At 42.7% G+C, this 62,576-nt stretch overlaps 2 protein-coding genes and 1 long non-coding RNA gene across 9 annotated transcripts in view; 1 reads left to right on the forward strand and 2 right to left on the reverse strand.

Moving 5' to 3' along the window:
- Positions 1-2,888: 2,888 nt before the first annotated feature.
- On the reverse strand, positions 2,889-46,633 carry ntn2 (netrin 2). 6 transcript variants are annotated; one of them, XM_080872531.1, is made up of 9 exons: positions 43,964-44,606; positions 43,609-43,766; positions 39,493-39,623; positions 32,910-34,165; positions 20,414-20,602; positions 15,934-16,083; positions 13,475-13,528; positions 8,461-8,535; positions 2,889-8,377 (listed from the first exon to the last, which is right to left on the reverse strand). In XM_080872531.1, exons 4-9 carry the CDS (start codon positions 33,958-33,960, stop codon positions 7,992-7,994), a joined length of 1,905 nt encoding a protein of 634 aa, XP_080728657.1. In that variant the 5' UTR covers positions 33,961-34,165; positions 39,493-39,623; positions 43,609-43,766; positions 43,964-44,606; the 3' UTR covers positions 2,889-7,991. The 6 variants fall into 6 exon arrangements, with proteins under 6 accessions (XP_080728657.1, XP_080728658.1, XP_080728659.1 ...); XM_080872532.1 differs by lacking the exons at positions 43,609-43,766; positions 43,964-44,606 and adding an exon at positions 46,440-46,633; XM_080872533.1 differs by lacking the exon at positions 43,609-43,766.
- Positions 46,634-46,925: 292 nt separating this feature from the next.
- Positions 46,926-49,490, forward strand: LOC308391370. 2 transcript variants are annotated; one of them, XR_013970599.1, is made up of 3 exons: positions 46,926-46,940; positions 47,301-47,526; positions 48,051-49,490. It is a non-coding gene; the product is annotated as an uncharacterized lncRNA (long non-coding RNA). The 2 variants fall into 2 exon arrangements; XR_013970600.1 differs by lacking the exon at positions 46,926-46,940 and having other exon boundaries at positions 46,961-47,526.
- A 12,635-nt stretch (positions 49,491-62,125) lies between these two features.
- nog2 (noggin 2) overlaps positions 62,126-62,576 on the reverse strand; it is a 2,796-nt gene continuing 2,345 nt past the window's right edge. Inside the window, exon 1 of the mRNA XM_080873476.1 lies at positions 62,126-62,576. This exon is cut by the window's right edge and continues 2,345 nt beyond it. The gene's annotated coding sequence lies outside the window, so the exon portion shown is untranslated.

Here is a 62,576-nt window from a genome sequence, read left to right on the forward strand (position 1 = left end):
ACATACAGAGACCCCATGCTGGAAAATGCCGTTGTTGAGCTTTGAAGCACAGTGGTAATGAGGCTCCATTTAAATCCAATGAAGCCGCTTTGGCAGCTTATGAAAGCACAATTGGTAAGCCCCCTTCGTCTGCTGATGGGTGTGTGTGTGTTCCTGTGGTTGTGTGTGTGTCAGTAGAATAGGGAGGGGACAAACTGGACAATATTTGGCTTTACTTTAGTTTCTCTTTTCATCAAAGCAGCAAATTATTCACAAAACTCCCGTAAGTCAGTTTATTCTATAAACACTAGTAAACAAAGCTTAAATGTGACAGTGATTTACACTGGCTATAATTGATGTAACTTTCATTATAGCAGTAATTCGCAACGAACCCTATGAGGGAGCCCCTTAGCTCTTTAGATCAAGGTTTTCCATTACTGATACATTCATCAAGGTGAAGGAAACAAAATTAGCTGACAGAGATGAATGCAGCATGAGAGCAGTGCAGGTGATGAGGGAAAGTAATGTAGATGTTTTTGATAAACCTTTATAGAGACAAACAGTAGGTGGGCTGCATTACTTTAGAAAACATAGTGTAGAAGAAGCTTGTTAAGGGGCTTTTTGGATCAAGTGCCACTTGCAGGCCTGAAAACTAAAGTCAACACCAAAAAGTGGAGTTGCTCAAGTGGGTACTTGAAGCTGACTCCAAAAATCAGTCCCCACAAGAAAAAGAAGTGGTTTTGGTCTCTACAATAAAAGAAGCTGTACTGGGAAGGATTTCGTGATTAACTGACTTGTTTGAATTGTATTAGAAGCTTATAAATTATTAGGAGTTTGGCCATTCTGAATGAGGGCTGCCGTTATCATCTAATTCTGACCAGTCAGCTGAACCTAGTCCCATATTTGTGGTAGCAGTTATCCCATGTGTGACACACTTACACTGGATACACCTTGCTAACCAAGCAATAGCTAATAAATTAGCACCCCATAATCTTTCGTCCAAGTGGCTATTTCTGATTAGATTTGAGTCTTCATAACAGGACTTTATAAACCAACATCGCCATGATCATCTTTATGGGTAAACCTTGAAAACCCTAAACCTTTCAATGAGGTTTGGCAACCACCAGTGGTAAGGGAAAAATGTGCATTTCCCAGCTGGTCGCCAAGCGGTTGCTTGAGGTTGGTGGCAGTTGCTGTGAAATCAGTTGCCAAATCCCCGGCCACGCAGGCTGATCAGTGAGGTGGAGACTGCTGGCAGTCGCAATCTGAAATTGGTTACAAAGAGGTATGCCACGTTGCACCAAAAACATACCAGCATTTTCTTTGATTGCTAACAGATTTTCATGGTTCCCCTAGATTGCAATACACTGACTTGTCAAAAAAACAATCAACCGTTGCTCTCCGAGCTGTAGTGAAACTGTTAAAAGCGCAACACAAAACATTAACGGAGAATGTTTGCCTTCAAAGTCAAACTTCCACCCTTTGAAACATGTTGGCTGCCTCTGTGAATCACAGCTTTTAGCCACTTAACTAGTAATTTCCAAGTGTTATCATGTTGTCATCTTCAATGGAAACTACAGGCAATTGCAGCAATCTGCTAGTGACCAAAGCAAAAGCAAGGACCTTTGCTGCACCCTCTTTTCGACTGATGTTCACCCAGCGATTCTCAACAACCAGTAAAGGAACACACATTATTCCCACCAGCTGGTCTCTAAGCCTGTGTGACTGAGGCCTTAAAAGTTTCGACCACTCAAAGATTAATCGCTAAAAATCGATGTAGCAACCAGCAGTTTGTAAAATGTTGTTATGAAGACTCAAATGTCAAATTTTCAATGTTGTTTCTAACTGAAGAAAGAAAAAGGAAACTGTATGTGACAGAATTCCCCTATCTTTGTGATTCACTAGTATAGTCTATGGATAAACCTTGCTAACCAAGGTAACTGGGACTTATTGATAGCTTAGGACTCCACCCTCCCATCCCAATATGTTAATAGTTAATGGTAGCCAAAAAGCTAAAGCTGAGGCTTCAAATGAACTTTACAAAATAAAGGGTGACATCAAAGTGGGTTTGGGGTCTGGGACTCGGTTATTGGTTGTCACAGAGATTAAAAAAAAGGAGAAAGCTTGGTGCCTTGTAAAACAACATCTTAACATCTTTATTTTGTTATTCATAAGAAGAAGCGAAGAACTGAGGCAATATTTTGCTCATGTAAATGCTGATCATCTTTAATGACTGAATGTCCTACAGGACAAAGGATTTTCAGTTTTGTTCTGGTTGTAGACGGTTTTGCTTTGGTGTATAGTTAACTGAACTCAATATAAACAGCAACTTGATAGAAGGCCAGGATGTCCAGGAGAGAGATGCTTGATTCAGAGATTCAAGATATGTTTCAGTGTGTGTGTGTGTCCAGTCTGTGAAACCTCTATTCTCAGAGCCTCAGTGGCCATGCCTGGGGAGAGTGATGATAAATGACTGCTTTCCTGTAATTTACCTTCAGGAGAATGGATGGAGCTGGCCTGTTTGGTTAGTGGGTGGGGAGATGAGGAAGAGAGGACACTGTAGGTGAAAAAAAAGAGAAAGAGAGTAAGGAGATTCCTGCTTTGAGCCTTTCTCTGGAGTTGGGTTTCCTCCAAGGTGAGGAACGCATTAAATTGTGTGTATATACTGTGTGTGTGCGCCTCATTGTTTATTTACAGAGCTTTAGCTCTTGCAGCGTTCATAGAGGAGGGGAGCCGCTCTACCCAATATTCTCTTCTTCAAACCCCCATCTAGCCCCCGTGAGTGGAAACATACCAGAGCAGTGCCAACTGTGTTTGAGCAATGGAGAAAACACACATGATCAATTTTATATAATTTCTGCAGCTAAGGCTAATAGCCGCTATTAAAGAGACAGATGATCAACACAACGCACAGTTCATTACCTAATAATTTATTTTTTACCATTTAGATTAAAAAGTCAGTGGTTCATTGCCTCAGAGGAAAATGTACAAGGAAGACTTCGATATAACAGAAGTGAAAAGCAGTGCTAGACTGAGGGCAGGATCCCTTTGTTCCCCCCAAAAAGGTAGGTGGACAATTTTTGTGTGAGTGAACCATTATTCCCAGGACATTAATGTAACAGGACATGGTGGGCTTTGTGTGTCAGTTTCCATCTGTACCTCTATGGGAAAAGCAGAGGGTCCAGTCAGTCACGTTTTTACTCCATTCACCTCAAAGTCATTTACAATTGGGTGGTTGTTGTCTGGAAACAACATAAAACCGAAAGGAATACATTCTGTGTAATATCTGAACCACGTCTTCTGGTCGTGATCACGAAAGCATATGTTCCTGGTTTCTACATCCATATAACATCCATAATCATCTGGTTTGTACATCCATAAATGTGAGTCATCCCAGGCTAAGTGATGCTTTACAAAAGACAACATAAACGGCAGAGGCAGTTCAGTACATATTTACAATATTAAAAAAAAAAAAAAAATGCATCAGGACAAGCCAAATGTGTGGATGAAAATGACGCATGTGCACAAAGAAAAAAAAAAAGTCAAAAAACAAACAATGGGAAGTTGACCAAGAAAATTTGTGTGATATAATTCTTCATCATGGACCGTTTCAGAACCCTACCCCCACCCAAAAACGCTAAACTTCAAATAAGTTTCCTCTCACCTCTCTGCAAGTTGTGTGTGTCACTTGTTTGCTCGGGAAGGTTAATTAAACACACAAACTCACACACCTGTGAATGCTATAAACGCTGTGGAAAAAAAATACACAGGGGGGAGGAAGCAAAGTGAAGCAGTTATGGTCTCAGTTCCACTGCCAAGCTGCTGGGCTTGTTAATATAAAACAACAGGATGGCTCTGTCTAGGAGGCTCACAAAAAATAGCTTTCACAAGCGCTACACTTCCACCCCCTAACCCCCCACTCAAACAAAATCTGGCCAATTTTAACCTATTTTGATTTCGATGTTCAGGGTGGGCACTTAAGAAAAGGAAAAGCTGGTTCGTAGTTTTCGATCATGTGACCTGTGCAGAGGCCTGCAGGGAAAACTGTATTTTTTTTTCCAGCTTACATACCAGACCCTCCACAGAACTGCAGGAGAACGGTGTAAATATTTCATCTTTTACAATCCATGAATGTTTAGATCACCCTTTTAAAGGATTCACACAAAGATGTGATCCCGCTCCATTCTGGTGATGTTTTACTTGAACTCTACATGGATAAAAAATTTTGGACCACACCTTTTTATGAATTCAAGTGTTTTCAAACCCATTGCCACAGGTGTATAAAATGAAGCACCTAGCAACGCAGTCTGCGTTTACAAGCATTTGTGAAAGATCAGTTCTAAAGAGCTCATTGAAATCCATCACATTTGTAATTTTTTCCCCTCTTCCAGATATTCTACGATAAGCTATCGGTGGTATTATCGCAAACATGGGTGTGTTTAGAAATAGTGACAAAGTGGAAGGCCATGGGAGGTTACAGAGCAACCGCTAAGGTGCACCTGTGACTCAGTAACTGCAGATTTGCAAACCTTGTTTGCTGTGTGCCAGGAGCTTCACGACATGGATTTTGGTACCTGAGCAGCTCTTGTAGGTGTGAGGTAAACTACTTTTGTCCATATAGTGCATTTAGTGGAGATTCCTTCACTTTACACTGCAGTGCAAAAGCACAAACATGCTTAATCTTGATTTGATTTTCTCTTTTAGATTTGAAGGTAAAAAAGCTCTCAACTATTAAAACAAAGGCAAGGGCGCTTTAGCTAAAACTAGCTAGCTAACACATGGTGATCCATCAGCTGCTGGCTTCAGATGTTTTATGGCAGAAGTGACACACCAGTAACATTTTGTTTAACATCATTATAGTGAAACTTATTTCCTATTGCTATTGACAAGATCAGTTGCTGTGGTGGATTGGTGTGATCTGTCCGCAGTAGCTGCATGACAGGATGCCTCAGTATACCTTTCACGCTGGTCTGTTTGTTCGCCACAGGCAACGTCATCATCATAGTCCTAAACATTTATGGTGCAGGAAGCTGCTACAGTACTCCTCGGAACAATAGGTGTCGCTACTCTGAAAAAAACCCCCTCTGCATCGGCACTGATATAAGGGAAATCGCCTCCATCTATACTTTTTTCTCCACCAAGTCATCTTACAACATGTCCGTCTGATCTGTGACCATGTGAGCAGTAAAACCTGACATGATTGTACACTTTTATCTGCTTGGCTGGTACAACGGGGCCCTTAGGCTAAATGTGTTCCCATGCAGTGCCACACTCTAAAGATTTGCAGGCAGGATAGTTATACATGTGTATAGTTTAAGAACTATCCAGCATTTTGGGTAAACTGAACTGGCAAAAATGATCAACAGGCATCGGAAAAAGCCTCTTTTGGAAGCGTTCCTATAGTGTGACATATCACGTGAAAACTAGAAGAGAAAGAATTTTGTGGAATTCCTTCACGAGGGTGTTGGGTGCTCAAGGAGCTGAGGCAAATATTTTGACAATTCATTGTAATGCCAGACTTACATACCAAGATGCAGACACGGGTGCTACTGTAACACCACCTGTCTGACAGGTCACAGAGGACAGCCGACACATAAATAAAGGACTGCTTCTGCATTTTTGAGAAATTCCATCAGTGGGATTTGTGCCCTCAGCATAGTGCCATAGAAAACCTTTTTTTTGTCACACATCAGAAGTCGTGGTGGCTTATAATTCATTTTGGTTACAACTTGTTTTTGCATTGTATTATAAAAAACAAAAACAAAAAATGTCTTGATGAGAGTGAAAAGCATGAAGAGCCACAATCGTTTGAACAACATCTAGTCATGTTCAGAGTTCATAACAGCATCAAATATCATGCCATTAGACGTCCTCAGTTCTAATAACACTTCATAAACACAATCAGACCATTTACCTGTGTGTCTTTTCTTTGCAGATTGATTTACATTCTCAGAAAACAAGAACTACAGTGCAGTACTATACACCACAGAGGAGTCTGGAAGCCTCTTTCTGTGCTTTCACTTATCTAAAACACTAAATACACAACATGCAAAATGGGTTAAAAGGAGAATTCGGGGGGGGGGGGGGGGGGGGGGGGGAGGGGTGGAGGGAGGGAGGGAGTTTGTGGCTGACACACAGACGAGAGCAGAGGAGAGACACTTTTGGAGGAATGACAAACCAAACATGCCGCCAAAGCCAAAGGAGCGTAACCACAAGCTAGCATGAGATGCCTGTAGGAACACTCAATGCTATGTGAGCTTGATGTGCCCCTCAACTAAACTGTGTGTTTATATTGTACTCTATTTAAATAAATTGTAAAGTCGTTTACAAAATGAAATAACTGCAAAAGGCAGATAAAAAGCTTGAGAGCAACCAGATGGGTCTCTCTGCGGTTAATTCGTTGGTCCTGACTTTCATAGTCTCTTAATTGAATTTAAAAACTGACTACTCTTATTTGGCAAGGCATGACAGGGTTATGCATTTGGGGTGGGCAAGTGGTGGAAGATGACCTGGGAAGTTTTCCTTTGGATCTTCATGCTCATATTAGTTTACCTCTCTCTGCTCCCTGTAAGGATTTGATGGACCAGCAAAAGAAAAAAGAAAAAACTCCACAAACATGCAAACTTAACAAAGCACATGAGGACTGAAATATGATCCTCTCATGTCATAATACAATCAGTGAGCACTAAAAATGTTCCAGGCTCATTCATTTTGTCGAAATACTAAGCAAGGAATGAAAAACAAAAACGAAAAAACCCAACAACACAGCTACGTCTTTTCTTTATCCAACTTGTTTTTGTGTTTTTACTGCATGAAAAAGGAACTCTTGTTTCAATCTCTTGTTGTGGCAAACAAAAGCCTGCCAGTCTTCATCAGTCAACGCAATGAAATGTTCGGTCATTTTTAAAGACATAAGTGACGCTGGCCACACAGCAACGTCTGGAAGAGCTGTACCCAGCAAAGAGAATATCCATGAAGCGCAAAAGTCTCAATGGAAAAGTTGGTTTTGTTCTGAAATTCGGTCTGCGCCGCTTCATCTTCCACAAAGTGACAGGCCATGAGTCATGATGGTGACTTTATAAACCACTCATAAGAGGGAACAGTGGTGAAGAGGCCTGCGATGTGACTCACTCGTGCCCAATGCAACAAAGGGATACATCTCAAATAAGGATGTGGATGGCTGAGATAGCAAAGTAGCCACACAAGATATACAAACTCTAGTATGAGCAGTGACATCGGGCACTTGACCGTATAAGAGCCTACGTGAGCAGTTTATTCTGTGAGGGCTGTGTGGTGGTGGTGGCAGCAGCAGTGGTGGTGTGACTGAGGTTTGCTGTGGAAAATGTCCCTGCAAAGGGAGCCCTTGGTTCCTCGTAGGACATAGAAGTCCTATAGTCCAAAGAAGATACTGCAAAGACCTTGAGAAATTAGGCCTGTTTTGACAGGAAAATTCTGAAGGTCATCAGTGTGAGGTGGCCAAGCTGGAGATCTGTAGCTTGTTTTGTTGCTGATATCAGTCTGTGAAGTGATAAACACTCTATAATAAAATCCTCAGAGAACAGTGAGGGGTGAGCATTGGTAGTCTTGCATGGAAATACCTTAAAATGGCAGAAGACAGGCAGTTTTGACAGGTGGAGGTCAGGGGGTTGTATTTTTTAGCAGGGGGTTGGACAGTTCAGTTGCCGTCGTCGAGGGGGGGAAATGGCGCCTGCTTTTGTCTACACTTCACACCCTTTTTAATGGTCCCTTTTTAAGGCAAACCAATCGGACAAATAGACAAGTGGCCTTACAATGAAAAAAACTTGAAAAATAAAAATGAAAATAATTATACAATATACACAAAACGTGGTCCTTAAAACAGGCAGGGTACATGCAGTCTTTGTAATGTGCAGCGTTCCCACAATGGAGGAGAAGAAAGGACTCGAGTGGCCGGGGATAAGAGAAGTCAAGAGTCAGGATTTGTGATTGAGTGCTGTGGAGGGAGAGGTAGGGATGGACGCTGCTTTTCCCAATCATGCTTTGCTGCACTTCCCCTTCTTCTCCTTGCGCTGGAACTTCCTCAGACGTCTCGTCCAAACGTCTCTCCACTGGATCACCAGGCTGTTCTTATCGGCCACCAAGCCTATGCGCTCCGCCCCTGGACTGCTGGCTCCACCTCCGGGCCCGACTCCTGGACCTGCTCCTGGGCCCGTTCCACCTTCAGCGCCACCCATCACCAAAAATCGTTTGCTCATCTGGATTTTGGGACACTTGCAGGCAAGGTCCTTCATGTGTACCCACAAGATGTTGTCACCTCTCTTTAAGGGTTCGCCCCGGCTCTTGTACACAGCCACCACGCTAACGGAGAACTTGGCCCAGTCACCCACCGTCTCCATGTCCAGCACGTTCACTTGGACAGCTGGGAACACATTTGCAAGAAACACACTCAAAACTCTTTACGCTTTTTAATTAATGGTATGGAAAGGAATTCTGCTCTCTTACCATAATCCTTCTTGCAGTATTTCTTCATGTTGATCTTCAAGTTGCCTTTCACTGGTTTACAGTAGGACTCACAATCTGCAAAAATAAAGACAACCAAGTTCACACCTGAAATGCAGGCAGTGACTCCAGTGCTTGTTTTCCACCAACATGTGGCTGGGGCCAGTTCTCTCTTGGTGCACTGAAAACCATCCTTCATTTTGACAGATTTGGGAACCAAATGTTGCATAGTGTTACTAACAGAAGTCGGTGTGATTTCCTTGGGAAGAATATCATGGTCAACAGAATCTGCAGACTCCAAATGCCAGTCACTTGTGAACCCTCCCTTTGGGACAGATTTTTGACACAAGTCATCAGTCTTCTTTTTTGTGGTGGAAATGTGTTTAAGCATTTATAGGCTAGGCACAGTCACAGTATTGGTGAAAAAGGTACCAAAGGAGCACATGAATCTTTCATATTTGCTCAGTCTTACTAACACGTTGTAATGCATAATTAGTGTCACATCACTTTAAAATATAAAACGCAGTGATCAAGCAAATATAAACATAACATTGTGATATGTGCTGATTTCTATATAGAAAGGCCAACTTTGACTCCCCGTCCCATTAATATATTTCACATTTTTTTATAAACACAAAAAATACACATCAAAGCATGATCTACTTTTTAAATACATGTGTATTTTTTTCTATAATAACTGAGTAAACTTATACTTGCCTTTACAAACTGACTGATGTTGCCAAAGGCTGAAAGGAAAACTGGAGCAGCGCTAAATAATAGTTGGGCTTGGTGTGGTTTTTGTGTGCTAAAAAACAGCTTCTGACAAATCACACATCCAAATCCCTGCAACAGCCAGTGCTGGGAGGCAAGTGAAACATACCAGAGGAGTAAAAGTGTTCAGTTTGACATGTTCTCCGGGGCCTTGAGAAAAGGCAGAGCGTGGTGGAAGCAGGTCATGGTTGGATGAATGTGGATAGGCCTTGGCTGCCAGAGTGACAACTAAGACCACACACTGGACCAATGACCTCTGCTGACCATTAGTAGGTGGGGTTGCAAATGATGTGGTTTTTACGTTTATGAATATGACAGTCAAAATTGATTTCTAGGCTGGATGACCATTCTCTGATCTTTTTCTGACCGACTTTAAGGCCAGTCACGGTTTGGTTTAGCTGTTCTGTGTCCTCCAGCATCTTTTTCAATCCAGCTTTTCCCTCATGCAGATTTTGGCCAAAGAGCAGGCATGTGGCGCTGGAAACACTTTGGCGCTTGATTTCAGCATTTGGAACCTGAGCAGCCACCTTTCCTTCTATTATATGACTCACAGCTTACCTGCAACCTGAATTAAATTAAAAAAAAGAAAAAAAAAGAAAAAAAACAAATTATTTATATATATATATATATATATATATATATATATATATATATATATATATATATATATATATATATATATATATATATATATATATATATATATATATATATATATAGATAGATATAGAGAAGTTGTTTGTAATTTTATGTTGAGGAATAGCTGTGTACAGCAGTTTCAATGGACCAGAAAGGTCGGAAAGAAACTCTCAGTTGTGTTATAGAACCCTTCAAAGATTTGAAAGCATATGCATGTAATTACATCGCGTGGTTTATTTTCTTGTAGTCCTGAAATATTTGTTTTGCCATGTCTGTATTCTCGGAGATCGGAAAACATGTTTTGCAAGAACAAAGAGCAAAAGGAAAGGGAAACTGAGAAGATAAGCATGATTAAATAGGCTTAAACAGATGAAGTGCGCTAAAACAATGATAAGAATCCCTTTTAAACTTTAAAGCATTCACTGTGCTTTTAACTCAATTTCTGCCACTGGAGCTGCAGAAAGAAAAATGCTGTTGTTTGTTAGTAAGACTCATCTGTGGTTGACACAGGCTGCTGGATTCTGTGACTCATTGAATTTTGGATCCACAGCATAAAAATAAAAATCTATGAGAAGGATACAAAATAAGTTTTAAAAAAATGAAAATGGTGAACTGAAATTGCAAAAGAAACAGAGTTTTAGTCACTTCTAATGAAGGGACGTGAAAAGTTGACCACCAACAAACCACACGCTGGTAAGTGGACTGGTATCTCTCGTTCCCTTCAAGAGGAATAACCATTTAGCCGTTTTTGCTTTCCAAAGAAAACCAAATAAAAATCGCTGGACATGAAATGTCCAAGTTTAAAAACAAAAAAAAGAGAAAAATGACCCTTTTGGGAATGTTGTATGAGTGAAAGGGTGTTGTATTGTTCATTTTTTTTTGTGGAAGAACTGAGGAGGAGGAAGAAACGGGGGACCGAGGAGCTCATTAAAACGTCCAGAAAGGTTGGCTGTATATCAGAGTGCTGGAGATTTTATTAGCCAGAGAGAGGAAAGAAAGGGAAACACAAAAGGAGAAAGAAGATGACTTTCAATACGCTGCAATGAGTGAAGGTGTGGATGAGTGCAAAGGTGTGTGGTGCATGTGTGTACGTTTTACTTTAAATAAATGTTGCAGAATATCACAGTCTACTTAAGGGCTTTCTCATTAGTACAGAGTATGTGGTATTCATGTAAGTATGCATGCAGCTGTGACAGGCGTGCATGTGCATGAGATGAGCATGGATTTCATTAGATCACAGCTGTTTTGTGTATGTAGATCTCTGTTTTTGTATACAGTGGCTAACCTGCTCTTGAAACTCTGGCTGGGGCGACAGTATGCTCTTTCCCATGAAGCACTACTTACTGCTGGGTGATCACCTGGAAAAGCTCTCGGTGAATTGCCCAATGACCCAGAAGGCCAGCCTGCTGAAAACATGCACAATTGGCTCCAAGACTCTCGATGCCCTCTTTCCCTTGAGCCCCTTTCACTGTGCCATGACAAGGACAAATTGCATCCAACGCCCCTTACACAAAAAGATTTTGGGGGCCTTAGGTTTCTGATGGTGAAGCTCTTTCTGTGGTAGTTTAGGAAGGAGAAAGATGGGGGAAATGCGCTGGTGTGTTTGGTAGAAGCTGAGGTGAATTGACAATCAATGACTCTTGTGTTCTTAGACCCTGTAACATTTTCCCAGGAAAGTAGTAAACAAGAAAGGGCTGGACTCTGCTTCTTTGGGTTAAAAAGACCCAAGCGATGGCGGTAAAAGGTTATACAGAACAAGTTGTAAATGAGTGAAGAAGCTGCGAGTCTAAGGAAAATTAAATTCAGGACTTACAGTCACAGTAAAAAGAAAGTACACCCTCTGTCAGTTCCAATGTTTCCAAAGGAATTTTTTCCAGATGCAATTTTGCAAACTTGAGTTGTGCTGCCATGTTCGAAAGAGAAGAAGTTTCCTCCTGGAGACACTTCCAAACAATCCATACTTGTCCAGTCTTTTTCTAATCGTATTATCACGAACTTAACATTGACCATGCTGAGGCATGTGCAGTCTGAGGTGTAGCCTTTCTGTTTTGAAGTTTCTCTGAACATTGTACGGTCTTGACTTTGGGGTGAATTTGCTGGGACATCCACTCCTGCGAACGGTTTTGAATGTTTTTCACCAGTGGAATAATCTTTCTCACTCTACAATGATGGATTTCAAATTACTAGTTCCAACTTCGCAGATTGGTGAGCAGCATCAGTTGCTTCTCTGAGATGATTTCTGATGCATTTCTTCTTTAATGTTGTGCTAATACACAATTGAATACTCCAGACCTGCAAACTGTCCGAACTTCAGCTTTTATAGAGATGCTCACACTGAGGGTGTACTTTCACACACAATTCTGCGTTAGCATTTTTAAAAATAATAACACAGTATAATCATGTGTTGTTCTTCTGAGGTTGTATTTACATAATTTTAAGACCTGATTTTATGTTTACTTTAACTACACTCACTTGTAAACATAGTCATGGTAAAAAAAAATGAGATGAAAGATCTTTGGCTAGAATTCACCTCACCTAATTGAAATCATTTAGGTAAAGTTTGATCCCAATTGGATTTATTTTATGCAATTATCTGCTCTAAATCTCAATAATTAACCTACCACGATTAATCTGTTGTAATAAACCATTTCTTTCCCCCATTTTTTGTCCAGGATTTTTGCTAAGCTAACCAGTAACCGGTAAGCTTAGCTTAGCTAGTTTACAACATTTACCTTAGAAACTTCACGAATTCTCCACCAGAAGAATGTTTTTCATTTCACACTATTAGACATATCTGGAGGTTTTTATTTGGAGTGTACAACCAATTTTGGCCTTTTATGTGGACCTCGGTAAGAGCCATTATAAACATCTTGAACTCTATGAATCGAGTCCTCAAAATTTATAGCATGCAACCTCGAAAGTTAAGTCGAAAGTTAAAGTTGGAAAATTTATTGTGAGGGTTCTGAAAATACGTATTATTTTTAGAAGAGAAAGGACATAAAAACAAGAAAACCATTATTGCTTTAAAAAGAATGGCAGTAATAGCAAATTTGGGAGGGGTGCACAGTCTGCCGCTTCAGTGATAATATATGATATAAATCCACTAATGAATCAACGTTTCCAAATCAACACCACCATTTAAATCAAACAGTTGTAGAATGAAAAATGCGGACAGGGTAATTGACCGAAGCCTAGAGTGTTAGAGGGAGTGACTGAACAAATTTCCCCCAGTTACTTGCCAACACTCTTTTCATGCCTCGCAACGTTCCCCTTCCACTATATCTCCCAACTAAACTGTAATTAATCACCTCAGCTGCCTATCTTCTGCCCTTGGCTTAAAGCTGCACTTAAAGTCTGAGCACAGCGTGTCTCCACTAACTTGAGGCTAGCGGTTGGGGAAACTATGCCAAGGACACAGGTTTTTAAGACAATGTAAAATTTTTCCGTCCCCAGTGCAATCGTTTCCCTGAGAACTTCAAATGAGCAAACCCGCCCTCTATTAATATTTATTCCACGCCTTAATATTTAATATTTCTGGACACGTATTTTATGTTTTTGTTCCTCTCATAAAGTAGGGGTGCTCAAGGTGCAAGGAGTATATACTAACCTGCTGGTTCCTCTGTGCTGCTCACGACAGCTGTGGGGTTGACCACAGGGATTTCTGAAACACGCACAAGAAACACAAAGTTATTTCAACGATTAATTCTAAGTCCACACCTTTTAAGTATGTCTGAAATGATCTGGCTGCCGGCCTACAATGAGAGCACGTGTGGTCAAAGAAACAAAGTGTGTCCAAATTCATTAAATGTGATCCCAAATATGGGGGTGGGATGGGAAATAGTACTGAGAAGAAGTAAAAAGTGCTATTTGAGGTCACTGGGGAAAAAAAGAAGAAGAATCAGGGTTGCCACACAGTAGGTTTGTGGTGTACTATATGTCAAACTTATGAAAATACACAGGGCTTTCCAGACAGACGTGCTAGATAAACGCTAAGAGACTGACAGGAATACTTATTGGTGGTGAGAGGGAAGACCGGTTCAAATAAACCATACATGCCATAGACTAATGCAGTGGTTTCAGTGTCTTTTTTTTAAGGAGATCTTCAGACTAACTGGAAGAAATAATCAAAGTCCAATGTTAGTTGATGCTTCACAAGAATCACACCATAAACCAGTTTGGAGGAGTCAGCGCATTGAAAGTAGGCACACAATGGCAAGGTGGCTACACTAGATTAGTTTCATCCTCCTCTAACAGATGTGGGGTTAACACTGCTGTGCAATCTCCATGCAAGCATGTATAGACAGATGGACGGATGGCAAAGGGGCAATTTTGGTGGGATCATCTTGAGACAGATACAGCCCTCCCTTGTTGTGCCCGCTGGCTACAAAAAAAAAAAAAAAAAGTGCCTTGTAGAATTCCTCCAGGACTACTCCTTTAATCGTATGCATCTTTCCAATACAAATGCTAATGCTAACAACAGGCCCCTCTCCTTTTACCGTAAACAGAATTACTGGAACGCCGGCTTAGCATCCACCCAGAGGATCTGCTTTTGATTGGATTTGGAGGTTCAGGGGTTGGACCGAGTGTGTGAGAGTGTGTTGGCAGGAGGCAGAGGGGGGTTTCTTGGAAAGCTGTTTTGAGGCAAAAGCAGCAGTTGTCTCTCTAAAATTATGGACACCCTGCCAACAAAAACAAACAAGGGCACGGAGCTTTGTGAAGGCAGGCACAGCTGCTAGAAGCCACTTTGAGACCCTTTGCCCCGATGGCCACATCTTGTGAAGATAGACAGATGATGAAAGGATCATTCAGATGTGGGTTGCTGCCATCATACTAATTGGCTTCTTAATGGATTTGTCTTCTGTCTTGGGATACAGTATCCTCCAGGGGTAATATGCTGACATCAGGCTATAATGGCAGACAGGGTTGTCATAATGTGCATAGCTTAAGCATGCCCACACCCACTATTCCTCTTGTTCTCGATAGACAGTTCACCTAATGGCACTTAAACGAGTATAGTCTGCCATCCATGACCACGGTCGTCTTCTCCTTCTTGCCTATCCGCCATCTGCTTCGGAGCTGCATGCAAGAGGAACAACATGGCACCGTGTGGCAGTGTGGCAGAGCTGGTCACGGCACTGGGCGGCGCGGCATGACTTGATTTGGTGGAGGCTATCTTTTGATTGTTTGCAATGTGGCACAGACACGTGCTGGGCCCACGGGCAAAATTCGTAACTTGCGTGGACTCACATTCGCTTGTTACAGGAAATCAAAAACCTAAACACAGCTACTAGAGCACACACACACACACAAACACATATGGTACATAGTTAAGAGAAAGTAGAATAACAGCACAAGCGTTAACAACAGTATGCCTCTTTGTTCCTTTAGCATGGATCGCGTTTCAATTTAACCCAACTTTATGCTGGGGCGCTCGTTTGGCTCACGTTTTGGGCTCTTCTCCATGAAATGTCATTGCAGATTCAGTGGCTATGCAAGTCAACACACACACACACACACACACACACACACACACACACACACACACACACACACACACACACACTTTCATATCCTAGTGAGGACATCTAATTGACAAAAGTCTTTCCCTAGCCGCTTACCCTAGCCTTTCAAAAATTAATGCCTTAACCATAACCCTTAGCCTAAACTTAAAATGCCTTCAAACTTGTGGGGACAGGCATTTTGTCCCCATAACTGACTGTTGTCCCCACAAGTAGTGTAGCATTCCAATTTTTGGTCCTCACAAATATATCCAAATACGGCAGGCGCACGCACGCACGCACGCACGCGCACGCACGCACGCACACACACACACACTTACACTTGGGTTATGTCTGTCCGATAGCCAGAAAGACTACATAAAAGTATGTTTTCACTTATGTTCTGTATTCTTCATGGTTTGGGTATGTGCTGCCTTTAGCTATGGATCATACTTTTTGTCAGATTTTAATAGTCACAGGCAAGCTGATAAAATTAACCATGACGATCTGATCAGTGTCGCATGCAGTAACTGGTAGCTGCGTGTGGATGTGTGTCTGAGTTACTCACTGATGCAGGGGGCCACGGGCGAGCGGCTCTGCTGGTACCCTTTGGCGCAGCGGTTGCAGGTGATGCCCGTGACACCGTCCTTGCAGGGGCACTGGCCTGTGGTCTGGTTGCATGTCTTGCCTGCTGCGCCCACAGGGTGGCAGTCACAAGCTGGCGTGGGGGGGGGGGGGGGGGGGGGGGGGGGGGGGGTTGGGGGAAGATGTCAAAGAGGGATGGAGGGTGGTGGGGCAGATAAAAGAGATAAGAGATACCAGTTCATCAAACCTGCTGCAAAATGCAAAATGATAAGACAAAACTCCTCCGACATTCAGTAAATATTATTGATTAATGATTGATTGACTGCATTAATACTGAATGTTTGGGGGCCCACATGTCTTTAGCCTTTATACCTAGGTTTCTCAAACTACTGCATTGTGAAAAACTGCATGCATATCCAGAAAACTGATGAGAAATAAGATATTTGTGTGGAGGACACAGGACAACTAAAAGCACAGAAAGCTATTAGATCGGGTGAACGATGCATGTAGTGCATCAGTTTCAGCAGGAGATGCAGACCAAATGCTCGTTTCCTCTTTCCTAAATGCTGCATGCAGCCTAGTGCCTGCCTGCCTGGTAACACACGCTCTGCTGTTTCATCACTTCCCAAAAGTTCCGTGGATGCCCACCAAATGCCAACACCAACAGGCAATGCTCCGGTCACCTCACTTTGGCAAGACTTTTGAGGTTTGCTTTTCTAGGTGATTTATTTAAGCCACTTTAACTCATTAGTTTTTTTGGATGTATGAAGAGCAGTTAATCATATGAGGCCTAGAGTGTTGGTTGAAGCCATTTGACAAAAGCTTACAAGAACACAGGAAGTGTGAAAGCAAAAACACAATAAGCCATGAAACCCAGTAGGAAAACTCTGCCTTTTCCCCCTTTGTTTTCAGTCTGACACTTTGGAAAAATACTCTCAGACTAACAAAAAAAAAAAAAAAAAAAAAAAAAAAAAAGGCAAAAGCAAACTTGCAAGCGCCTCAGCTGTAACACAATAGTTGTAATTGTCCAGGCTTATCAAGAAAAGGCAAGAAGGACCAATATTTCATACAAGGGAAAAACCCTGTAATCCAGCAGACTTCTACAGAGCTTGCCAGGGAAAGGCAGCTGCTAACATGCCACGGTTTCTTCCCACCACCTGACGAAACTGTTAATGTGTTTATTTGCGCCCGCAGATTTTTTTTTTTAAAGTTGCTACAACAAAGGAGAGGACCCTACCACCTGTTGGATCGGCAACGCGAGCGTTTAAATGGCTGAAACTGACCCAAGAGTGTCTGCATGACGGCAGGGTGTGAGGAGATTAGCTCAGCTCAGATCTTTAGAATCGTGTCTGCCTTTTCTGGCAAGGCCAACGAAGTCTACAGGTGTCAAAGTGGCTGCACACTGTTTGAAGCCGAGATGTAAATCTGATGCTTCATCATGAGTGCAAAATCCCCATTATTTGAGTCACGCAGACTCCAATGGGAAACTTGAGCTTTGAAGGCACTTGGTAAAGTGCGACTGAACTAAGGACAAGAACGTTAAGCATGTGGCAGGGTGTGATGCAGGACTAATTCGGGTGCCGGGGGTCACCAGACGCCTTTTTATGCTGTGCCAGCAACCTCCACCTTCATTTAGAGCCAGAGTTTCTTCTGCTTCTGGCTAGGAACTATTTGGGATTTTCCTGAAGTTTGCATTCTCAATAAAACTCAAATGATATAGTGCATTGGTCCGTCAACTTTTACCGTTTTTCAAGTAATGAAAAACGCTTTCAGACCAAAGGAAAAGCACATGTGAGATGACCCATGTCATAATCCCAAGTTGTTCCTGCAGAGACATGTGACAAAGGCAAGGAGTTTTACAAGCTATTGTCTCTTCACTGATCACTTAACATTGACAGGGCTGGTCAGTATAAACAAACTGCGAATGATGCACAGGACCCCCTTGCTTCCCTTCTAATTGAGACTCTGACTGTTTGGAGTTCAGAGGTTACTGTCAGTGTTCACATTGTTCAGTAAATAACCAGCAACGGCCAGATCTGAACGAGCTGTCAGGGGCAGGCAGGATGGAGACGGGGGTTTGGTCGTGTCAGTCTAACCCCCAGCCTTCCTTCCTCAAACTGTTTTTCTGAGGTTTTATGTGCAGAGGCTAGAGCCAGTTAGAAAGCTGTAAAAATGTCCTCAGATGTTGATGGCTTTTCAAGCCCATGTGACTGCAGATGTGACAGGCGCTGCATTGGGATTTGCAGTCCCTTTCTCAGGCGTCTGCTTGTTTTAAGTGATTCAAGTGATTTTAAGTGACTGTGTTACTCAACTTGTGGTGACTGCACTTTGTTCACTTCAGTTTTATTTATGTAGCGCCAAATCACAAAAACAGTCACACCAAGGCATTTAATACTTAAACCCCAACCGATCAGATGATCCCCTATGAGCAAGCGCTTGGCGACCGTGGGAAGGAAAAACTCCCTTTTAACTAGAAGAAACTTCCAGAACAACCAGGCTCACGGCTGGGCAGCCATCCGCTGAGAGCAGTTGGGGGTGAGGACACATGGAAGACTGCCTTTGTCTGCTGTCATGGAAAGTAGCTTTCAGATTTGCGGACTTAAAATATCCACGTTACTTCCGGAATCCTGGTTTTGTGTTTAGATTCCTTCAAATACGCCTCACACTGTGAACAGACAACTAGACCTGGACAAGTTTGATCAGTAACAGACACAACCCCTTCTAGATTCTTTACCGCCCACCAGCCTCCCTCTATTCCTGCCTCCTCCTCTGAACACACCTGTATTTTATTGCAGTAACTCCATTTCAGACATGACGACATGACACGCACCCCCTTCAACAATACCACACCCCTGACCTCTGTCGCGACCGGGTCACAGGCAGAAAGGACATGGAAAGCAAAGGGCTGGAAAGAAAATCATAGATGCTGGTATGAGAATAAGAGGAAGACAAAGGTTTAATGGGTTTGTAGAAAGGCAGAGTGAGGGAAGTCATAAGTCAGGGTGCAATCAGAGGTCCTGGTTGTAAACCATCTGGCAAGACAGAGATGAAGAAAAAGAGAGCAAAAGCAAATGACATCTCCTAGAATGCTGTGGATCAATCATGGAGCTGGCCCCCTCAGCTTTATAAATGTAAGCTTGGATTCTGTCACATCTGGAGCTTTTGGAAAGGAGGGTGTTAAACGGTTTATAACCTGATCACTTGACTTGGATCGCAGACAAACTGTAGTGTCAAGTGGCCTGCATGTGTGTGAAAACATTATGCTTCCACGTACTGCAGGAAATGAAAGATGAGAGAACCATTTGCACATGGGGATGCACATCTCAGAGCGGATCTGTTGTCAGGGGTGCAGCAGATCCCTTTCTGTTATTGTTTCAGTGCATTAACAGGTCAAATGACTTAAGTTTTAAGGTATGTGACCAAGTCGCTGTGGAGGGTTTTTTTTGTAATTTTTTTGGCCATTACACGATGAATGGCTCAACATCTCATTGAAACTACCATGGGCAACTGCGGCCTGATATCATGCCATTTCTAACCTCTCGGTGTTATATTACAGGCTGCAGAAGGAAAACTGACGAGAAGCCAGTGAGAGATTCCCACCGTGAAATTACAGCCAGGAGATCTTCATGGCTATGAGTGTTGGCAGCTTTCACTAGTGCCGTTTTTTATGTTCTGGAAGTGATTTTTTTAAACCTTCATCTGGATCATACGGCTACAAAACACTCTTATTTATTTGAGTATTTTCTCGAGCATCAAATACAGGAAACAAGTGTTATTTTTGCAATATTTCCAGCATAATATGGGGCTGAAAAATATCACTGCAAATGTGAAATAATGAAATCAATTTTCCATGAGACATGCATTGGTTACATGAAAATATTATGTGGTGTGTGGGCAAGGGGGGAAACATTCGGTGGGGTGGCCAGAAAGACTCCAGGCATAGTATCAAATCATTTCTCTCTGCTATGGTATGGCAAATCACTTCTATTACCACTTCTCCCCTTTCTCAAACACATAGACTGGCTCAATCAGTGTTTGTTTGAACATTTTGTAAACATTTAGCACCGAGTAGCGCCAAAGAAAAAGCTAAACTACATTTAAAGTAATAATCTGGGACATTTTCATATAATCACATATATCTATAAACAAATATTTTCTACTCTATTAATGACTGACATAACGCGAAGCGATCCGTGCTCGTGACTTGTGGTTGGTAATTCTTTCCCAGGAAACCACTTGTGTGTTATATTTCTGACAGCAGATGAAGAGCGAGCTCTGATCATAATCAAGGATAAATGAATGAGTGCTACAGTTCTGCAGTATGCTTGACTGAAGCCTAATAGAAGTATAGAGGAGGAATGAGCTCATGCAGCAAATAGCACAGACTATCTTGAAAGCCACGTTGGAAAATTAGTAATAAAGTTCTTCATAAACACTACTGTTACTTCTTGTTAGATTCTCACCTTTGCAGGCTCGCCTGTGGGTGATTGGTCTGGCCATGTCCCTGTAGAAGCCCTCCTTGCAGTAGTGGCAGTGGCGTCCTGCGGTATTATGGCGGCAATTCATGCACACCCCGCCACTTTTCCTCCCTGACAACTTGTACAACTCCATGTTGAATCGACACCGGCGGGCGTGGAGGTTGCAGTTGCACGCTGCGGAGGGAAAGAGCAAAGCCGTTATGGTATCGGCAAGGGTGAGGAGGATAGATACAAAAGTTTACAATAACTTCTCAGTATTTATCTTAGGGTTCAAACATAAATTTAGCAGGCTGAAATGTTCACATGGAGCACGCTCAGCAGTAAAATATATCCTTACTGGTGGGGTATGTATATCACAAGAGAGCTGGGAAAGATTTTCAAGTAAGGCAGTGTAATAATAATAATAATAATAATAATAATAATAAGTGGTTTATAATCTATGCTGCATCTGTGGGCTTGGCTGCTATTCCAGAACTCATCAATCAAAAGTGATATTTGCAGAGCTCATTTTCCCCATTTCATAATTAATGAATTCGGCTTCTCTCAGCCCATTAGTTATTAATCACTGGAAAGAGAGACATTAATTTCATGAATCACTGATGAGTAAAGACTTCTTAGATCTATTAAAAGCGAGACCAAATCAGATATAGGAATGGGCTCGAGCTAGCTGTCTTCTAAATGAGGCGAGCAGGATATATGGGACATGTGAGGGGTGGTTATAGCTCTCCCAGTTACCCTTGAAATCCAGCTGGTTCCTTAATGTCTCTTTTGCTCACAAGTCTTTTCCGTTGATTCCTCAGCATAAAACTGCGTTCACCAACTCTGACATTATTGATAAACTCTTTTCATTATCTAAACGTGGGGGTTTTGCATTTGAGAAGTCTAATGAGAAACCCACACTTCTTGCTTGTGTAAGACTTTGATCCAGAACCTCTGCTGGTTAAATCAAAGTCAGACCTGGAACCTGAAGACTTGGCCGCTGAGCTTAGCTTTAGCTCAAAGTTATCTGCAGATGCATTTGAAAAGCGGTAAACAACAGCAGAGCTGTTTGAGTGAAAATGTCAACAGTTGTGGCAAAGCAGAAGTATTAGAGGATCACAACAGAAAGTGATATTCATTAACTTTAGTCAAACTGGAGAGGCGTCAAGGAAATAGATTTCACTACACAATAAATGTTTAGAATAAAACAAGAAGGATGTAGCAACAGAGACTAAGTTAAAACACACTGGGTGAGGGTAAGGCGCAGAGGGGTCAGTTACAGAAACATGTGAAATGTATATTTTCTGTCTTACCCACTCACTCCGTGTATACATGATCATATTTGCAGGGCTACAAGTTTGACACCATCCTCATGCCAGATGGATAAACATGAAGCTAGCGAGAACAGCCTCTTACGAGGGCCAAACACCTAGCCTGGCTCTGACCGGCAGCAACTAAATCTGCCAGCCCTCACTAATTAACACATTATATCTTGTTTGTTTGTAGAGCTATTTCTTGCCCAGGTGCAGTCACTTCATGAGGACACGTCACCACTCTGAAGTTGCTAGGCAAAAAGCCGAGCTACTAAGGTACTACGGCTGTGTATGAATTAAAGAGCATAAAAATGGTACATAACACACCTGCAACACCTGTAACCACAACATGGTACCTTTACACCTTTGTGTTGAGTAAGTAAATAAAAGTTTGTAAGAGCTTTTCACAGACAGTATGTACAAATACATTGTACACAGACACAAAACAGTAAAATAAATAAGAAAATTAAGTAATTAAGTGCCATAATGGGCAATGAAAACAGGTAGCTTATAATCATCATCATCATCATCACCACCACTACTACTGAATAAAATTTTGTCCAACGTCACTTTTATGTTCTATGTATTAAACCCCCGCTTTTATAAGTTTTTAGTGTTTATATAAAGACCAATTAATAATTAATCATCTTTTAAATGACTCTGTCACTCCTTTAAAACAACAATGCTGTTCCAAAGATTTGGGAAATATCAGTTTTTTTTATTTTCAATTATATAAATCTTTTCAGTAATTAAGTTTACTACTGACAAAATAAGAAACCAGTTGTAGAACACGTAACAAAATAAGTTTAAAAGTTCTAAGTTCGTAGAAAATGAGATCTCAGTACCCATTTCATTACAAATATGTAAAGGTGGACTATAAGTGATTTAGAAAAATAGAGATTTACTCAAACTGTGTTCAGAAACTACCTTAAAAACGACTTATAAGGGCCTTCCATAACGTCATGTCACAACTACACAGTCCTCATCTTCAACAAAGCCCCCCCCCACTCCATGACCCTTTACTTCTTTATTTTTTGGTTTGAGCCTGTAGCTCTGTAAAGCTCTTAGCTATACATCTGAAAAAATACTACAATCAAACTAATGTTTAGTGTTGGATGAATGCAGTACACTTTACCCACTCTTGCCTGATCGGAAAACACTGTTAGCATGTTGCACAGCTAATCTGGCAACTATTTGCACGACCTGAGTATATACGCCTACTCACCAGCGTTGTGTTAGAATACAAAAGGCCAGCAAAAAATGCCTTTAATACTGAGCCTGCTACAAGTGGGTATTTTCATGTCTCTTCATGTCCTGTAGTGCGGGCTAAACTCAGTTAGCCCGATTGTACATAAGTGGAAAATAAATAGCCATAATGCAAGTGATTTCAGAAATGGTAACTCTATTATGTGAAAATTTAGTGCAGCATTTCATTCTGTAAGACTCTTTCCTTGCTCTGGGTCCAGTTCTGGTTCAGACGTGTGGCTGAATTCTGGAGTTTTGTTACAAGACAGTGGGTAAGTCTATACTTACAGGATCTGGGCTTATGGCGGGTAACCAAAGTTCTTTTGCTTTACTTTTCCTGTTCTGAGATATCTATTGCAATGGCAGGAGAAGGCACAGCGCTGTTCCAGATAAGCTGCCACTGCCAAGGCCCCTATTTTATTTAAGGGAAACTTTATAAAACACAGCAAAGACCGTGTTTGTACAACCACTGCAGGATGAGAAATCCGTTTTGTATTTTAAGCTGACACTTGACATGCACATTCTTGAGAGATATGAGACTTAGATGAACTTATAATGATAATGGTATAATGTGTGACCTTTAAGACATATTTCCCAATAATTTACAGATGATTTTCATTTCTCTGCTCCAGCCAAGGTCAGTTCTCCAGTTCTATTAAGTTCAATGATCTGAGCCTTTTGCAATCACTTAAAGGACAACTTCACTGGAGGAGAATCCCTCAAGCGCAAATGTTAAGCAATAAGTACCCCACATATGGTGAGCAATACATATCGCTGTCCACACTCAAAGGAAAGCCTGGCACCTGGTTGGGAAAGAGGCCAAGTCTCCCCCCGACTCACCCTCTTGCGGGCCCTGGAAGAAAAAGGGGAGCACATTCCCAGACTGTTTCCCAATTCCATCTGGTTATTATGTTGCCCAATTTGTATGGAATCCTCGAGCTAATGAAAATACTGTTTTATGTATAAATTCATATCAAGGCAGCGCTGTTTGTGTAGAGACCCTGCTGGATTTATTTGCTGTGCTTTCATACTCTGGAGAGTCCAAGATCAGAATTAATTCTCAACCCTGGAGAATTATCCAAAATGGAATATGAAGGCAGTGTTAGGGGAGCGGGGCAATTTAATCCTGAACAAAGTTTGAAAAATGAGTTCAAAGCCTTTTAACCCTTAGTCTGCTCTTAGATGGCGAGATGGTTGGTCCCAGGTTTGAGTGGGAAAAACAATATACATCGACTGGTGAGAGACTCCCTGCATGTGTGTGTATGTGCATGTGAAGATCTAAACAGCCTGTCCAACTTCTTCTAAGGGAAATGTGACAAAGAACACACACGTCACACTGAGTGGCTGGGGCTGCAGGGGTGGAAAGCGGGTGGGGGCATGGAGGTAGGGGTCTGTGATTGTGATCAAGCATCTCAGACACACACACAGCTGTGAGCACTTGTGACCATTAACACCTTGTAGCAGAACATGAAAGCGATGGATCGCGTTTTCTGCCCAGCTGAAGTACCAGCGGACCTCTTATGGCATCCTCTAGATTTACAGCTGTGCAATAAGATCGGCCAACAAAGACCGGACTGAGCTTGGACACGCTTAAGTGTGGAGAATGTAAAAGAAAGCTCCAGAATTTAACCTTTAAATGATTTAGCACGTGTAGCTGCAAAGGATTTAACGACATCCAGACATTTTGTCACAGGAAGAAAGAATTGGAAAAAGTTTAGTATCTGACAGTAAAAGAACGACGCAAATGGGGATGGATGCAGAAAAAAAAAGTGCAGGAGAAAAATGAACAAATCCCAGAAAATCAGCACTAAAAAAAAATTAAAAGCAAGTAGGTGTTTCTATGCTACCTGCATGTGTTTTTTTTCCTGCACTTCACACCCTGCGTGCTGTTAACTCAGAGCTACAGCTGCCCCAAAGATCCTGGAATGTTTATGGGTTTGTTTTGAAGTGCCTACGCGCGCACACACACACACACACACACACACACACACACACACACACACACACCACCTCCCACCAAAATGCCACCCCCTACCATCACCACCACTGCACACCCTCTCAACCAAATTAGGCTCAGCGGGGATAACTGAACTCTGTTGAAGACCATTTTTCAATTCATTAACACATCAAAGCTTCCGTAGTAGTGCTGTGCATAAAGACTCATTTTTATCTAAAGGAGGAAGGGGGGGGGGGGGGGGGGGGGGGGGAGTCATTTCAGTATGGGGGAGGACTTCTGTGGGTGGCAGCAAAGTCAGCAAAGAGTCTGTGATTGCCCCCCAAAGTGAACGATTTTCCTCCGTGGGTCAGTGTCCAATTCGAGGATGCGTAAAGCTGGTTTCTCGTGTTGTCGTGGAAATCAAATAACAAACACAGGCTACAGGCTTGGCAAACGGAGGGATGCGGAGACCAAAATAAAGGGAGGGAGGGAGGAGGAGAACCCTTTGGAAAATTTTAGAGCAATGAATTGTTTCACCACACTGTCATCAAACCGAACGGTGCCAAGTGCAAAACTTTCATCTGCGGTTCTTGTTTCGACCCGGTACCTTCCCCCTACACAGTTCGTCATCTTAGGTGATCTGTGTTTTTCAAAACAAGAGGAAATATTTCGAGATCGAGAGGAAAAAAAATTAAACACACACCACACCACTTAATATCGGTTATTGTGTTAAGATGCCTCTACGAGGAAATGTGCTCCGAAGAGGTTCGCGTGTTGACTCGTCAAGTACGAATGCCAAATTGGCCATTAAAGACTCTGCTCAACAACAACAACAAAAAAAATGCGAGCGTGTTTGTGAGTGCATCACCCCTCTTGCATCCACTCCATATCTCCGGGATAAATCTAACCTCGATTTTCCTTCAGGCCGAACAAAAGCCAAGCCGTACGTATACAGTGAGCACAGCCAATTGATTTTGGATGCCTGTGCGAAACACAAATCCCATGGCTAAAATTGGTCCTTGAAAATTGGAGTGCGCTCACACCAACCACCTTTCCCCTCTTGGCCCATGCCACAGTCCAGACTTGCTTGCAGCAGCCCCCCTTGGGTGCTCTCTTCGCCTGGCCAAACAGGCTCTGCTATATGGGCTGCTGCCATCATGTGTGTGTATGTGTGTATGCCAATGCGCATGTGTGTGTGTTTGGGCCGAGTTCCACCTGGCTGCTCCAGCCACCTGCTCAGGGCACCAAGGGGAACACCCGGTTAATTAGCTCCTTATTATAGCCAAGCCAGTGTACAGTGTGGACACACACACACACACACACACACACCAGTGATAAGTGCCTCAAGAGGTAATAACTGCCCACAAAATAATATGGACTGAGGGTAGAAAAAAAAAAAAAAAAAGTCATAAGCAGATGTAAGCTCTGCTGGATCTGTAGACTCTAATGAGCTGTGGACATCAAGCTGAGACAATGACTTAAAGAGTCAGAGCTGAGGACTAACAGGAAATCCGGCTGGGTGCATTACACACTCAGTACAGTATGCAAGAGCGTCTTGTTCCCCCCCCACCCCATACACACAGACATCTTTCAATTTCAGATATGATACCACTTCTCAGACTTCCCCTCCCTCTGATGGGTTCTGTGGTTAGCCTCACGCCGCTGGCTTAAGAGCAAGCTCTCAGGAGCCCTTTTGAACTTAAGAGTCCCCTTAATACCTCTGCTACCCCTCCTCTCTTTTTACTTTCATAAGACCCCATCTCAAATGCTGGTCGCTCGTCTCTCCTTTGCTCGTTTCCTGCCTTGGCCCTCGCTCTCGTCCACCTTTTTCCCTGCATCTCCACTTTCTCTCTCTGGATGGCATCAGGCAGGGACAGATTTTAACAAGATTAGTCTGGAGGGTTGCCAGGTTGGGGGCCTGGTGTCAGTGAGATTTGAGTCCTTAGCTCTGTTTCCCCTCACTGGTCCACTTCACATCCCTACATCGTTATCTCTGTCCTGCCACTGCCTTTGCTTTCCGTCTCTTACTTGCTCTTTTTTTCCTTGTCACAGTCAATAAGATGCAATCAGGAGAAGCAGCAGAGGATGTTGTGCAATCAAATCATCATGGAGAATCAGTAAGAACCAAGGTAAAGTGCAGCAGTTTTTACTTTTTGCCTTGACTCTTGGCACACACATGCATGATGTAGCCTCTGGGCATTGCACGAGATGCCCTGTTTGGGTTAGAAATAGAAATAGAAAGTGACAGATGGAACATACTGTGAAAATTCACCACCTTGGCCAGAGATGACAGCAGAAATGGTGGAGAACCGTGGCTCAAACCCCAATAATAGCTGAACATTTGAAGCGGCTTTGGAGTCGTAAAGGTGATGTTTAAATCAGCAGTGAGAAGCAGAGGTAGCCTGACTTACAGATCCGGTCTGTAAGATGTATTCATGGGCTGAACTTCCTCAGTGGAGATGGATGCAGTCTTCTTTTGACTTCACTTCAAATGCAGTACACAAAATGCAAACGATGCCAGCGACTGATTGCTTAGATCAGTCTATTTCCCCACCGTCTGAGTCAGGTATAGACATGAATGAAAACCTGTTAAAAGGGAGCTCATACTAAAACATACTTTCTTTTAATACCCTCTGAAACTTGTTGCCACCAGCAATACCGGCTGGCAGCCAAAATACTACTTCTTTCTTCTTCTTTTTCCAGGCAAGAGAACACAAACACTTGCAACAACATATGAAGAGGAAAAACATTACGAAATGACGAATTCAGCGATAGAAGGAGGAGGCTGATATCAGTGAGGCGAAATAGATGAAATACAAAACAGCAGGCGTGAGTTTGTTCAGGCAGAAGAGGGAACACTGAAGTGTGTGCTACAACGAGGACAGAGAGCAAAGACAACGCTGGAGGTGAAGGGCACCTCAGGAGGTGATTGCTACCATCTGTGGGTGAGAGTTGATGTGGGCCTGGGAAAGCAGGGTGGGCACACACACTGCAGCTCCACCAGTTTGCTTTGGCACCGGGATGAAATGCTACATCACACTTCCAGATTACATGTGGCTCTCACACATGCACAGACGCGAGGAGATTCGTACGCACACTAACGCGCACTCCCTTGGCCTCGGGCAGCCGCGGAGCATCCAGCATTTTAACCCGGCTGACATTAAGCGCTGTTATTTGACACTTTGCTGTCCTGAACGTTTGTTTAACCGCGCTTCATTCTTGCCAGGAAGCCTTTATGGGTGGCTTTGCCGAATGAGAACTGCATCAGTCCCTTGCGGGTTGGCCACGAACCAAAGCTGCAATACTGACAGAGGGAATAAAAGCAAAGAGCAAAGCTTACAGTCAAAGTGACCAAATCCTGCTGTCCTAAAGGACCTGCTTCAAATTCTTAAAGCGCGCGCACCCCACCAAAACAGAATTCAGAGGCCTAATGTTATGTTTGTTGGCCTCGCCATACCATAACTCTCGTGTCTCACGCTAACTATCCCAGAGGCATGATTTTAAAAACAACATTCTGCGGCTGTGTAATTATTTGAAAGCACAGGAGGTTTCTTTAAAAAAAAGAAAAAAATCACTTTCTTTTGCTCACCAACCCCCACGCCCCCTCAACAAGCACACATACAAACAAAAGTAACTGAAGCATCGTTTCCCCCTTTGCCTCCATGGCAAAGGCAGCGGAGGTCACTTAGTGAAATTAGGAAAATGGAACAAACGTACATCCTTAGCCATCTATATTTAGCATCTTACTAAGATTCATTTCATAATGGCCTCTACAGTCAGATTAAAATAATAATAATTAAAAAAAAAAAAAAAGTTCAGCTGACCATGTTGTACCAGTTTAAGGTACCAAGTGCTCTGGTGATGTTAGCTTTTCATTTCAAAATAAAAGCACACAAACGTTGCTCATCTGTGAAATCAGTCGCTGATGCATCTTCACGCATACTGTGCCATGCTTTCATGTGTGGGATGTTTAAGAATGAGGTCATTTCTAACAAGTAAGTTTCTAAAAAGTGTCTTGATGAATCTGCTCCATGACTGGAACGCGGGCCTGACCTCTGCTTGGCCTTGGCGGAGGTGAAGGCGGAGGAGGACGAGGAGGAGGGGTGCTGTGAAAGGATGGAGGCCTATTTTGAAATTCTAATAAGGATTGAATAACCATCTGCCCCTTGTCAGTGAGAGAAATGAAAAGGTGGAAAAAGAGATATAAAAAAAAAAGAGGAAAAAAAAAGCGGCGAATTTGCGCTTCTGTGGTCTTTCAGAGTTTCCAGCTCTGAAAGCTTCATCAGAGTAATGGTTCTGAGCATGTGTTGCTGGCCGGCCTCTTGCTTTGACACCACTGCTGGATCACACTGCTTTCCCTAAGAAACCCATCTGTCAATGTCCCCCTAATAGTTTCCAAAAAACATAAGCTGAGCCCACAAAAAGCCACAAGCCCCCTGAAAAGCTTGAGAGGGTTTGTGACAAGACTCGCAAAAATCTGTCCGTTCTGCTTCTCCTTCCTCTTCCGCTGTAAAAGTCACATTTTAATAAGACCACTGTTTCATTAGTGAAGCAGACATGATCTAACAGCATCTACGTATTATATAACAGCTAATAACTTTTTTCAGAGGTAATAACTAATTTGTGGGATTTCCTTCAGGTGATGACATGGCCTGAGGTATAACGAGAGTCTACAGTGAAAAGGTCTTTGACTGATTGGTTGTTTAATTTCAAAATTAAACCCTCTTGTGCAGAAAAAAAGAAGAATACCATATCATTCATTCCCTCCGTGGACCCAGTGTGTCAAATTTCCTACTCAAAACATTCAACACCATGCCCAAAGACGTCAGCAGAGCAGAAACACTCGGCTTTCGCTGCTAACCGCAGCTCACCTGCATTTCTGGCAAATCAGACGAAACAGCAGTTCAATCAGTCTTTAAATGACTTCCCTGTTTAATGCATACCAGCGCGCCTGGCTCAACACTGGAAGCAGATCTGGCTCGGTGGGCCACTGGGGGATGGATGGTGTCTGGCCCCGAGCTCGCAGCGTCCCAGCAGTGCTCTGGACTTCCTGCAGGTTGAGTACAAATGAGGGAGAGGAAGGGCTGGAGAATAGAGCAGCTTGTTGTTGCAGCCAAACAGGGCCGAGACGGCTGTGGACACAGCCAAGAACAGAGAGCTACGAGACCATAAATTATCATCTACTCAGGATGTCACATTGTCGTTGACTCCACAAGAGGGCTCTTCATCTTACGGTGCGACTTTGGCAGATTCAATTTATGGCATGATCTAGTGTCTCATATTTTTAAGTTAACATAAAGTATTTACATTACGAGACCGGCCACGCCAGCAGAAAAGCCCACACTCCATCACAACCACTAACCAAATAGCTCTTATCCATCTGTTTCCTTATCCTCTCCTGTGGCTCGGACGCCGAGCAGATAAATCACAGATTTTTCCATCATGTCTCCCTCAATACAAACAGACACAATCCTTTACGAGGCTGCCCTCTCCGACTACTACAGCAGGGATTTGTAAACCAATGTCTCGAGGCAGGATTCATAGAGAGGGAGGCGGCAGATGGGCGTGTGTGCGCATGGCTTGTGTCTGGAGACGCTATGAGAGTTTGCCAAGAGCACAGACAGAAATCCTGGTGCGGGGCATGTCGAACATTTAGCAAAACCCAAGTTCTGTTGGAGGCGATGTTCACGTTGTGCATGTTAAGATTTAAGTCAAGACCGATAAGACCAAAACCTTGCACAACATTTAAAAGGAACTTGAAAGGGTAAAAAAAAAAAAAAAAAAAAAAAAAAAAAAAATCAGCCAAGAGGCACATAATTTCTCAAGAGCCGACTCGGCTTCAGTGGCAGGGTGCAAAACAGCTTTTGATGTGGCTCCAAATCTGCCCACTCTGAATTCCTCATTACCCACAAACCACCTCCCAATCAGCTTAACTCCGTCACCCCTGCACGGAGGATCGTGACCTTTCAGACTCTCCCTCCAAACCCAAACAACCCCAGGACCTCTTATGACACCTAAGGGACTCCTCCACTATGTAACTTACCACTCTTACCCCCCCAATCAGTTTGTGTAACGTCTCAAAAAGAAAAGCAAGCAGAGAAATCGACAAGGCACGGCAGCATTTTTTTTTCTTAAGGGGCTTTATTTATACACTGAGAAGCCTCTTTAAAAGGCCCTCCTGCTACTTTAAGAATATTTTGGAAGTGGTTCCAGTGGAATAGGCTGTAAAAAAAGCAAAAAAAAAGAAGCTTGTGGAACGTGAAATTAGGGACAACTGGGACTGGTTTGTTGGCAAATCAGGATGTGTGATCAGGTATAGCGTGCGACTAGCAAAGACCTTTAACTGCCCTGTATCAACACCGGGATTAGGTCATCGTAGTTGGCCCGTGGAGCCGGGCTATTTAGGCCAGAACTTCTGGGTAAAAGTGACATATCAATCCCACAGAGATGAGATCTACGGAAAGCGGGCGTAACACTTCACAAACGGCTACGGGACATTTGAAGGAGGGCGTGCGCAAAAGTACGAGGGCGAAATCACTCAGGGATTGACAGGATATTGTTACAGAAAGGGGTTAGGTGTATGTGTGCCTGCATCTGTGAGCCGAGAAAGCGAGGGCGTCGAGGAGGAAAAGCCAAAAGTAAGGTTGAAATCTCCCGTGTCAGTTCTAAGTCCAGTCTAAGGCTAGAACGGCCTCGCTTCTCTGGCTCTGTCACTCTCTGCCCCCTTTAAACAGATTTGGCTCTGTTCAATGCTAAATATGAACTCAGGCCAGCTCACAGGGCAATTACAACATGTTAGAAAAATATACTGAGTTTTTCAATGTTCTGCTCCTGTTTCTCCCCCCTCCTTCTCTGGCTGTAATTTTATTTCATAAAGGTTAAAGCAGGGACAGTGGTTTCTAATATGGTTTTATTTTGCTACGCTAACACATTTTTATGACAAGCAAAATTGACCTGAATTGAGTTCAACGTAAGTCTATTCACACCAACAGAAGAACGCTGTAAAAAATAATAATAATAATAATAATAATTATATATATATTTGTGTGTAACCACCAAAGAAACAGCCACACATTAGAGGATGAATCCTGATAAAAACGCTAATGTGACATGTAAGCAAGACCTTTGTACAGCCATAAAATTGGTGTCATAGAAAGGCCTGATCCTATACAAAGGTAATCTACTTACATTACAAAAATTGCCACAGAAATTGCCATGATTTTTCTTGGCATGCTTTCAGAGCATGTCTGGATGACTTTTACTGAGTGTGTCGTGAGGTGACGGCAAACGCTGCCAAATAACATTCTTGGAAGTCTTAGCCGTAGCCGTGTGCCAATGAGTCGAGCTGTTGTCATCCACTGTTTAGACTTGCTTGTGCAAAACAATTTTTTCCTTTTTTAAATAGACAAGTTCAGGATGTAGTTGAGTGCAGTAGCCCTGTTTTTCTCTACTGGAACAGTAAATGCAAGAGGCTGATGAGAAATGAAAGGAACGTATGGGCTTGTGTTTTGAGAGACATTGCCAAAGTTGTCAGCGCACAACTCTTCACCTGTATAAACAACATAATGTTCTGGCAACATCATTAATTACTCTTATGACAGTCAAACACGGGTCTTCCAACTCATATTTATCCTTTTCTACAGCTCGCTCTTTCTCTGTGTTGCTTCTGTATAAAATCATTTTTGGTGCCCTCTCAGTTCAGCTCACGTCCTGAAAATAACTGTGCCGTGAAAAGACGCAACAAAATAGACAAACATTGAAATTTTCAGGCATTTCCTAATTTTCATCTGCTCAGCTAAGACATGCAATCAGAACTTTAGATGCAGCCACTGTTGCACTGATTTTTGCGCCACAGTGTTGTTCAAATTCAGACTTTTTTATGATTGTCTGCAACCTGAAGTAATGATCCCATGCAATATCCAGATTATATCCACGAGATATCTAGAGCAGAAAAACTAAAACATTGTTAAAAGCACATAACGGATGACAGATAAGAAGAGAGACTTACGCAGACATTCATTGGCCTCGCGAGCATTGGCCCTCTGCCAAGGTCGGTCATAGTGAAAGGGCTTGCAGCGGTCACATTCAGGTCCCTCCGTGTTGTGTTTGCAGTCACACACCAGTTTACCTTCCTTGTCTTTCAGACAGCGTGAGGCATGGCCATTGCACTTACACCTCCCGCCCACCTGGAAGTCTCCCACTGCATAGAAATAAGTTGGGAGTGTTGATGTCACTGCCATGGGGTCATCATCCCTCCCTCCAGTGTTGCCTCCGGCCCCTAGTACCAACTCCCGGGGCATCTGCGGCCGGCTAAAGACCACACGGATATCAGTGACGGTGACCCAGTCCTGAAGAACTGGGCTGTTGTCAAAATCTTTACCAGAAGGCCGTCCATCCAGAGTGCTGAAAGCTATAAGCCCTCCAGACAGCGGGTAAAGGTCAGTGTGACCATCTGTGCAAAGAGCTTCCTGCTCATTCTGCTTGGTGATGGTTGCTTTGTTGGGTCGGTTGTACATGCGGCGGCACTGCGAGGAGTAGAACTGGTAGGGCATCCAGCTTTTGCCATAGTCCATGCTTTTGTATATGGCCAGGGACTCGGGTCGTGGTGAACAAAACTGCAGGCTGACGTAGGTAATCTCAAATTTTTTACCCAGCGAAAGGGTGAGAGTCACATTGTACGGAGAGGTGTTCAGATTCTCCGACTGCCAGCAGGTGAGGTTGTGGGCCGAGTTGAGGTCGGTGAGGTAGGAAGCCGGGTGGGCACGGCGAGGGTCGGCTGCGTCACAGATTTGGCACGTGCGTACAGAAGGCCGCTCGTCGCCCCGCTCCACCACGCTACAGGAACGGGAGGGAGGTCGGCCACACACGCTGGAAACCATCACCTCCTTGCCGAAGGCAGCATTGATAAACTCAGGGATACACCGGCGTGCTGCACCGGTGTCATCATAGCAGGGGTCTGGAGGAGTCTGCTGTCCTGTGAAGGGATTAGCGGCACTGTGGGTGAAGGTTGAGCATGCCAGGAGGCACAGGCCCAGCAGGTACCTCCAAGGTTCCCTCATCCTGCTCAAGGGGCCTGTGTTTGGATGTCTATGTGCAAGGATGAGGGTATGTGTGTTTGCCCAAGTGTGTAAACTGAGTGTCTGCGTCGTTGCACTGATGTGTCAGTGTGTGACTCCCCCCCCCGTGAGTGTGTAATTTGTGAGTCAGTGGAAGAAGAGTGTCTGAGCTCAGTGACCCTTCGCTTCAGGCTGACCAGAGCCTTTCCTGTAAGAGAGAGAAATAAACACAAGGGTCAATGTCATCGACATATTTTACCATAACAGGATAGAAAATGGAAAGTGGCATTGATGTACTGCATAAAAAACAAGCAAACAAAAAACCCAATGTTGTGTATCTTTAAAACCAAATTATACTTCCCCTTATAAAGGAAATTAAATAAAATCTTTTACATTGTACGGCCACAAGTGAATGTTTTCATTGACTGAAAGCCTGTCAAAGGATCAGACAGATGAGGGGCCCGAGAGAGAGAATGTGACCATTTAAAGAGAGACATAAGTGACTGCAAGTAGCTGCATCCTGAATTTCAATGCCGGCCTCTCATTCACTACTCGAGTCCTACGCTATTCAGGTCAAAACTGGCCAAGCCTTCTGGTCATGCTTGAGCAGCATGGCAGAAGTCACCCCATAATCCCTGGTGGTACGGCAGAGCAGTGAACCGTGTGTGACCCTGGTCAAAGCACTGCTGCAAGCGCTGGTCCTAGAAGGGAAAAAAAAAAGAAAAAAAAAAAGACGGGGGGTGGATTCTACATACGAAGGCCAGGCTGTAGTTACTTGCTAATTTTTGAGGAATTTTACAGGAAATCAACCGTTGCAACGCTATTGTGACACAGTGCTGACCGCAAAGAAGGCAGCATTGTGTTTATTCGCTGAACCAGAAAATTCACCAAAAGTGATGGGTATTTGAGAAATGAACTCCACTTTAAAAGAACTTAGAAAGGCCTCAGTGTCTCACAGACTAAATCTATGGGTCAAGACAGGTACCTGGCTGGCTTCTTTCATAAGCTGAGTGCTTGACGAGAGGCCTCTTGGTCCCCGAGAAAGATCGAGGGGCACAAGGAGAAAAAGCCCCAGAGCAAAGAAAGCAGACAATAGAAAGAGATGTATATGGCCTGAGGTTTCTTCTTCCTTAATCCCCTTTTTACTTCCCTGGATGTCAAGTCTAGAAGAGCCTCATTTTAAAAGTGACAGCGGAGGGGTTGGGAAGGTACCTCAACCGTTTGAATTCAATTACAATGCATCACACCCACCTCCTTCTACCCCCACACTCTTTCTTATACTACAGAATCGTTCTTCATCTTTGTAGAACAAAAAGCTTCATCTGTGGCCAATCAAAAAAAAAAAAAAAGTCAATTTTTGTGGATTTTGTCCATAGAAATCCTCAAAAAAAAACAAAAACAAAAAATAACACCCACGTGTCCTAATAAATAGGATGCCTCTTCTGTGCTTAAACACCATTCAGCTGATTGTCAAGCATAAATTCAGATGCTTAGAAAAATTAATGTGATGAATATCGATATCAATCTCTGTCACGCATTACAGAGTGTAACCTGTGTGGTGTTCATTTTAGCAACATTAAGCAGGTAATTTTTTTAGGTTTAGGTTTTTTTATTTTCAGTATGTGTGTGTTATGGATACATGCAGGAGAACATTGGATACAGTTTTCACTCTTAAAGAAAAGAAGAAAAGTATGCTGTTAATAATTTTAAAGTAACAGGTACATTTGGAGTATTTGAAAGGAAAGGAGATAAAATATCATACAGGTGTTTTTCTATTTAAACATACAATGTCATAAGGGAAATGCAGTATCTACACAGTATTGTAAAAGGGTTGTGGGCTGTATTATAGAGTATCCGAATGCCCCTATCTTAATGTGAAATTACATAGTTTGAGGTGCAATCGTACTCTGTTGTCCTTCTGTACCTACTGTATGTATGCATCACAACTTCAAATAAAAAGTTCAGAAAAATTACAGAGAACTTTTGGGACATGACAGCATAAGTTGTAGGATTTAGTATAAAGTGATATAGTGGGAAGTTCCCTATATGTGAGTATAGGGAAATACAACCTAACACATCTGAGATGTGAAGCAGACATTCAGAAATAATCTTCTTGGCAAGTTAAAGACCTCAGCATAAGAATAAAAACAACACATTTCCTCTTACACTATGCACAGTGGATTGAGAGGATGGGTCTGCTCATTAATGACTGGACTAAGAGGTCTTGGCAGGATAGATAAGGACACAGATAGGTTGCATGTGTCTGCGGTCAGGGAGGTTAAAGTGGTTACACAGACGGGAGTTCATCAACCAAACGTACTCCATCAAAAGACCGGTCATGGTAAGGCTGGTGGGCTTGACACTCAGTGGGGAGGGCGCAGAGAGGCGGCCGATAGAATTAGCAACTCATTAGCATCCAGGCCGGGCTTCCATCAGAGGCATGCTCATCTGGGAAAATAAACTGTGGGGAGTCTCTGAAGGAGAGAGGAAATAGGAGTGGAAACAAAATAGGAAAAAGGTCTAGAAATTATCACAGGATTGAAGATTTTATGGGCATGTTTAGAAAGAGTTGGTGGGTGGACAGCAGACCAAAGAAAAATAGATGGCATAATCATATATAAGAGTTTTGGTAGGCAAGAAAGGAAAGGGACACGGGAAGGAGAGAAACAGTGAGGGGCACAACAGTGATAAAGCAGAAATGACTGGAGGGAGGGCAAGCAAGGACAGAGATGAATGGGAGCAGTAGGAGAAAGAGGGAAAGTGACAGAGATGGAGGGAGGGAGTTGAGGGAAGGACATAAAAATTGAGAGAGGGTGCAATGGAGGGGAGACAGATTAAGGTAGAGGACTGCACGGGTCTGTGTCTGGACTTTGGATGACTAAATATGGTGCGGCCCATGTGCCTGCCGGGACTCTTGCAGGGTCTGGTGCTGTCAGGCGCGTCTGACAGACGAGCATGTAGGTTAAACAGAGACGGTACAGTGACACGGCTGTTTAATTCCACTCAGTCCGCCCTCTGAAACAGTTGCCAGCATGCACGAGAGACTTCTCACTTCCACTAAAATCAGCCTTTTGGTATTTTTAATCTCTGCTATGACATCAGCACTGAGGTGTAGCAGGTTGACCTTTTAAATACTAAGAATCTGTTTCAGCAAAAAGTTATCTGCCTATAGCTTTGGCCGTGTGTTTAACAAGCTACGACTTCCCCTCAGTGGGAAAGATTTAGCCTCTCATTAAATGTGGTTCAAGTAGCAACAGCTGCAGTCCAGTGTCTCCGTCTTTCTGATTAAGACGACGAATCCCACACAGAAATGTTGGGTTAGCGAGGAGAGGCTGCAGCTTTTAAAGAGAAACAAAAAGACTTGCAGATTTGCTTACATTGTTCTAGTAAAGAGATATTCTTATTGTTGTGGGAGAAAATAAAATCATGCATGCAATATTTTTACATTATGATTCCTGCCAAGAGTTAAATGAGATGATTAAAACCACTCTCGTTCAAGTGAGTGTAGCAGTTATCCTGGCTCTGTTTAAGTGTTGGAAAATCTGGCTGCCACGTTGCCCAAGCTCACTAATTAATTACATTTGAGTGTAAAGATGTTACATTTAACCTGAGGGTAATGCATCGCTTCCCATGTTGATCTCCTATAATAGCTACGCTTTTGCATTTCACGTTAAAGTTGGCCTGCTTGCAAACCTACTGGCATCATTTAAGTGAGAAAAAAAGAAGTAATTTTAAAATGATTAGCTGGTCGAAGTGCGGTGATAAATACAAACTGCACATTAGGCAAATTGTCACAACAACATTCCTCTGTGGCATAACGGCAATGAAAATCCTGAATGTGCAAACATGCTTTGATCCCAAATCCTGGGCTGTGGCAGTGTTAAATTATTTGCTTATTAGTAATATAGACTCCTTTGGAAATGAGAGAATGAAAATAATATGGGGCTTTTAGAGTGAAAGCCCTCACTCTCCCCCTGCATAGCATGTTTTTAAAGATTACTCAGGCCATTTGGCAGTCGGAACAGATCCAGCGGTTTAAAAATCAAACCAGTGAGCCCAATTAAGGAAGGCTGATGATGAGGGGCAATGGGAAAGGAAATTAGATTAAAGAGATGTGGGCGACGAATAGAGGGAGCAGAAATCCAGGAAGACAGACGAGAGAGAAAGGGAGGAAGAGAAGAACAGGAAGATGACAGGGTGGTCTGGTGGTTTCAGCGGAGACATTCCTGGGAACGTTTTTTCAGCTTCTCGCTGTCACCGGGAGATCATCCCATGTTGAGTTGTCTCTCTTTCAAGCGTGGGCGCCTCTGTCAGAGTTCACAGATTAGGAAAACAGAAGTGGCTGAGAGGCTTTATTTGGCTTGGGTGAAGAGGAGGGCGCCAGGGGAGGTGAGGATAGGAGAGGGACCAGCTGAGCCACTTTGTATCCCAACTGGGAGCCGTTCCTGCTGTTCTGGAGCGACGGTGTGCTGGCTGCACTCAAAGTGGGACTGAATGGAGGCCTTCTGCGACGACCGTCTCAGATGACAGCAAGCTGGGGTCCAAATTGGTACCCTGCTAACCCTCCAGCCTGCTGTATAGTAATCCCTAATGGGGTTATTACCGGCTGCCTGGAATCATGATGGGATTTTTAATAGGCTAACAACAGGGCTACCTCCATTCTCATTATCAGCATGGAAAGATACACTGTATGAATATTACACCGCTGAACAGGAAAGCAACAGGAATCCCCTACATCTACTCCATCCCCTCAATCTTATCCATTTATCAACTACTAGTGTTCTATTTCAGATATCAGGAAGTAGTCACGTTTCACAAGGTTTATTTTAGCTTTTGTGCCACACCTATAAATTATTAATTGATGCCATTTATGAGAGAATAACATAAATTTATATATTTGAGAAAATGGAACCGGCCATAAATGACAGTTCTGATTAATCATGAATCACATCCCTGTCCACTTTGCGCGCACACACACACACACACACCTGAAAGATAAACAAACTTGTCCAGCTGACTGACAGGTTTCAGGTAACAGGGGTCAGATATTATCAGCCTGAATCCCACTTAATGATGTCCATCTCCACGGTCATGAAGATCCTACCATTGGTGTGTGTGTGTGTTTGTGTGTAAGTACGTGAGGGTGAAGGAAAGTCTGAGTACCTCACTAGCATTCATTAGGCACTGAAGAGGCAGGGGGAGGGCTGAGGAAAGAGGGGTGTAACCTCTCACAGCTGAGGGCGTCATTAGCACGGGGATCACTAACAAATTTTTAAAGCCTGCTTATGTCTCCTCAGAGGGTGTGTGTGTGTGTGTATATAATGTGACAAATCCTCCAATTCCAACCTTCAAAACTACTCACCATCACCTTACTGCTATATCAAACTCCTGTAGCTAAAGCAAAGTCCATGAGATAGTACTGGCTGTTTCTGGGATAACACAAAGCCGTTTCAAAGTGTCTGTGTGGCTTGAGACGCAGCAGGCAGATCCACAGAAGATCATAAAACATCCAAGTGAAAAAAAAAAATTCTCTACCTTTCTATCTGACAGAAAGAGACACCACAGGGAGAAACCCTGAACGCCCAGCAGAGGAATGCAGCAGCTTCTCTGGCCCAGCCCACACCGCCGGCCCCGAGTCTGACAGCAGTTCTTTAAATCAACAGAACCTGATCCAGAACCAAACAGGAGGAGAGACGACAGACAGAGAAGTTAAGATGGCTCTCACAGACTCTGGACGGGAAGCTGTACTGAGCTGCTGATCCTTGTATTTAGTGCAAAAAGTCACGAAAACTGCTGATAGGACATCTTGTTGTATATTTTTGTCTGTTAAAAAGAGGGTTTAGTGAGGTGAGCCTGCTCTCGGTGAGAAAACGAAAAGCGTAAGGGAGTGGAGAGGACATGAGCAGACAGAAAGTTTTAGGCATTACTCATGAATTTACACGGGATTAAAGAGGGTTAAACTGTGAGAACAGAAACAGGCAAAAATACACATCAAATGAATACACAAGACCTTTGGTTTTAGTTGTTTTTCCAACTTAGAGCCTCCACACATCCGACTCATGTGTTTTCTGCTTCACTTTTAAATGTGACTGCACTCATAAAAAGCGAGAAGAAAACACAGTAAGTAGGGTGAAGACGAGTATGAGCTCTACAGTTAAAAAAAATATAATAAAATATGATGCATTTAAATAATTTCTTTTTTAGTTTTGACCTTTTTTTTAAAAACATTTAGTCAGTGACACAAACCAAACATCTGTGGTAAAATAACTGATTTTAAGACTAAATCCTACAGAAAGCTCAACCTTAAATCACACTGCAAAATAAAGTATGTGAGTTAGCAGTTACAAACTCTGAATCTATTTGAGTCACAGCCAAATGGATCATGGATCATTCTGAACATAAGTATGTTGCGTTACAGGATGTGGAACTATTTTCTTGAAAAAAAAAAAAATTTCTCCATGAAGCTCCCACGAGGAAAAACTTTTCTTCTGGATTTTTAGCTGACAGGGTAAAAGTTTGGAGTACAAGGACCGGCGTCCAAAAATTTATAGCCACCTATGTCACGCTGTGATCTGTTTTCAAATACAAGAAATATTTCCCCTACATGTGCTGTCAAGATGAGCTTGAGAGAGAGAGAGAGAGAGCAAAAAAGATGGATGATATCCTCGGACCACGATGGCGGGCAGATTAACAAATTCCTTTAACACTGGATGAAAGCTATCAAGTAGCAGGATTACAGCGATAATACAGACATGTGAGAAATGCTGAACTTCCCAAAGTGTGGTGTTTTCAGGAAGCGGTTGGACTGGAGGGCTGCCCTACGGAACATTTCCCATGGACATAAGCACAACCCAGACCGCAGCTTGAGAGGCAGGTGAGCCGTTTCTGGGTATGAGAGGAAGTAACTCGTTCAGAGGCATGGAAGGATTTAAGGAGAAGAGAGGTGAACGCTCCTTTAAAACCCTTTGAAGGTTGGCTGCGGTAGGCAGAGCCGCGGTTTTCCCAAAAGCCCCCCTAACAGGAAAAACGGTCTCTTTTCCTCTTTTTTTTTTTTTCCATTGCATAAGAGCAACCTCTACCCCACCACAGCCAAAAGCACGGACCTACTTTTAACTCCAAAGGGGGTGCAAATCGTTTTATTAAGTCCTTGAAATACTCCGAAGGTTGCGTTCATTAAACACACTCCTTGACAAACAAGTCGTATTTACAAGACACTTTATCGGATGCCAAAGCTTGTGACTCAGACAAGCCTGCTTCACCTCTTCCTGTTCTTTCCTCTCCATCTTTATTCATTCTCCCTTGAGGGCGATGTTACTACACCCCAGGGGGATTTCTGTAGGGGAGTTGCCCACAGGTCAGAGGTCATAGTGTAAAGGCACTAACACTTTTCCATCACTATGGATGTGTCTGTGTGTATCCAAGTCAGATAAGTATACTGATAGGAAATAAGTGGGGCCAGATATACGCATGTGGACCTCACACACACACACACACACACACACACACACACACACACACACACACACTGCATCTGGATGAAATCTGCAGCTAGCAAACGCAGGCCTAGCGTTTGCTGGTGCAGGAAGTGGTGGGATAAAATGTGAATCTCTGCCTCTGGGTCCTCTTCCCACAGCGAGAGCCATCTTGGGTATCACGCTGATGAATGATGGGTATTTTAACAGAGAAGGTAAGCAAGTACAAACACCTAATTTGTCACTCAGAGAGATATCACACAGGCAATTCAGTCAGCAGTCAAGATAGTATTTCAACTTCATTCTCACCTCTGAAGTGGAGACAGATGCTGCCTGAGTGAGTGCATGTAATGTGGGTACTCTGTCACACCACATTCAGCTCATGGGCTGCATATAAATGCAAGGTTGGAAACAGAATATATCAATTCTTCATGGATTGAAATCAAACTCTAATTCTTGGATCTTGTGTTTTATCCCTGTAGCTACCAGAATCTGATATGGTAGCTCCTGACAAACAGCTGCATCGTGAGTTCAATGATAGCCTCTCCCACAGGCTCGTGGTTGAGCAGACCTTATTAATTAATCAGCCTGCACAGTTTATTCGAATGCTCGACTCAAGGGGGATGAAGTTACACACAGTAAAAACAGAGCAGTGTATGCGACTAGGAGAAACAGATATAGCATTACTTTCCCGCTCTCGTCAAACTGCTGAAGCCACAGAAGGAAAAATATAGTGGAAGTGTTGACTTTACTCGCTCAGGTGGACGGAGCCAAGATCCAGAGGAATCCTGCTCTTCAAGGCAGAAGAAAACAGTCTGCTTATGTTACTGCAGCTTTAACCATCCCCATCCAGCCGCACTTTAAGGAGTTAATAAAAATCTGCACTATGTTGCTCTGGATTAGCCTCCACATCATGTGCCTTCAGCTGCTCCTGGCTCTACCTCCCTCGCTCTGTCACTGATGGAAGCAGGGTGTGATGCAATTAAATAATGATGATTAATTTGCAAAAACAGGGAAGCAGTGGCTGCACTCCAGATGAACAGCCCTTCGCTTCAGATGCATTAAACTCCCCCTGCTTTCCTCTGGCTTCGACTTGACATTTCACATTCTTTCTGACCTTGGCGAGCGGCAAGGTTTCAGAGGCCCTCATCGTGCACCGATTCCAGGCGTTTGCGGCGAGAGTGAGAAGTAGGTCAAGTGGCTGACACTGTTTCAGAGCGCAATAGGGGGATACTTTAAGTCTATTGAAGCAGTTAAGATAAGCCATCGGTATGGGATTCTCGCTTTCGCTTCCAGGCTTGTACCTGCTTGAGAGCAGAGAAGTGGATGAGCTCGGGGAGGGTGAACCTCATCAGTATTGTAAAGGCTATTGTTTCCCCATCACACCCTGACAGGAAGTGGACTTAAGTGCAAAAATGTATTATCATCATTTGCTATTTAGAGTTTAGAGCACAGGTATCAAATTAATTTTACATCACGGACCACATACACGTTACTTTGATCTTATGTGGGCCATACCAGTGAAACTCCCCTTTCTGTCAGTGTGCAGAAGCTTAACTACACATTTAAACCCAGAGAGATTTTAATATAAAAAAAAAGAAAGTCAAATTTCAACAGCATTTCTAAATGATAAAGAAATGCTGCTGCAGTAAATGTATGAAATCTGTCAGCACAACTCTTTGGGCTTAAATTCTGTGTAGCAGTAATGTTTAAAATGATAGAAATCTATTATTTATTTACTTTGGGGTAGTATGAATGGTAATGGGGAAGGTCTGGATCAGTAAAAAAAAAAAAAAAAAAAAAAAAGGCTTCAAAACTTGTAAAAGGACGGTCAAAAGTCATATATTCATGTCCTCCTACACATTTTCCATCAAGTGGGCCGGATTGGAGTCTTGGGCGGCCGATTCTTGCCCCTGGGACTTATGTTTGCCAACCCTGATTTAGACAGATTTTCCTGACCTTTAATAATAAAGACAAGTTATTTCTCCAAACGAGCTACTGTGTCTTAATTTAAACATTTTTAATGCATAAATGTCCCTTTTTTTTTTAAAACCACAAGTTGCACGTGGTGGCGTCGAACGGAAAAGGGGGTAATATTAGAAGCGGCCAATGCACCGATTACGCGCCAGTGCCCGAACCTGGAAGCTGTTGCATGCAAGCTGGCTTTCATATAGCTCACCTCTTGCACCTCGGCACGGGCTGACATTGTTGTTTTTCCTTTGCGGCGACACGTGGGCCAGGTGTAAACCGTGGAGGCTGACACCTGTTCGTGATGTCCGCCGCTCTGATCCAGCGCGTCCCGGTGATTCAGCAACCCGAAACTTACACGACCTCAGTCTGTAATGCGGTAATAACAGTCATTGCCTGCGTTTAAAACAAATAGCAGGTTTGGACAGCCCGTCACAGCGAGCGCCGTGAGTCACTTACTAGGAAAATAAGCGGTGCGTAAAATTGAGATCTGCTCTCCGCAGAGACGCGCACACGCCGGGTGTGTGGAACAAACAGGCACGGTGAGCCGCAAATTATAAACTTACCCCAGTGTCACAAGACGGTAGAGCCGCTGACTTAGTACTTTTAAAAGACGTCCTACAAGCGAGAGATCCACCTTAGCATCAAGCTTCGTGCTCCGTCAAAAAACCGTCCTCTCCAAACGAGGGGAAAAAAGTGAGGCGTACTTTCTCACGTTCGTCTCCTTTTAAAAAATAGTTAAGCACAAGTGAGAAGATAGCGGCGGGAGGAGAGATGAACCACCGAACTCATCCCCGTCCGAAGCTCAGAGCGACTGAAGAGCGTCCAGTACATCCATATGTAAAGAGAGCCCGGGTTAGGCTACTCCCCGTTAAAATCAAACCCAGATTTCCCCCAAAACCAAGAGAGAAAGAGCGCACCCGAGAGAGAGAGTGAGGGTGAGAGAGAGTGAGGGTGTGTGTGTGAGAGAGAGAGATCTGCATATCCAATAGCGCACAGTATTTGGATAACTTAAGTTTCATTTTTCCTGTAATTTGAAGAGGCGCCCAATTAATAAAAGAAATAAATATGCGCGAAGAAAAACACTACTTATATCATTTGATTTCATTCCACGGTCTCACTTTTACAACAAATACATCTCCGCCACTTTACGGACTGGCAGTTACTCTGCTGCCTGCTCTGAACGCTACGTGCTGGGCTGTGTTCACAGGCAGCCATATGGAGGTCGTAATGAGCGCACAACGCTGAACCTGTTGAAACAGAGTCAGGGGTTAGCGGGGGCCAAACAAACAAGAGGCAGATGCAGAATGTTGTGACTTATTAATCCCAATAATAGTCCAGCACACGCGGGATTTATTTGCGTCGAGGCACCGACTCCCCCCCCCTTTATTAATAATAGTAACATGGAATCAAACACACCAGGACTGCCTGTTGTGCGCTTGTGTAAAAAGAGGCTCGTTCTGGCAGAGAAAATGTGGACCTGCGCCCTCGGCTATGACAGCATCGCATTAACTGCCTTCATGTGACTTTAAAGAGCATGCGGTCTGTCGTGATGAGTGCTGGCAATTTTATACAGCCCGTCTGGGGAGCGCGTGCCCAAAGGCGCACTGGGGGAGCAAATGGATTTTCGGGGATTTGAGAATTAAAGCAGGTATCGCAGACGTAGGTAACGGCAATTAGAGCCGCTGACGTTTATCACAAAACGGCCAAATAAAATAGGCCGTGTCGGGACTTTTGGGCAGAGTTCATTTAATGTAAGCACAGAGGATAACTTGTAAAACCAGCCCGGCAGAACCGCGAGGACGGGCCGCAGTTCACTTCATAATTCCAGGTAATTTATAGGCGACAGCTCGCGTGTTGCTCTACGTGTTATTGCAGGTGCAGCCTGCCTACCGGTGGGTAGGCCGGTCATTAGTATCGCGGTCGATCAAATCCCGAGAACCTCCTGGCCCGCTGTAAGCTGATCAACATTCCTCCTGTAGGCGATTTACTGTACCATCCTCTGGGGGGAACAGCCGGGCCCGGAACCGCCCTGCCTTCATCCAGTAATTCATCTCAAACAAAGACCGTTCAAACACGAATTCAAAGCCGCGGATAATTAAAATTAATAGGCATTAACCCCCAACCCCGTGCGCGTGCGCTACGCCCACGGAGCACACCTGCAGCCAATACTAATTAACAGTATCAGTGAACACAATGAGACACGGAGAGGGGGGAAAAGGAAATTACTCAAATCAGTTAATGGATTTAAACACAAAGGGGAAAACGGCTCAGAAAGTGGGCTAAAATTAATGAAGTCTGATGAAAGTAAGTGACGAGCAAGGGCAAGCATACAGGGGAGCCGTGCAGTGGAGACAGAATATTGGGATTTTTCGATTTGCTTCCAGAAAACTTAAAACACAAAGGTTTATCTGACTCCTTTTGTTCAGCGATTAATACTTTATTTATATAAGAGCAATTTAGTTCTTAATCTCAGGTGGTTTGTCTCCACTCTTTCCAAATAACTCTCCAAGAGTTAAGCTTCTAAATGGGATCTTGTAGTAAATCTTAATATTTCGGATGCATTTCTATCCCAGTCTTATTAAAATCTCTCAGATTTGCAGATTGAACATCGATACAGGCGCTTCAAATATTCTCCAGTGTTTTGAATTAAAATACTTGAGTTTAGTGCTAAACGTTTGAGAAAGTAGGGCAGCAAATGGAGAGAAGCTGACACAAACACAGCAGGCCTTCATCAATTGATCCAACAAACTGTCCGAAACACAAAATACTCAAACTCTTTGGTTTGTTAAAAGGAGGAAAAAAAACAAGTAGGGGCATTTTGCTGCCAGCGTTTCTGTTTACACGGGGGCAGTGCAGTCCATGTTCACGCGTTTTATTTGAGAGAGGGGACAATTTTGACGCATTCCTGTGAAATAAAGGAGCTCCACCATCCAGCCAGTAATCTAGGTAGATTATCTCTGCAGTTACAAGTGGGAGAGGCTGGACTGCGTTAAAGACAGAATGAAAGAAAGCAAGACTAACAACAGGCAACACACTCACTTGCTGTCAGATGGGATTCAAGCGGGGAGCTCTCCTCGGTCCTTTAGTTGTTGCACTTGGATCAGTCTGCTGATTGTGTCTGCAAAACAACCCCGTCTGTCTGTTCCAAGCCCGGGGGCTCTCGGCACTAGGTTCCCTGTGGCGGACACCCTGGAGAAAATGTCAGCCTCCGACTGTTTCCTCGCTTCATTTTTTGGCACCCCTGCTGTCGGGCGCAAGGAGAGATGCTTACCTTATCCAGAGGGGAAACCCCCAATTGGCTTTCAGTGGAGACGGGCCTCCCTCTTGTGGCGAATACCGTGTAATACTCAGTCAGACTAATAACCTGTGCCTTTAAAAAAAAAAAAAAAATCTGCCCCAAAGTACATAAATGCAACTCACACTTAGGTGGCGCTATAGTACTGAACATTTTCCTTATCACGGGGTTCTAGTGGCGGCTCTGCATTGCCTCAGAGCAAGATAACGTGAAAATGATACCCAGTCATGTCACTAATTAAGCTGGTGAGTTGAGTGGATTTCCACCAGGTGCACCTTTGTTGACGTTTTATCAGCCTCAGATTTTCTGAGACAAAAAAAGATTCGTGGTTGTTTGTATGGCAGTAAGCAAGAGAGCATTTCCACGATATAACTGGATCAGCTGGCGTGGCCACCGTGGAGACATGTATGCCTTAGCATGAAAACAAGTGTTACTGTTAAGATTAGGGCTGTTTCGTTCAGTTACCCAAGTAAGCAGCGTTATATATGAACTAACACAGTACCGATCATCATGTAACCCCTATAGACATGGTTACTAGTATTTTCTTGTTTTTACCTGGTATTATTATTTCCGACACCCCTTGAACACACTTTGATTTTCCGTAGTTCAGTGAATGCAACAAAAGCACGTTGCTGCATTAAGCTAGGCAAAACGGAGCAAGACACCGAGAGCAAATAACAAGCTACACAGTGAGTCTTTTGGTATAAAATAAGTGTTATAAAGTATTTTCAACAGTCTCTAACTTAAAGTTATGTACTTTTCAGAGGCCTTTATGTGTTTTACTCTCGACCAAAACCAGGCAGAGCGTGTATTTGTTTCTTGGGAATTCCGGTGAGTTACTAGAGATGATAAGTTAGCAGGAAAACTTATGCTAATTGTACATGTGGTAAACACTGCAACAGTGCGAATTCCGTATTGTCTAAAAAAAGCTAAAACCAGTCGGAGTACTTGAATTGTGTGTGAAATGGAATGTCGTATTTTATTTTATTGTCTATTTGATTGGGCATCTTCACAAATGCGCAAAACTAATGCAGGATGCACTTTTCTTTTAGCCATAAATGTTGTGCAGTGCCTTTCCTGCACTTTGTAATTTCAGTTATAGGTTAATACATGTAAATAAGTTATTTAAAACTAGTTACGTTACAAACATTTCATGATGTGATTACATATGCCTTAAAAAGGGGTATATAAATACAATTGATTGTAATGCTGTAAAGCAATACAAATGGAATTCGTAGAGACAGAACAATGTTAAAACAACAGTGTACTTGATTTTGAAAACTTTATGAGATCTCATTTTATTTAGAAAAACTGTTAAGAACTATTTTGTTTATTGCTCTGTACTGTATGTGCAGACTGTTTTTTTGTGATCCTGGATCTGAAGTGGTTCTGGATATGGATGGCGAGCCAGACCCTGTGAAAACTCTTGGCGAATCCAAAAGCAGTGTGGCCAGCTGTTCTGGATGCAGGAGTAGAGCTACAGTCTGAATTACTTCGAATCGCAGGATTTCAGATAAGCAAGAGCAAAAACTGCTTACTTCATACGGATTGTTTCTCTGGGAAACTATTGAACTCCCAATATCCTGCTCATCAGGAGTCAGGTCTAAAGAGACTACTTATTTTATTTTGTTGTTATTTTCAAAAGAGCGCTCTTCTCTGTTGATCTTCTGTTAATTTTCTATGCTGTTTACATTGGATTATTGCACCACTGTAACATTGTAATAAATCTGCCGGCTGTTCAACACTCAATTCTCTCAAATTTATTTTACTCCTCTCGAATCTAGTCTATAAGTTTAACCCTACTATACTAAGCAGGTGTTACAATCATTATTAACGTTTTTGACTAATCAAACAGATTTCAGCGTGATGACACATTTTTTAAGTCTGTAGCTCACAGCTGAAATAAAGTAAAATACACAAAGAAAAAATACTATCATTTCATGTCGGGATTTCTTTTTGCTGTGTTATAGGTTCAGATAAGTTGTTGAATTAAACAGATCACTTTGCCATATTATTTGATTGTTTGGATTATTTGTTTTTCATTTACTGCTTTTCCCATCTTTTTTTCACTATAGCTACACAAGGAAACTCACCAGAATGTAATGAAATCTTCTGTTGGCACTTAATCACAGATAAAGTCACTCTGTTAGCACTGACTGATTTGCAAAGTCTTATTTTTTAATCCTTGAGGTGAGCGTTCTCACTGTTAGTTTTTAAAAGCAGACGTCATGAGCACAGAGGGGAACTCTTTGCTCATACTATAAGTTATCAATCACAAGTTAGGCCCCACAAAGCTTTATCATTCTGCTGGATACACAAGAAGATGACAATTTATAAAAATGAACATAACGTTGCATTTATTAATACTTTAAATTTAAATATAGGACATAGGAAACTGTTTACTAAGGACCTGAGGAGTTCACCCCTGCTGGCCTATAGAAGAAAATGTGGGCGTAAGAAACTTTTTAACATGCAGAACTTATGAGCTGTCGCTGACATTTTAATATCTGTAGAACCCACAGACTGTATTTTAAAGATGCACAAAGGCACTTTGATGTCACCCACTCAATTTTTTGCTGATATTTTGAAACCCTCAGTTTGGCATTTTGGTTTCTACAATTGTTTTTGTTTGTTTGTTTGTTTGTTTTTTAAACAAGAATGTTAAAAGAAATGACCATATTTGGACAAGAAGGATGCTATCAGCTAACATTAGTTCTTTCTATCCAGAGTGGTTAATAACTGGGATGTGTATTGTACTGTGACAATAAATGGGATGCTAATTTTCTGAGCAAAAACAGGATGTAAATGTTTAGACTGTGTTTAAACTGTGTCAGTATCTTTAAGGCTACAGACACAAATTGGTTGGAGAGTGCAGCACGACTAAAATTAGCTCAACCGTGTGTACTTGAACTTCGGATCGAGTTGCCTTTCAAATGGTTGTTTCTAAGACGGGATTCTGAGAGGTTTAACGCACAGCAACTTAAGAAAACACCAGCAAATAGAAAAAATGCCACAAAAGCACACGAAACACAGCAAAAGTTGAATGAAACACAATGGAAATGGAAAAAAATGAAACACAAAAACGTCTTTTGGGGAGACAATGATGTGATGTAACAGAAACCAAAGCATGTGAAGGATTGCACTCAGGTGCACTTAAAAGAAGCTGAGGATTCATCTGAACTGTGAGCAGGAACAGACATAAAATAACATGTGCTTTAATCGCATCAGTCATATAATACTATAGATACATGTGTGCTATTAGGCAGTGCATTTGACCTCTCAGGGCCACCGTAGAATCCAGGTCTGCAACCACTCTCAGTCAGTTGCTGTCTGCAAATGGACTTTCATGCATCAAGATGGAAATAAAATGAGGATAACGCACAGTCAGTCTTGATTGAATAAGCTCAAGTTTCAAATTAGATGCAATCTGTTTGTGTTAATGGAGTGAATCTGCGATAAATAAGCAAAAACTGCAAATCTGTTGCCATCTACATACTCAATAACCTTGTACACTTGATTCAGTTATATAAATAGTGACATAAATGCTACAGGATGTCAATTTAAATGCAAAATGAAATAGCAATGTAGGAATATAACCAGAATACACAATGCAAACAGCTGAAAACCAGTTGAGATGAGTCCCTTATTGCTAAAAGATGCATCAACTTAGACAACTGCAATCAAAACTATCGCATCTATTTGTAAATGGTTGCCAAATATGAGAATATTCAATGCAAACACAGTAAAACCACCAATTTTTCCAAGTTGCAAGGATGTTGATGTCCTGTTTTCACTCTGAAATAACTTAGCCAAAACGTAGTGCTGAACAAGATAACATAGCACCCAAGTTTCACTCAAAGCCTTAATACAGTTTAAATAGGCGAGTTAAATAAAAACATGCTACTCCTGAAGCTAGCATCAAGCCTTTTAACTTCATTTTTTATCCCAAAAGGTTGTTGCTTGGTTGAGTTTTCAGTCTCTCAGGAAGTGTTGGCTCACATTTGTCTATATAACCTTTAAATACTTAAATTATTAAGCATAATTAGCTCACGTGGAGGTGAATGGAGCAGAACCTTAAACAGATTATGCCCCTTATCTAGACTTCCAGCAATCTCAACTGTTGTTAAACAATAATGTGGAGCAATTAGGGTCAAAAATAAAAAAAATAAACAACTCGAGCCCATTTTAGCACACCCCCAATTACAACAGCAGTCTCTTGGGGAACCCCGCATGTTTACTTTCCCTCTGCCAGCTCAACTGAAGTCAAGACGGCGGCATTGTGGTATACATCTCACACATTCACTTGCCCAGGGCTCAGCTGTCACTTCAAGACCCGAAGACCTAAGTGGGAACGGAAGTGATATTAATGGGTATAATACCATCATGTCCTTGTCCACTGTGTGTGCACGAGTGCAGGCCCTCTCTTTGCCCATGTGACACAGTGCTTGGGGTGTGAATATCAACATGTCAACATTAAGGATAGAGAGCTATCAATAGCTCTTCTATCAGTATTATTGTCCCATCCATCATTTTGACGTTACGCCGCCGAAGGTGGCCTCTTCCGAGCTCACACTGATGACTCAACCACGGAGAGTTTTTAAATGAGGATACCTTGAGGTCGCAGCTTGGAATCAGCTGTAACCCAATCTGCGCTGCTGAAGACTCAAAGGATGTGTGCTCTGTGGGGGGATGCTGTTGACCTGATGTGGGATTTCTTGGGCGGTAGCTGCTTACATTTGACAGCAGTGACTGTCAGGACTGACGGTGGGAAATTGGCTTTCCCACTTGGTATGTAGTGCATGTGTGATTAACCCACAGAGAGAAGCTATGACTTGGAAGTCATACATGTATGCATGTCTGTGCATTAAGGAGGTGGTTCAGGTGCCTCTCTGGTGGTATTTAGACCCTTCATTTGTGTGGAATCCAGCATCATTATCCCAAAGTGTTGCCAGCTGGAAGTGCTTGGGAGTTCCCATTTGAACTCTATGTGTGTTCTGAAGATGTAGAACGACTGAAAGAGTCAAAACTCTCTAATGAAAGCTCATGTTCTGGTTTTCATTCCACCCTGATATTCATGAGCAGCAGAATCTGGCACTGTCTTGCTGATTAGCTAATAAATTGTACAGCTACAACAATGCCACCCAAGGCTACAGAGATGCTTTCTCAATTATTTGTAATGCAGTGAGCTGGAAGTGGATGATGGTAAGGGTTGAAGTCAAGCATATGATGGTAAATAATGGGCTAATAAAGCTCCAATCGATTCCAGGAAAACTTTAGGTGTTCTAGTATTTCCTCCAGTGCAAGCTTTTCAATATATGCTTATAAAATGGAAAGAATTGTTGCAATTTCTGCAAAACACGAAGACACTAAATCAGGATAATTGGAAATTTATTGTGTTTTATGACCTGTGTGGTGTCAGGCAACCAGTGTTGGTGTTGGTATCACATCAATATCAGCGCGATAGGATCAATCCTTTGTTTTTATCTTCTAAGTTTAGTATGTAGGCCACGGAATTGTGACTTAGCTTCAAAAGTGAAAATCACAGTGATTTTGTGGTCGTTAAAATGTGTTCAGAATCTGAATACATATTAATCATCATCCCTGATGACATGCTGCTCTCCCAGCCTGAGCCACATTAGATTAGAAGTATAAGTACAGGCTACGCTGGCACGGTTTTTATGGGATCATCTCAAAACTTCCATTACTGCACACAACTAGACCTCATAAATAATTTAATGCCTTTTCCACTTTTAATTAGCTAATTTTAGCTGATATGCATGCTATATTGCGGAGTTTTCCATGCAAACCAGTCTGAATGACAACTTACTGCAATATTAAACTGAGAATAGGTTATTTTATGTATTTGTTCGTCCTTAATCATTGAGTCAGTAATCTGATTATTGCAATCCCATGCAATCCATGGCAAATATGGTCAAGTTAACAACCCCAAAAAATAAACACTTCAGTACAGCTATGTGAACATGACAGTAATACAGACCTCAAGCTTGTAAAACAGTAAAAGGTCAGCTTCTTAACTGCTTATCACAGATAACCACAGTGTGGTCATACAGCTTTACAAGCTTATTATACTGCACACATTTTATTGGAAGAGATAGCTCCTCATTTCCCCACTAGATGACAGTGTTGATCTAGCTTAGCATGTTTCTCTGAAGCTAAAATAGGTGACCACTGACCAAGGCCTAATCCATACTGTCAAAAACAGTGGAGATTAACAGCAGGCCTGCACAGAAAAGCTGCCAGACTGATCCCAGGTGTGCTGTAGCTCCTGGGATAAAAAGCTTCTACCCGAGGATTTCAGGCCCACCTGTAGCTCTCTGTCATCAATTTACCACCCTGCAGGTATAAAGCCTGAAAAAAAAAAGTCATTTGTGGTGTAAATGAAAGCATATATTTGAATCAGACCCTAAAATGTGTGATTTTTGACTGGCTTCAGACCAGCAGATACTTTATATTCATATTTTCTAAATCAATCATCTTAAATTAAATCCTTATTGAGTGTGTCATTGATTTTTCCTGCACGGCTCAAGTCTCAAGTGTCTATGGAGAAACATTATTCTTTGTAGGGCTCAGCGGTCAGCTTTCCGTAGTCATTTCCGTTCACAAAAGAGGTATTTACCTTCAATATGGTTTGCATAAGCTTTAAGGAGGCTCAGGGTGGGTCAGTAATTACAATGCAATTTAAAACCAGCCCTCCCATTACCAAAACGATGCTTCTTCTCATCAGTTGAGAAATATTAAAGTGCATAATGGGTGGCATGAATTTTACAAGGAAATCTTTAAAATAGGAAAACAAGAGATGCTTTTTTTTTTTAAAGCATCTTAATGTTTTGTTGTTTTGTAAAATCACTGCAAACAGTAAGATGTTGTTTCATTTGACTCAGGGAGAGACTCATTTCTCTCAAGTGAAACATACTACACAATTGTCCAGCCAATTACTAGAGTATTACATTGTCCCGTTCTTTGTGGGCTCATTCAGTGTAACTCGAACCATTCCTAAATGCCACTAAATGCTCTCTGATTCAAACAAGTTCGTAGCGGTGTTCCCATGGGGTCAGCCCTTGTGCACTTTGTGCTGAAAAGCATCCTATTTGCCTCTCCCTTTACATTCAGATCCTATTGAAAAGTGCATGCAGACAGACTCGCACGCACACACGCACGCACACACACACACACACACACACACACACACACACACACAGCCTCCCTCTTTGAGTCTAAACCACTATAGCCATATATGTCCATTCCCTAATTGGTGGTTCTTCTTTCAAAGGAGTGATTATGTGTGTATGTGTTTAGTGGCGTCCTCTCTTTGCAAGGCGTCTCGATTCAGTCCATCTCCAACGCCAGAGGGGACAAAAGAGGCACCCGTTCCTCCTCTCGGGGCAAGGGGCCATTGACACCAATAAATCCCCCCTTCCACTTCCTCCCTGGTGTGTTGGGGTTACGTCAGGAATGTCCCAGGTCCTATTGTCCCCTCGTGCTCTGTTTTTGGTAACCCATCACCAGGCATTCTCTGCTGTTCACAGTGCCACCTCCCTCCCCCTGAGAGACCAACAACACACATGCATGTCCACACCCTTCGGGCTTCTGTGTCCCTTGGTCCCTAACCCTGAATAGACCACCTCAGCTGAATACGACAGACAGACAGACAGGCGTCAGGACATCAGATTCGGCGGGCCGAGTCTTGCATAGTTGCCCAGTGGGGGGAAAAAGAGCCAGTTATTTATTTTCACCTGTTTGGTTGCCTCAAGCTCTTTGTCTAATGGAAGGACGAAGATAAAACAATGGCCTAAGTGTTTTAAAATCCACAGTTAATACCTGTTCTGTACACAACCCCCTTCCCTCATTGTATGGTGACTGCTGAGGACTCATTAATTTTATATTAATAGATCATAACTGAATAGACAAATTTAGGCTTCTAGATTCAAGATCATTTAATTGTCTGCTTATGTAGGGCCCCATACTGCTACACAATAAAAGATCCAAAACCACAAAAAGAAAAGAGAAGTAATTTAGTCATTAAACAAAGCTGGAGGATGACTTCAGACATCTTACAGCCTCAGGAGAGAAACTGCCCCATGATCTGGTGATATGTTGGTGGATCGTTCTTTATAACGTGCCAGACAGGAGCTGTAGATGAGTTGGGTATTGCCATTTAGATGGTTTAATCGCCCACTGGAGAGGGCTGCATATACCAGTTTGTTTCCAGTCAATAAGTAACTTGAAAGCAAAGTACCATCGTTTTTTTGACTTTCAGGAAACTAAGGTGACACAGAAACAACATTAAAAGACACACATACACATGTCTGAACATGTCTAATTATCAGGGTTACTGTGTTCAGTGCACAGCATTAAAGAGCATTTTTGTAACCGCTTATGGGTTAACTATTATTAAGGGATGAATCTTGTGGTTGTGTTTTAATATAATACATAACACCAGCCATCCCAGTAATAACACTGCAGTTGTCTTATTAAATAAAATACCGCACACGGCGGGGTGGCTCCAGTACAGTGGGCTCACTGCAAAAAGGTGAATGGCTGTTTGTTTTTTCTGAGTTAGCCCTGTGATGAACCATTCAGGGGGCGCCCCGCCTGTCCTCCAGTGTCCGGGTGGTTAAGAAAATGAATGAACTGATGCCTTACTGTATGATTACCCCCGGTCTCCTCTTGTTATAACTCTTGTTGCAACTTGTTTACCTTTTAAGTCCATGAATGTGCTCATTCATTATTATTGATAGCTTCTCCATCTCTTAACCAGGAAGGAGTCGTCTCAAATCCATCTTGTCTGCATAATCTGCTTATCCAGGTAAACTTCATCCACTCTCTGCCTCACAAACTTGCTCACACGGTGCTTCGGACACATTCATTAATCTTTCGCGTTCCCGCAAAACCACGCACAATCCTTCAAAACACCACGAGGCCGTTCATTCCAAGAACCCCATGCATTCGTTCAGCCTGTCACAGTACGCTCCCCTCAGATGCTTGTTTTTCCCTTTTTTTCATTCATTCCAATCACACAGGAGGTAATATCGCATGCTGCTGCTGCTGCTTAATCGTGTCACCTGCCTGCATTCGAGCTTGCACCACTGCCAAACCCCAAATACCAGAGGTTTGATTTGTTGTTTGGTGGTGGTGGCGGCGGCGGTGTAGGGGGGTGTTGTATGTTTTCTGTGTGAGTCTGAGACTATGTGTGTGTGTGTCTGTTTAGGAGTTCGAAGGAGTAGGTGGGTTGTACACATGTTACGAAGTGAGGCGCCATTGCGGCCTAAAAAACTATTAGGCTCTGTAAATACACACTGTGGCAAAAGTAAACATTCTCAGCATGCCATCTAGGCGCACAGAGGGGTACTGGGAGACAGCCGCCGGACAGGCTGTGAGGGGGAGGTGTGTATGTGTGTGTGCGTGTTTGTGTTAGCGAAGAGAGTAAAGCAGCAATCAGGGAGCAGAGCGGAGATGGAAAATATAGATTTTAATTGGGGGAAAATTCAAGTGTGTGTTTGTTTTCATGTTATTGGTATCGCGATTGGGCTGAGTGGTCAGGTAAACAATTTAAAGATAGTTTACCTGCGTGTGTTGCTACGATGACCAGAAACCGTTTATGTATGAGGACACTGGAGTGTTTGTGTGTGCTGGTGATGAGTGATAGAAAAGTGTGTGTTGTGTATATATGTGAGCTTTTTATTCCTTGTTGTTCTCCCCTGAGTGGTGTGTGGGAAGAGAAAAAAAAATGAAATAAAGGCAAATTAACTGAGTTTTTTTAATGAATAAGAATGTATACACTGATGCAAAGGGACTATTTTCTGAATTTGAGACCTTTATTGGCGATAAAGGCACAAGTAACCATGGAAACAGAGCTTAGAATATGCACTATTCCCAGCCCTGAGAACGCCACACCACCCATAGCTCTATTTTTAGGCCTTACTTTGAGCTTAAAATATCTGTTACATCTAACAAGAGTTAAACTGAGTAATCAGCAAGCGTGACTACAGAAATGTGACTCTGACACTGATTAAAATGGTAGCAGCGAGAAAGCATATAGAATGACCAGGATCTCACTGCATGTGTTTGCCTGCGGTGCATTTAAGGATACAAATCACATAAAATAGACACAAGTTCTCTTATAGTCTTCACATTACTCACATGCACAGATTAGAAATGGAAACTAATAGTAATATGTGATTAATAGGAGCAGTTGGGTTCAGGGAGAGTACAGAAAGCAGAGGTTATATGGAAAGATTAGTCCAGCTAAACCACAACAGAAATACAACTTCATTAAAAAGTGAGGGGAACTGAGCAGAAGTGTTTACAGTTAGTTAAATTAAGAGATAAATGCTAATGTTACAGTAAATGTTATGCTGCAGTCACACAAGGAAAACAATGGTTGGAGACCAGAACATGACCAAAATTATTGCAATCAACTTTAACTTCTGCTCTTGTTTCTTTTGAAATGTTTGCTTTGAAGATGGGGAGCAAGTTTCCAACCACTATTTATCTGTTGCTGTCTTCTTCTTCAGTCTGCTATCATTTCACTTTCCAATGGGGGTCAAGCTGGCAATTACCGCTCCAATTGCTGTTTATAATATTTAACTGTTTCTGTCTACATGCACAGAAATCCAGATTAATTACTTACATCCAGAGTCCAGCCAGAATCACATAGATTTGAAACGGAAATTCAGAAACTCCTCCACAAATACTGACATACATGCTGCAGGATGCCAATTTTTAACTAGAAAAAAAAAGACATAAGCGCTCAGTAACCATGCTTTTAAATAAGAAACATAACCAGAATAGCACCACTTTTCAACCAGTTGAGTAGAGTCCCCCATATTAAAGGGACAGGCTGCAGATAAGTTCCACTCACTGACTCATGCAGGTTGATTGCAACCTGTTTGCATTTATAAATTAGACGGCAATTATTTTCAAACACTCACCAATCTGTCTGAGAATGATTGCAGCCAGTCGGAGTCAGACGACAACTGTTTGGAGACAGGTTGCCTCCCATCACATGAGCGCTGTAATCACCTTGCAGTCGACAGTCGACGGCCAGAGGTTAAGGGTGCTGCACGCTCAACCCCTGGGCAACCATTTAGTTGTTGCATCATAGTACAATAATCTCCAAAAGCAAACAAACAATAAAAAATACAAAAATTCAATGCAAACACAGCGCAACCGTTGATTTTTTTCCCTGTTCTCAAGGAGGTCACTGTCCTATTTTGACTCTAGTGACTGAGCCATTAGTTAAACACTAGATATATCTATGAATAAGCAGGAAGTTATTAACTGAAGGTGTGCTAATCAGCAGAAATTAGAAATAAACACATAAAATTAGAGAAATGCATGGATTGTCTAAACATTTGAAAAACTAGTTGAACACTTTGAATAAATAGAGAGGAATATTTGGTAGAGGTTTAGCTGACACTGTTGGCCACAGCTCGTGAGAGTTGTCACTAAGCATAATGAATAGATGTTCCATTGATCAGTAATATAAGTAAATGAATGAATGATTGGCATAATAAGGAAACAGTATGAATAAACAGTTGATAAAGTTCACTAACCCTGGGTGAGCTGAATGCCATCACTAGGAGTGAAAGGTAAGCTGGAAGAAGTGTAGATACAACTGGAGCTTAGTTCAAGTAAGCGTGGTAAGTGGTACTGATGAGGGGCTTCTTGAGTCTATCTGACGTGCCTGTGAGGTATGTTAGATGAAAAAGTCTGGGAGCCACTGCTGTAAGAGGATGGTTTTTAACAAAAGAAGGCATTTGCACTCTTCTGATTTGAAGCTATGCAGTTGAACCTCACATCCAGACCAAAACTAGCAGCAATCCAGTTTTCAGAGTCTGCAGACCTGTATTAATGAATGCATTCATGACTCTTAGTAGCACTGTGCTCATCTCCCAGCTTTCTGCTTAATTACCATAAGCACCACTTGCTGGCAATGGCTGGAGTTTGATTACAAACACCTGTTATTTGACTACAGTCACCTGTTGTTTGTCTGCAAAGATGGGCCACTGTGTTGATGCAATGGCATGTTATGAATTCTATGCCCACTGCTACTGACTCCAGGTCAGGTTTTGCGAGCTCTCGCGGCGATGGATGCCTGGCATCATAAAAGCTGGATCAGCCCGGCAGAGGTTTGCTGAGAGGCATCTGTGAGTTCCTTGAAGACTTCCCATCTTAAACTGGCAGCACATATGAAAACACAGACATCCATTTCAGGCATTTGAGAGAAACGGGGACCTGGAAAACCCACTGTCACAGTAGCTTCTGCTCTTCTCTCTCACACACGCTCTGCAGGCACACTTACCAGACAGAACTCGTGTACAACATGAACAAATGCTTGACACCTATACACACACATACCATCACACACCGCAAGCCATGGATGATGGTGTGATGGAATTCTGGGTATCATCTGCGGTGAAAGTGTGTGTGTGTGTGTGTGTGTGTGTGTGTGTGTGTGTGTGTGTGCCCTCCCTCCTCCCAGTGCTCAATCTAATACCCTGTCATCATCAATAACCTCACCAGTGCTGACTCACTGGCTTTTACAACTATGAGGTTTGGGCCTTACTCACAGCCACAGACCCTCGTCTCCATCTCTGTCTGTCTGTCAGCCCACTGCACACACACACACACACACACACTGGAGTTGTGCATGTGCCTGTGGAAGATTTTATGCATACATGCAATCAGCATGCACGCTCACTTGCACACATATTCTTCTATAAAGATGTGTCCACACAGGTAAGGATGTGTCACTTCAAACCCTTTGCCACCCACCCACACACACAGTCACTCCCAATCTGACCACAATCCATCAGAATAATTGACTATCATCAGGCAGACACAGACTCATCATCTTTACCACTAAGCATGTCACCCCCTCCTCCCACCTACTCCCCCATCATCCCCATCCTAATTGCCTCCAGGCTTTCATTTAATTTTCTTTACAGCCAGCAAATATGGGAGTTCTTTTACATTCACGTGAGGCTGTAGATATGTACGGAGTGTGCACATATCTACCAAACCATATTTATTATTGTAGCTCACTTCGCAGGAGGTCGGTGCTGACGAATGTGGAGACGGGCGGTGTCAGACGATGATGATGCTGAGCATCTGATGGGGTGAGGCCACACGAGTCTTGACATTTTTAAGGACAATGTGATGATGAGTGTGTTGATGGGAAGGGTTTTTCTTTTTTCTGATTTCCTCCAGCATAAGATGTCAGTCAAAAGTCTGTTCATAGCCAATAAAAGGGTTATAAATTTACAAACCCAATTTCATGATGAAATGTTCTGATTTATTGATTTTAAAAACAAAATGGACACATTTGATCAGGGCATGTAAAGCCGTTTGTAGTCCAGCTCGTAGTTTGGGGGGAGAAGTAAAGACAGCACAGTTACCCATTTTAGGACTGTTTCCTCCCTTGGGTGTAAGAAAAAGAACACAGGTCCACTTTTAACATACGGCTGCATCAGACGCTTCTATATTAACTCTGTATTGAAAAGGTTTCTATTTGTAGAATGGGATAAAGTTAGTGGATGTGGACTGGATTTGACACTTCAGGCGGACAGATTGAGCGAGGAGATATGTGAGCTTATCTAATTAAATGACAACTTCAGGACAGTTATCAGTTATCAAACTGAACATTTCTGTTCAGTTTAAATCTCCAAACAAAGTCGTAAACCTGCCACTGAAGAAGAGTGCAGAAATCTGGCGGTTGTGATCATGGTCAGAGTGCCAAAATGTGCGTAATTGCAATTGAATGTTGTTGTTTCTTGTCAATGAAGCACTTTCTTGACATTTTAAGCACCCAATCCCCCCTGGAATCCCCACAAAGGCCACATGGAGCTCCCCGGACCCCACTTTGAGAACCAGTGATCTGACTAGCTGGCAAGGTCTGTTTCTAAAAGGTGCGCACCTAACTGGCTGGAGCCAGGGCGGCGTATTGCCTTTCACACGCTTCTAAAATACTCTCCGGGCAGAGCCTGAAAGGGTTACTGTTTCCCAAAGTGCCTCATTCTGCGCAGTCGAGAGGGGGCGGCTGAGTGGCGCCGTCGAGTCAGAGACGCAGTTTCTAAAAACCCCGAGACATCATCAAGAAAGAAGCTGACAGTAAGGAAAGCAGCCCCTGCTCCCCTCCCCTCCCGCTCCTTCTCTTCCTCCTTCGCTGGCATGCTGCCGTTCTTCCCCTCTGCTTACCAAATCCCCCCCTAAGCGGTTCTGTCACAATAACCGGGCGGCAAGTGTCAAATGCGGCTCTGGCCGCAAGAAAACACACAAATGGCTTAAAGGCACACAAAATGCGCTCAGTGGAAACACTCCGCTTTCAGACGTTTAGTCATAGCTCTGTTGAACTCGTTGATTGTATTTAGACCAATAATATAAACACAATTTAGAAAACCCTACTTACAGAAAATTACTCAGCTCTTTGATTTCACGGGACTTCGTTGCCCCCCCCTTCCCTCCCTGCGCGTCTCCAGCGCGTTTAATTGCCCATATCTCTTTAACTTGCAGACAGCATGCCCAGGCTCTCCAATTAATAGTCTGCTAACGTCAAAAACAGTTGACCATTGTTTTATGGGCTTTGTGTTCTCTCTCTCTTTCTTTCTCTCTCTCTCTCTCTCCCTCGCTCTCTCCAGGGCGGTCAGACTTGAATAGGCGCCTGTCTGCTCCAGTCCACCTCTATACAAATACCTCATTGGAACTTGTGTGGAGCTTCCAGAGTAAAAAACACAGAGAGACCCCAGACACTGGAGGCTTTGCGCGTCTGCTCTTGCGATTTCATCATCTGACACTGTTTGAAAAGTCTGAATCATATTTTAGCCATTATGTTAACACCTCGAAGCGCATGAGCGAGTTGGAGATGAATGCGTGTGCGTGGCCTCTCCCCCTCGCTCTCCCTCTCTCTCGCGCGCTCTCCGGTTGAGACAAATGAATGCCAGGTCTGTGGAGGCGCTTGAGGTATGCGTTGCGCATTAAGCAGCGTAGTAAATCAGCCTTTTCTAAAATCGCTGTGACGGCGTGGAGCGTCAGACAGTCCACACAAAGTCACCGAAACTTTATAGTAGTTTGTAACTCCACTCCACTTCGGAGCCCAGCCGTCTACACTGTAAAAAAATATGTCATTTGCAAAAGTCTTTTCACCCTTTATTATTTTAATAAAGCGAGGTACAGTTTCAGGGGTTTCCGGTTGAAAAACACACGAATATTGCAAGAATACTTCAGCGTCATCGCTCTGATATGTGAAATCTCTTCAGTCACCCCGAATGGAAACCAGTGAAACGTATCTCTGTGGCAAGGAAAGATTTTTACAGCTTAATGAGACATCTTTAGATAGCTTTTTGTTTTTACAGTGTACACGCCCCTTTGGATATACACAGTGGTGTAAGCATGGGTTGACACTAACACATGTTGAAAAGATGGACTTTATTGCTAAAACGTGTAACCATAACATGTACACTGATATGTTGGGTTTTTTGTATTTATTTATTTATTTTTTTGTCATTTTTAGAAATATTCAAGTAGACATCTCCCATATTTTTTTATTCTGGTATACTCTGCTATTCTCTGTCCTTATGCTCTATACTCACAAATCGTTAAAATAATAAATAAAACGTACAGATTTGTTTATTCCTACAATACTATGTATTCCAAAAAAAAAGCTGAGTTCACGCCTTTATATATATCTTTAACCTCAACTTTTCTTCTTCTTTTTTTACAATTTAATTATTATTGATATTAATATACAAAAACTCTAGGCAGCATCGCAGTGAAATAACAGTCAGCATCAATGTTCAGTTGAAGAAGAAGAAGAAAAAGGTCACCTCTTGGAGAAGTGTAGCATATGCAATCCATTTTCA

Source organism: Rhamphochromis sp. 'chilingali' (assembly GCF_963969265.1).
Source record: "Rhamphochromis sp. 'chilingali' genome assembly, chromosome: 22".
In the NCBI taxonomy this organism is placed as follows: Eukaryota; Metazoa; Chordata; class Actinopteri; order Cichliformes; family Cichlidae; genus Rhamphochromis; species Rhamphochromis sp. 'chilingali'.

Excerpts from the sequence above, each read along its gene's own strand:
- ntn2 (XM_080872529.1), bottom strand. The coding sequence starts at position 33,960 with ATGAGGGAACCTTGGAGGTACCTGCTGGGCCTGTGCCTCCTGGCATGC. Across the intron at positions 16,084-20,413 it reads CCACAGGCGAGCCTGCAAAG|CTTGTGACTGCCACCCTGTG; the intron begins GTGAGAATCTAA and ends CCCCCACGCCAG. Across the intron at positions 13,529-15,933 it reads GCCCGTGGCCCCCTGCATCA|AAATCCCTGTGGTCAACCCC; the intron begins GTGAGTAACTCA and ends TGCGTGTTTCAG.